At 36.4% G+C, this 72,089-nt stretch overlaps 2 protein-coding genes and 2 pseudogenes across 2 annotated transcripts; all 4 read left to right on the top strand.

The window, feature by feature from the left end:
* Positions 1-3,224: 3,224 nt before the first annotated feature.
* LOC145073570 (Sel1 repeat protein) lies at positions 3,225-6,510 on the top strand. Its single transcript, XM_079020118.1, has 4 exons — positions 3,225-3,573; positions 4,180-4,249; positions 4,365-4,427; positions 6,248-6,510. Exons 1-3 carry the CDS (start codon positions 3,367-3,369, stop codon positions 4,412-4,414), a joined length of 327 nt encoding a protein of 108 aa, XP_078876244.1. The 5' UTR covers positions 3,225-3,366; the 3' UTR covers positions 4,415-4,427; positions 6,248-6,510.
* Positions 6,511-9,473: 2,963 nt separating this feature from the next.
* IREG2 (iron regulated 2) lies at positions 9,474-12,509 on the top strand. Its single transcript, XM_079020881.1, has 8 exons — positions 9,474-9,636; positions 9,912-10,062; positions 10,631-10,827; positions 10,913-11,407; positions 11,514-11,685; positions 11,767-11,904; positions 11,997-12,107; positions 12,263-12,509. The coding sequence occupies exons 1-8, from the start codon at positions 9,524-9,526 to the stop codon at positions 12,398-12,400; spliced, it is 1,515 nt and encodes a 504-aa protein (XP_078877007.1). The 5' UTR covers positions 9,474-9,523; the 3' UTR covers positions 12,401-12,509.
* A 15,627-nt stretch (positions 12,510-28,136) lies between these two features.
* On the top strand, positions 28,137-31,007 carry LOC145075617 (heat shock cognate 70 kDa protein-like; annotated as a pseudogene).
* A 35,974-nt stretch (positions 31,008-66,981) lies between these two features.
* LOC145075616 (heat shock 70 kDa protein 1-like) lies at positions 66,982-69,277 on the top strand (annotated as a pseudogene).
* Positions 69,278-72,089: the final 2,812 nt, after the last annotated feature.

Raw genomic sequence — 72,089 nt, 5'->3', positions numbered from 1 at the left:
AGGTCTCTAACATATACCATCCTAGCTACCGGGATGCAACATATCAAAGCAATAGCATAACAACAAATACCCGGATCTCAATCCGATAAAGGGCCGGCCTTGGTGCCTTAGACCCTGTTGATATAGTGAGGATAACTCACCTCGAAATTGCCGACTGAACAGATAAACCCAAGCTACTCCAACCACTGATACGATCTCCAACACTGGCCAACACCAAGACACTGAACTCAAAACAATATTCAACAATTACCAAAATGCCCCTGGAAAATAACTGGTCAACCCTTGGCCAAAGCCAACCCCTGACTGACTCTACTCGCCGAGTCATCCCAATGACTCGTCGAGTCCACACACACAGAATCTCCCCCTATCCGCGACTTAACTCGCCGAGTCACCCCAAGACTTGCCGAATCCAGCAACTCTGAGTCCTTACTCACTCGACTCACCGAGTCACAGCTCAACCAGAAGAAACTTGGACCTCACGACCAGACTCGCCGAGTCCAAGAACAGACTCCCCGAGTCTAAGGCTATCTTCAACCTACTCGCCGAGTTGTTCTTCCAACTCGCCGAGTTCCAGACCATCTTCAAGCAACTCGCCGAGTACACCTTTGTGACTCGCCGAGTGCCTCTAGATCTCATCCCAAACAGAACCTTCCAGGCCATGCAATTGATCCAAAACGTAGATCTAGCCTCCTACAACCCATCCATCACGTAAAGTGGCAAACTTTACGTGAATCCAAAGAGATCTAGGCATTTTACACTTTAGGGCTAGGGTTTGGGACATGATGGCTTCACTAATCACTCAAGAACAGGGACTTTAACGCACTTTAGACCTCCTCCACTCCAGATCTGAGGTAGCAACCTCAGATCTACTCTTCAAACTCAAGATACCACAAGCTAAACCTCCCATACATTCCAAGAATAATGGATCTAGAAGAATAACAGCCCAAGAACGAGATTATACCTCAAAAGGGAGCCCCAACAGCAAATAAATCCGAATCTAAGCAAAGCCCCTTGCTCCAAGCCTCCTAACTCTCCAAGATCTTCCTCCCAATCTCTTTTCCAAGGTTCAATTGCACTCCAATCCTTCACAATCGCGTTTCTAGGGTTTTCTGGACTTAAGGGAAGGTAAGGAGGCTGGGGAGAGGGTATAATGTCCTTTATATAGGGCTCATCCTCCGAAATTAGGGTTTTCTCCACTCAGCGCCTACTCGCCGAGTCCAGCCGCCGACTCGCCGAGTCGGCCACTTAACACGCGACCAAAATCGCGACCCTACTCGCCGAGTCCACTCGTGGACTCGCCGAGTTGCCCTTTCCAATTTACTCTTTTAGCCCTTCAAATTTACTCTTGACATTCCGGGATGTTATACTACTTGAACAATTTTTGATACGATTCCATCAAACTTATTAATTATAGAACATACAATCTCTAAATTAATAGATATTGAACCATTGTGTGATACAATTCCATTCAAATTAACCAAAATAAAACCTTCGATTTTCAAATTTGTAAACACAGATACAATTGGACCTCCATCTTTATCCACCAAGAACACCATAAGCAACGTCAACAAGAAAAACATGGGAGTATGAAATTAAAATGAAAAAATTAGTCCAAGAAATTTTTTTTTCTTAAATAGTATGGTTTTTCAAATTTTTATGTCAATTACCGGTAAACCTGTTAAAAAGTTCGAAATGAAGAAAGTAAAAATATGTAAGGGTTTTATTAGCAATAAAAAGTTTATGTTTAAACATAAAAATATAGATATAGAAGATCATTTACACCATGAAACTATGGACGAAAGTTATGGAGGTTAGGTTGCATTGCAACATGACTATTTCTGGAAAACCAATTCGGTTTTATGTTCGATGATCGACGACCGAGGGAATTTACCTTCTTAAATGCCTTATGGAGAAATTTAGTGACATAAATAAGAATCTTTATACGATGTATTTACCTTCTTAAATGCCTTATGGAGAAATTTAGTGACAAAAGTAAGGATCTTTATACGATGTTCATCCACCTAAAAAGACATATGCTAATGTATTTTGAGAGGCGACATGGAGGACCTAATAAGCTAGATAGGTCCAAGAGAGATGTCATGGCTATGCATGATATGTATTTCCACCTTACGACATGTGTTCAGACCCGAGCTGGTGACACAAAATCGTTTTCGATTGAAGTCAGGCTTCATTAGAGTTCGAAACTTATTCTAATAACATTGTGTTGGTGCCCGAGTATATGATTTAGTTGAATACCAGGTTGGTCACTTGGTGGTCTTTACTAGAAAAGAAAGGGCTTCAAATCAACACTGTAAAAACAAAGTATCTTTGGTGTAATATAAGAGCCGAATGATGGAGTATATATAAGCTCAGGGGAGCAAACTCTTTTTCTAAAGGAGAGTCTCAAGTATTTGGGGTATATCATTGACAAGGAAGACGGTGTGGACTGTGGATGTAGACATTACCCATCATATAAATGCAGGTTGGTTAAATTGAAGGGAGACATCAAAGTCCTATGTGACATGAAGGTTCCATTCTTGTTTCCGCACATGTCAAATTCATCTAAGGGATGTGGTCCGTCTACCATCGACATATTGTTTTATGTTTGTTTTAAAATCAATTTATGTATTTGTTAAATGTTCTTGCTAACATGCTCTTCCTTTGTTTTGCTTCATTTGCAGGTTTACGTTTCCGTGCATATCAAATGTCATCTAAATTGACGCAATCGTTCTATTTTCAAGAAATACATAACTGTCGACATCTATTGTACCCAATTTTAATGAGATTTCCAAGGTTTGTTGGTGTTGATAATATTAACCCTATAAATTTAATTATATTGTAAACAAAACTTAACATAACAAGATTTTGGTAGATAAGTTTGTAAGTATATCCTTTTGTTAAAAACTCCAACTTTTTATGTTATCCGGTTAATCTTTTATCATAATTCACATACCATCCACATTCTAAATGAGGAGGTCCCCTTGTTCTAAATGATGTCGTTTTGAGCTGTTCTTTTCTTGTTGTTGACAGCCGCCTTCTTGGTTTCTAAATTACTAATCCTCTATTAATAACTTCAGTCTTCCAAACCCTTCAACGAAATTTCATGGTAATCCCTCGTTTATTCATATAAAAACGAAATCAGCAATTTAAATATTGATTTATGTGTGTTACTGGTTTACTGCATTCTACGTGTGCCAACTTCTCACCGTCCACAACAATCCAACCCAGCTCAGCTATTTTTTTTTCAATTGTTGAGCACAACCCAGAAATCCAAGAAAAATCAGAAAACCCCACATCGAATCTTGAGAAATCTGTTTAAATTCTGACGAATCGAGAGAACTTCGAGGGTCAAAGTTGAAAAAGAAGATGGATAACGGCAATAACAGTGGCGGAGGCGGTGGTAGTGGCGAGAAGCAGAGCCACCGTCTTCCGCTGTCGGATGTGGTGTCTGATTGCTTGAGAAGATGGTTTCAAGATACCCTCAAAGAAGCCAAAGCCGGGGATCTGTCTATGCAAGTTTTGGTCGCCCAGATGTACTTCAATGGTTATGGGATTCCAAAAGATACCCAAAAGGTTTGATTTTGACCTTTTAAAGTTCGAATTTTGACTTCGATTTCCTGGTTGTTTTCAATTCATAGTATGCATGTTTATTGGGAATCCAGGAATATGATGAATTGGGATTTTTTTGGGCCTATTTGTAATTTCTAAGAAACCCTTTGAAATTTTGACTATTTAGGACAATCAAAGGTCAAACAGATACGCATAGAAGTGATTCTCACCTTTTCCCTTGAATTTGGAATCACTTCTTGGAAGAACAAATATGTGTTTTGCAAGCGAATACTATCGAAAATTTCAAAAATATAATCATAAAGCTTTTGCCCAAATTAGTTTCATCCCATAAAAATTGAAGCTTTTCTACTTTTGGGATGTTTTTAGATTACTTTACACCTATTTGCTTCTGTTCATGTTATAAGTTTCATCAGGCTTAATGTGTTTAACCTTTTCTGCATAAGCTTATGTTTGATTTGCATTTCATATAAAAACTTCTTCATGTTTTCTCTTGTGATATTGAACTTTCAGGAATGTTTAGGGACCTTATTTATAATCACTAATAATATGCAAATAAAGTACGTTTATTAATCAAATTATATGAATGAATTATCAATTTCTTTTTGTCAGGCAAAAATTTGGATGACAAGAGCTGCAAGAGTCCGTTCTTCAGTTTGGAGAGTTAGCAATAAACGCCCAGGTCATCTCTCTCTCTCTCTCTCTCTCTCTCTCACACACACACACACACACTCTAGACATTTGTGAATGCATGTGTTTTAAATCACTAATAAACTTCTAAATCATTCGATTATCAGGCTATAATGCAAGTGATTCTGATTCAGAAGAGTTGCTGGACGACTCTTGATATAAATGAGAAGGTAATGCACCCCAATTTAATTCAAGCATGTTCTCCATTTTATGAATTTCATGGATTCTTTAAGGATAATTTATCAAAGTATTCGACTCTTTTCTATGTGGTTATTTGAGTTGTTTTTCTTTAGGACCATTATCATATTGCCTTTTTCTATATGCATTTTTAAAAATATTTGTATGCAATCACTTATAATTCCTGAATTTATTGTTTGAAAGGTGGTTAGTGACAAATCTAAGTGAAAATGTATATAGATAGAGAGAAAACATGTTAATGAGAAGAATGTTGAATGCAAGTAATAAGGTTAAAGTGTAAATAGCGAGATAATAATAGCCCTAATGAAAGCTAATTTATTATAAAAAATAATAACTAAATCATTTTATGTTGTAGAGAACATGAAAGTGTTAACGAATGCCTATAATGAATAGCAATAGTACTAGTATTCACCAAAAAAAAAATTAAAAATAAGATCAAGTTGTAGTATTTGCTACAAACTTTAGGTAGTGTTTGTATGTGTCCTTATAAAGTTACTATTATGACTTAAAGAATAAAAATAAATGATTAAATCATCAGATTATTAGTTAATTGAATCTTACATGTTACAACACCTCCTTACTTGCTTCTCCAAATTTAATTATTTTGACCCTAACTTGTTAAAAAAAGGCTGAATTGTATTCATATTTGTTTTAAACATTCAAAACTGATTATTGCAACTCAATCACAATATTGATTATTGAGTTTAAACACACATCCAAACACCTCCGTAATGTGGTTGACAGATTTATTTTATTTTATATTCTGCAATGTGTGGAATTTGTTCCAATTCTAATTAAAAAACCAAGTTTTCTGATTAAAAAAAAAGGGTCAAAATCTCTCTTTTTTATTTTTATATTCTGCAATGCGTGGAATTTGTTCCAATTCTAATTAAAAAACCAAGCTTTTTGATTTAAAAAAAAAAAGTCAAAATCTCTCTCTTTTTTTTTTTTTTTTTTTTTTTTTTTCTGGTACACAAGAGGGTATTATTATCTTACTATAATTTTATTGTATGCTGTCTTGTCGTCTTTTGCAATAAGATTAAAACCTCAATCAGGAAGTTACAAGAAAACAATTATTTCTAGAAAAAACCTCCATCAGAAAGTAAAAAAAATATAATATTTTCAGGAAAAAAAAATATCCTGATCAGAAAATTACAAAAAAAACAACTATTTTAAGACAACATCCTCTGCCATAGAGAGTAGAAGGGTGCTTTTGGTTGTCGGAAATTGTTTTCATTTTCTAAGAAAATGTTTTCAGAAAATAGAGTTGAGTTTTATTTTCAATTTTCAATGAAAATTTTAGAAAACGTTTGGTTGAAACCGAGGGAGTTTTCATTTTCCATCTTAGAAATTTGGAAACTTTGGAAAACTGTAAAAATCACTTTTCTAATTTACATAGAATTTGGAAAACTGAAAATTTTCAGTTTTTTTGGAAAATTTTGGAAAACTGAACAACCAAACGCGTTTTCAAAATTTCAATTTTTCTTGGAAAATATTCCTAGAAAACTGGAAAATTTTCCACAACCAAATGCATCCAGTTTTTTGTAATAATTCAAAAATAATAAATATATTGACTTTCTGAAGATTTCCCTTTGAAAAATACAACTTTAGTTTTTGTCCATTTTTGTTTATATAGCACCCTTACAACTGGTTTGCCTATCAAATTGTGATACAATAATACATAATTCATTTTCTTTGACATGCATGAACTATACATTCGATTTACTCATGATGATGATTAAACTAATCTTTTTTTCTTTCTTTTTTTTTTTTTTTTAAATTTCTTTTGCAGGGATCTTGGATTTGTTCATCTAATTAATCATTTGTACGAAAATGCACCTGGCTTTTTAATGCATTTTTCGCCTTCTCATTTTGTTGTTCGTTTCAAAGAAAAAGTTCTTTTTGTACAATTGACTTTGTTTGGTGTAGAAAAACTTTGCTTTTTTATTTTTTATTTTTTATATGTGGATGAACAGTTTGAGTTTGTGAGCTCCTAGGTTTTCTATTGTTTGTTCGACGCAGGTTTTATTATTTATGTTTTTTCTTTTTATTTTATTTTTACTGGAAGAGTACACATTCAGATTTTCTTATTTTTCTCTGATAACCAGCAAGTACATTGTGAAGGGAGTTCTTTTTTGTTACAAAATTCAAATCATAGGGGTCAAGTTGTAAATTCAACTACACGTATATAAAATTCGTTTAGGCTGCTTCTGGTAATTTAATAAATGCCTTTTGGTTTATTTTTTAATATATTATTTTGTTATACTTGGAATTATGTCAGGTTATTTATTTTATTTACTACATGCATTTGTGGTTGTTTTAGTATAATCAAGATCAAATCTTACTTTGAGTAACTATTGAATATATAGATTATAATATAAATGTTATCATGAGTAACTATGGAAAGCGTTGATTATAGACTAATTGAGTATCAACTATTGAAGTTTAAGTTTTGTCAGACACATAATAGAATTGATAATATTTTAGGTTAAATTGCAAAAAAATCACTATATTACCACAAAATTTTGATTTTGATACCGGGTTATTATTATTATTATTTTTTTCGCAATTATGATATTATATTTATAATTTTGTTGTAATATCAACAAAATGACCAGTTTTTTCTGTTCTTCCGATAACCATTTTTCCTAGGTTTTCTAAGCATCTCCTAAATTGACATTGTAGGGGTTTTTATTTACTTGTATAAATTAAGCTTCTAAACCATAATAACATCTTCTGAAATGGTGACTACAATATTTTCACTGACTTTAAGTGAGTTTGAATCACTAAATTGACTTTTAGATGTTATTTGTGAAGAAATACTCTAAGAAGAATTAAACATTATAAGAAATTGAAGTGTTAGAAATAATAATTCATGCCTTAATCCACCAAATTGAAGCTTTGATCTGTAACTCTCATAAAAAAATCGGACTCCCAGGGCTTAACTAGGTGAAATTGTACCTTGGTGTGTGTTTTTGGGATTGTTCTATCGAAATGATCTGATTACAGATCTTTTATTTTTGAGTTAATTATACGAATGGTCCCTATGGTTTGGGGTAATTTGCATGTTTGGTCCCTAACTTATTTTTTTAATTCGGAAGGTCCCTACTATTAGTTTTTGTTACGCGTTTGGTCCCTACTGTTTGTTTTTGTTACGCGCTTGGTCCCTGTCTTACATAAAAATACTATCATTTAAATATGAAAAATGGTGTGGTAGGTAAGGTAAGGTGAGGGGTTGGGGTTGGGGATGTGTTTATCTAAATAAATTAAAAAATCAATGACAAAAATAGTCTTTTTAGGTAAGACAGGGACCAAGCGTTTAATAAAAACAAACAGTAGGGACCTTCCGAATTAAAAAAATAAGTTAGGGACCAAACATGAAAATTACCATAAACCATAGGGACCATTCGTGTAATTTAATCTTTATTTTTTAACCTGTTCCAATCGCCACGCCGTGGTACGCTTCATGCCGTGTTGTGGCATGTCTTTTATGACACCTATTTCTTGCGACATTTCCCGACTCGTCACTATAAATAAAAGGCAATATACATTCCTCCACGCCGTGGTCAAATTTCTTCACGTCATGGTATTTCAAAGTACATTGATGTCACTGTTCAATTTACATAACTCGAATCACCGTTGCTAGACCACGTCGTGGTCTCATCTTTGGCACATTGTGACTTTGATTTATTTGTTGTAAAGATAAATCGAACTTGTAGGGGGTATTAGATTGACCTTATAGGGGTCTTCATTTACTTGCTATACAAATCGAACTTCTAAACCACAATCACATCTCCTAAAATGGTGATCATGCCCTTTTCGCTAACTTGTAAGTGGGTTTGAACAATTGGACCGACCTTCATTTATGCATTGTATAAATCGAGCTTATAAATCAAGCTTATAAACCACAATAACATCTCATGAATCGGTCAATTGGTTGACATTACAACAAAATTGTAAATGTAATAACATAATTGAGAAAAAAAACTCAGTGTCAAAAATGAAAATTTTGTGGTAATATAGTGACTTTCTTAGAACTTGAAACTCGGTGTCAAAATCAAAATTTTGACTTTATTGCAATTTGGAAAAATGTTTACTGGGAAAACATGGATGACCGGTCATTTGATTGATATTGCAACAAAATTGTAAATATATATAATGACATAATTGCGAAAAAAATAACTTGGTACCAAAATTGAAATTTCGTAACAATATAACGACTTTCTTGCAATTTGCCCAATATGTTAAAAGTAGATTAAATTTTACCAAAAGAAAAAAAACACTAAAGGGGTGAACTTGAAGGACCATAGAATCATAATTAACAACTTTAATTGTCTCCTCCCTTCAAATGGGTCGAATATAAATAGACAAGGAGAGGTTTATCTGAGGAAACAATAAACCTAGTCTAATACAAATTCTTTACAAAGTAAATAAATATGAAATATTATTGATACGTTTAATAATAAGACTAAAAAAAACTTTATGGTTTGATTGCTAATCAGGTTTATGAACAATTGCCATTGGAAGCTCTTCATGAGAAATCTGAAAAGAAGTTCCAAATGAGGAGCACTTGAACAAACTTGATGATTTATGAGAAACATTGCATATAGATCAATCAACACACATCCAAGCAAAGCATCCTTTAGTAATTAATCAATTAAAAATATATGTATGTTAGTATGTATATGACGTATAAATAATATAATTACAATTCAACTTCCTTTTCCTTTTCCTCCAGAATTTGGCAACTAATAGTTTGATAAAATTCATGTGATTCATAATTCCTTTCAATCAGAACATGTAACTAAAAACATAATTCAGTTTTAATCTACATGCATATAATAATTAATTATACCAACTACCTACTAACTATGTCATGCATGTTTTAAAATAATTATACCATCTATCTACTACCCATGGTATGTTTCATACTTTTATATTGGCTGAACTTGCAGGGGTATAAAGGTCATTCTCATCATTACTTCTTTCAAGATACAATTATAAATACTCACGCAACATTTATGGATCAAAGAGGGAGGATATAAAGGAAAGAGAGAGAGAGAGAGTAATGGACGATGAACAGCTCCTTCCCCGTCATCAATATCATCATCAAGATCCTATTGATACATCTCTTCTAGTGTCTCTATATGTCGGACACTTCTTAGCCAGATGGGGTGCCAGGTCTCTCTCTCTCTCTCTCTCTCTCAAAAGTCGATTTTGCCTTGTAAATATTTCTTGATTTTGGGGTTGTTTTTAAATGTGTGTAATTGATTTGATTTAGTCACATTAATGTTAAAACATGTTTTCATTTTTTTTTCTTTATATTCAACACATTAATTTAACTCTACTGGTTTAACACTATTACAAACTATTTTTAAAAGTCAACATGATAAAAATGTTATTAAGATACAAATTCATTTGATTTTAATTGTATAACCTATGTTATGGATAAATAGGATGTGGGAGTTTTCGGTGGGTTTGTATATGATAAACGTATGGCCAGACTCTTTGCTTATGGCAGCGGCTTATGGGGTGGTCGAGTCAGCATCGACTACCTTATTTGGTCCATTTGTAGGCCAGTGGATTGACAACTCAACATACCCAAAGGTCCAATCTCTTCCTAATTACATCTTTCTATTTTAATTAATCCTTCATCGTCATTGTTGTCCCAAATTGATACCTTTTTTTTCCTAATGTTTTAAGGATTGATTAGTAGAGAACAAATATATACTCAATTGATTTGCAAATTTGCACATCAATGTGTTTAATTGATTTGACAATTATTTATTTTGTAATCAATTATAAAACGATAGTACGACATCAATTATAATTTTACATAGTGCAAGTAAAACCTTTTTAAGTCATGGCCAAAAAAACGTGAGGTGGACATGACACCACCTACTCCTCTATCTATTTGTATGCTTGTAAAAACCATTTAGTTTCTACATCATATTCTTTCCCTTTTTTCTTTTCTTAAAGTTAAAATCCCTACACGTATACTTTAACCAAACCCAGGCTGCGATTAGCAATCTTGAAAAAATTAGGCTAAAACTAGGCTCGACAAATAAGGTACAACTCTTAATTCTTAATGTAATCTTTAGTGACATTTATGATCCTAAAAACAATGCAATTTATATGCCATGAGCCCATGATTTTCAAATTCTTTCTTTGACAGGTTCTCAGAATTTGGCTAATAACTCAAAACCTCTCGTTCATCATTGCCGGAGTCACGGTGGTCGGACTTTTAATCTCTCCGGACTTGCGGGTCACCAACGTCACTGCATTTACATTGCTCGTCGTGTTGACCAATCTTTCCGGCGCTCTTGCTGTTCTTTCAACTCTCGCCGGAACTATCTTGATTGAAAGAGAATGGTAAATCTTCCAATTAAGGTCAAATCGTTCTATATGTCATTTCATGTTTGACATTAAAAGTGACATATAATTCAAATTTTGACAGGGTGGTGGTGATATCAGAAGGGCATTCTTCAAACTTACTAACAACGATGAACTCCAGAATCCGGAGAATCGATCTCATATGCAAACTATTTGCACCTGTCGTTACAGGGTTCATCATCAGTTTCGTGTCATTAATCGCATCAGCTGCAAGTTTAGCAATTTGGAACATACTCTCGGTTTTCTTGCAGTATTGGCTCTTAAACTCCGTATACAAAGGAATCCCAGCTCTCCAAGAACGCAGCAAAAAACGAGGACCAAAAAGCACCATAGCTACTCAACAAGAACATGCATCCTCCTCTACTTCTCAAGAACAACTTATCCAACATCATGACACAGAAGATCTTTCAGAAGATGTTTCATCGAGTAATCCGATTGTTAGGAAATTCATTCGAAGGGTTTCTAACAGTTCGTTTATTCGTGCTTGGAGAGTTTACCTTCAACAAGATGTCGTTTTACCTGGAGTATCTCTAGCTTTACTCTATTTTACTGTCCTCAGGTGCGATTCTTGATCCTCTAGTTACAAAGTAACGTTTTTGTAAAATGATTGTTTGGAATGAAACGAAAGATTCTTTTCGCTTGATTTAGTGTGATCTTTTTGACAGTTTTGGGACTTTGATGACTGCGACATTGGAATGGGATGGAATACCAGTGTATATAATTGGAATGGGAAGAGGAATAAGCGCCATAATTGGTATTTCAGCTACGTTTTTGTATCCTTCCATGGAGACTCGAATTTCAACACTTCGAACTGGACTTTGGTCGATCTGGTCACAGGTATATCTCAGGCTTAAATTTATTAAAGATTTTGAAAGGCTAGAAGCTAAAGTCATGAGTTTTTTTTGTATGTATATATAGTGGGCATGCCTCTTGGTTTGTGTTGGCTCAATATGGGTGAAGAACAATACCACATCGGCTTATTTATTGATGGCTGGAGTAGCAGCTTCACGTCTAGGGCTATGGACGTTTGATCTATCGGTTATTCAACAAATGCAGGTGACCTGATGATATGCCTTTGAATTCTAAGAATAATGATTCTAGATTCATGTTTTATTTTTTTTCTTACATTTATGTTGATTGTGGAACAGGATCAAGTTTCTGAATCCGATCGAGCTGTTGTTGGAGGTGTTCAAAACTCGATTCAGTCTTTCTGGGACTTGATGACATACATCATGGGGTTGATTATCTCTAATCCCGAGGTGATCTTCATTCGTTATACCATTTACTTCCGTTATACAATTAAATTTTTTTTTTCTAACATTTATTTTTTGTTAAGGTGGCGTAAATGGGTAACAATTAAAATTTTGTTGTTATAATTTCTAGTTTTTCGATAATGCTTTCTTGTGTGTTTTAGGATTTCTGGAAGTTGATATTGGTGTCGTTCTGGTTGGTGACGATAGCAGCGATTATGTATAGTGTTCATATTTATCGAGTTCGGAATCACCTCTTTCACTTTGATAAACTGCTCATGTTATTTCGTAGATGTGTGTAAATATTTGGTGTTGGATACTTGTAATGTTGTAACAAATGGTCACAAACTTAGAAGTATGAGACTTGATATACCGGCAATTCCAATGGCATTAAGTATGCGTGTTCACTTAGATATGTTAGCATGTAAAACTTGTACATAACTTAAAACACCTCAGAATCACGTTTAGCTCTCGATGATTGTAATCTGTAAGCCTGTAACTATAAATTTTGTTTGAGGTGAGATCTCTACTTCATTTTAAAAAATATATATTGTAGATTTGTGGGACTAGTGTTGTGTAAAATTAAACGAAAACGGACACACAAGTCCAAATAAATAAAGTGATAAGTAAGATTTTTTTTTTCGCTGATTTATATGTCTGTTGTGTTTGAAATCTAATATTCGACAGTTTTAGAATCAAAATCAAATAGTTCTCTTCTAAGTATAGAATCTTGATTTGGTTGTAAAATTAACATCATATTCCGTAAATAATACTCAATAAACTTCTCTATGTTGTATGTGGGCATAACACGATTACCATAAAATATGAACTACCTCAATTTTCACTCTTCTTTATTTTTTTTTTGTTGCATCTTTAATTGCATATTTGTTGTTCGAAACCTATATCAGTTGGTATTAGAGATACGGTTGAAGATGGAAAAGTTAAGTTTAATTTGATAAGTTTGAGGGAAGTGAATGTTCAAGTTCCATATAGCATACGGATCAGGGGCATGGGCACCATATTTCCCTTCACCTTATTTGATAGAGGGGTTAATAGTAGAGGAAGATTAGAATCATGAAAGATGACCAATTTAAGTAAAAGAAATATATTGTTTGTTGGAAAGGATCTGGGTATTTCATATATCAGTGACTAAAACTTTACCATATAAATGCAAGAAGAGGTAAAAATGGAAGCCAATTTTGACGATGCGTTTATTTGTTGCATAGAGAATCTAGTCGAATATTGGAGCAAATCATTTGATGCCAATCTATTCAGAAAATCAATATACACATTTAAGCAATATAGTGACATGGTGAAACTAACATACGATAGATACGTGTGTATGTGATGTTGTATCAAAATATCTCTTGGCTCAAATTCGACATTAAAATGTTAGATACATTAAAGATCTGAATAGAAGCATATTAATGTGGGTTAATTAGACGATGACAGATTGCATATGGATTTCAGAGGTCATCAACGGAAGACGAGAAAGGGGAAAGTAGTAGTTGCTTGAGGTTAAGAAACATGGATTCTTGTACACGATTGAGGTTATTACAAATGGAACTAATGATGCTATTGCAAAATGTGATGATATATAATTTGTTGCACATAGACATAGGCACATGACGATGCTAGCTTCTAAAGGCATAATTCCATATTTAAAGACTTTGAGTGTGGATCCGAGACTTGTGATCTTGGAAAACAAAAGAAGTTAGCTTGGAAAGATCAGAACTTCTCCCAAGGCTAGATAGTTGGAGCCGGTTCATGTTGATGTGTACAGTGGCGAGTTTAGAATGTAAAATCACGTGATTCACTATTGTAGTGTAACCGATAAAAAATGAGAAAAAAATACTAGTTGCGGGTTTGGGTTGATGGTGGCGGAGGTCGGCGCTGCCGTTGGCGATGGAAGAGGGTCGGCGCTCTACGTACGATATTGGGTGATTTCTTATTTGTGTAGATCGACGATTTCTGATTTGTGCAATTATGTATCACAGTATTAGCATATGCAGTAAAGTGGGAGAAGAACGTGTGGAGAATGTATTTTTTATTGTTTATTTTTTCTTTTTTCCTTTATTTATCTAATTATCTTTAATTTATATTGGACTATTTTTTTATTAGATTATAACTTAAATGATTTGGGTACTTTGCCTTATAAAATGTGGACTTTTGCGATCTTGATTTATACATATTTTTTGTTGCCATAATGGTAGTTCACTCAAAGTTTTGAAGATAGGTCACCATTAATGTTTATGTATTATCTCTTATAAGAATAAAATGAAAAGGTAAGTTAAGTGACCTACCTTCACTATGAATAGACTCGCCCCTTGATGTGGATGTGTACGACCTTACATCAATTTATTACGTAGGAGGATCGTGCTACTATGTTACTTTTATTGACGAATCCATCAGAAAAGCGTGATCAAAATTTGGATACACATCAAAATAATAGGCTAGACAAATAATGCCTTGTGAGTTAATACTAAAGTCAACATCTCCATTTGTAAACAACACCGTCATCACAGATATGACAACAATGTTCTCTCTCTCTCTCTCTCTCTCTCACATAGATCCGAAAATGGTGAGGTGGTCAGAAGAAACCCTTCACGTTGGCAACGAGAAAGGTCCGGATGACAATAATGTTTTTAATCACTAAGGTTTACCAACGATGAGAAGGATTTTCTAATGATAAGAAGGGTTTTTTTCCACTTCCAAAGCTAGGAGTTTCTAATGGATCCTTCTTTAAAGGTCAGGAGGTGACAACAACGTTTACGTTTCCAAATAGCAACGCTAGGGTTTACTGACAGCAAGAAGGGCCCGACTCCAGCTCTGACGAAGGCATATCTTCATTAAAGACAAAGAGAATAGTTTAATGAATGTATGTTTTGTATATTTTTATGAATATTACAAGCAATACATTTAACATATATAAATACTAAACTACAACTGACTCCTGAATAAAAGCATAAGACTAGGTATATAAGTTGACTAAGACTACTTCTATATGTGAGATATAGAACATGTTTGGTAAATCCTTAGTGACCGTTATTACCCTGCAAGCTGAAATGTGGGTTCGAATTTGCAGCTTGTTTCTTAATATTTCCAATCGATCCTTATGCAAAGGTTTTGTAAAGATGTTCGCCAATTGATCAACCGAAGAAACGAAACTGATAGATAGATCACTGGATTCCACTTGCTCTCGTATGAAATGGAAATCCAGTGATATGTGTTTTAAGCGCTTGTGGATTACTGGATTCTTTGTGATGTGAAAAATAATTATGCACTACTTTTATCTTACTAATGTAACTAATTTCTACCTAAGGCAGTGTACCTTGTTGTAAATAGTGTAGCACAATAGACAAGTATCGAACATAAGGAACAATATTTTTAGCTAATTCTTACCTACCACTAACTAAAATACTAATTAATTTAGAAAAAAGTTTTTCTCTAGTTTTTCAAGACTAGAAACTTATTTAACTAAGCTAAACTAACAATTAACTAAAGCAATTATCAAACTAAAGCAAGAAACAAAAAGAAATGATTTAAACCAAGGTATTTGAGAGACTTTCGTTCATCTTCAATTTACTTGCTATTATGGTTGATTTATGGAAGTGCAAAGGATTAATGTTCAATTGGTTGCCAATTCCTAAGATGACCAAGTTAATGTTCACTAACTTAATCCTTTAGCAAACAAGTTCATCCATTCGGTGATCAGGCGGATAAACTAACAAGCTCACTAGTGTTCGGTTCGAGTTAAATTAGAGTTATAATAGATTGATCAAATTTGATTAATTGATTCAATTCAATATATGATTGGTCATCATATATTAGCTTCTACACTTATTTGCCCACTTTTCTATCTAACCCTAGGTTTTAGTCAAAACTCAAGTCCTACAATTTTTGCAATCCACAAAGATCATAAGATTCAAGTTCAATTAAGAAAGATAGTCATGCAAACTTAATTAAACTCAGCAATAAAAAGATTAAGCAGTTATCATAAGAACAAAAGGGTCTTTTAATAAGCTAAACTAACAAATAACCAATAAAACTTAATCCTACCATAAATCAAACCATAGATAATCAAGCAAATCTACACCAAACAAAAGTCATAGGGTTTTAGTCCATGATTTCAGCAACTAAAGTCAGAAAAACGAATTTCATATGCGTAGACATAATTAAACTAGAACAGAAAGTCGTAATTAAGAGTTTTGTTGCCTTACTGCTCTCAATTCCCAAGCTATATTCGATTTCTTCACTTCCAAGCTTCAATTTAGATCCTTGGCCTTCAAAAATCGTCTAAAGCTCCCACCAAAAGTTCCCAATTCGGAGGAGAATGACATCTATTTATAGTTTTTTGAAAAACAGATCACCACGACGTGGTAAGGCCACCACGTCGTGGTCTTCAGAGTTATCCCGTATTCGGCAAGCATCCTTAATCCACCGGGAAGGTTCCAAAAGACCACATCGTGGAGATGTCACCACGACGTGTTAAGTGCATATTTCTTCATTTAAAAGTCTTCATTAAAATTCCTAGCTTCTAGCTTCCTGCTTCCTTTTTGCTCCAAGCATGTCTTTTACCCTTCAACACAATACATAACAAATTAAGTACTTTTTGTTCTATAAAGGGCATAAGAGTAATTAAAAATATTAAGATATGATGTACAATTATATGTATAGATATACATATATCAAAATACCCCACACTTATTCTTTGCTTGCCCCCAAACATATTGATTTTTATTATTTCACCAATATCACATAAAAAATCCATTTCAAACCCAACAATTATCCCAAGACCAAAATGCATACATTTGTGTCTATAATTTCTAAAAACTTCCCATTCCTAAATACTCACAATCCATATGAACCTTCACCCCTTAGCTTATACGACACTCGTTTTTGCAACCCTCCAAATTCATCCCCAGAAATCTTTCTTAACCTCATGGCATTTTTGGTTAAACTACCAAATACATAAATTCTAGAAAAATTACAACTTGATACCACAATGGAGCTCTTTGGAATTCATATCTTCTTTGATATTTGTCTTTCAATTCTTTGAATTCACCACCTTTTTGTTTGATTTTTGGTATCTTCAACTTTTATAATTTCTTCAGAATTTTTGATCTTTGGATTTCATACTTTGTCGGCTCTAAAATTCTTCAACTTTTTGGTAATTTCTCTCTCTCTCTCTCTCTCTCTCTCTCTCTCTCTCTCTCGCTCGCTCGCTCTAATTTATCTCACTTTTTTTCACTCACAATCCTACATGATTAAGTAAGGAGTTTAACTTTAACCTTTATTGGTTAGAGGCATTAGTCTAAGTGCAATGACTATATAAGCTATCCTGGATGGATTTCAGGTACATGCTGCAGAACTTGTTACATCATATAAGCTACCAGATTATCTTTCATACCTCATGACTTTTCACTAGGAAATAGGTAGCCACAAATACACTATAACATGTGTTGGCTCGGGAAAACATTTGGGCTCTCTTCGGATCATCTCATCTAACACTAGCAAAAATTTTAATTAGCTAGGTTTTCCTAAATTAAACTATTGTTTCAAGTTTATATGAATGCAAATTTTGAAAACTAGCAATGCAAATTTTTGAAAAATCAAATGTTTTTTTTTTCTAATGCAATATACCCCTACCCCACACTTAATTCATGCAATGCCCTCATTGCATGCTATGAAAAACATAATAATAAAATGGAGAAAAATGAACAGACTCCCCTGGGATAGAAGATGCATCGTGAATCATGTTGCATGTGTGTAGGATAGCTTGCTCAAAAATGTGGAAACGGAAGTGGTTGACCGCTGCAGAACATGACAAAAATGAACACGTCGTGAATCGTATCGCATGTGTGTAGGATAGCTTGAATTTGATTCGAGAAGGCACCACCTCGTAGTAAAAATGAACACGTCGTGGTGGGCTTGGTTGAATATATTTTTTTTTTTGTTTTCTGACTGTGACACCACGTCGTGGTGTAGGGTACCACGTTGTGTTGAGAATGAAATGGCACAAATAAGTGTTGTATACAGCAGATTTCTTCAATATTCCAAAGATAAATATTTCGGTGACATGACTCTTCACTCGTTCGCGCAAAATTAGGGGTGACAATTTATGACACGACACGACAAAAATACACGACACGAAACGAAATTAGGACGAAACTAAAATTTGAATTCGTGTTCGTGTCGTGTTTTTGTTAGCTATAAAAAACACGATGTCATGTTGTGTCGTGCTCGTGTTCGAAATTCGACACGAAATTGACACAATTTAGCAGTTCTTTATCGTGTTTTCGTGTTTATCGTGTTATATTTGATAAATTATTCATTAAATAAACTAGTTTTTAGTATATGTTATATTTGTCGTGTCGTGTCGTGTTTGTCGTTTTTTACTTCATTCGTTTTCGTGTTATTTAAAAAAAAACACGACATCGTGTCGTGTCGTGTTCGTGTTACAAAAAACCTTGTCATGTCGTGTCAGATAGAAACACGAAACGATAGCATGATTTGCCACCCCTACGCAAAATAACACTTGAAATGCTCAACTCTTGCTTCTCTTGCCGTTTTCTAATCTTTCTCTATCATTCTTTTGCCAAAATTACCCTTCACTTGGACTCAAAAATTCTTTGGAATGTAAAGCAAAGAAAAGTGATAAAACTAGGAAACAAATTAAACAACCAAATAAAAAGATAAATATCCAACACAAACAAACCAAAATAAAACAAAATAAACCAAACAAAATAAAAATATCTTAAATCCACTTGCAAGAAAAGGATAAAAATCATTCATTCCTCCTCATCATCGTAAGCACCGCCTCCACTTCCACTAGCTCCTCCATGCCGCTCCCACCAAAGCTCTTTCCAACTTGGAACATACGGATATGAAGCAGGACAATCATCGGGTCGATTGAAGTTCATTTGTTACATCATGAAATCCAAACTCATATTCGTATAATTGACACCTTGTACCAAGTTGTCTTGGAATTGCCTCAAAGTTACATTGTATGGGTCCATTGGGAGCTCGTCCTCGGTCGGGATTACTAGAGGCTCACCTTCATCGGCATCACCACCTCTCTGTCTTACCCGTCTACTGGGTTGGTTGCGAGGAGTATCATCGGGATTGGAAAAATTACCAAACCCATTATCAACAACAATTTGAGCCCTTTTATATAGAAGAGGAGAAAAATATTTTTGAGGCTCGATTGTCAAGAACATGGCTTCACACTTCTCAAGAATGCCAAAGGACCGTGCAATCCGGGTGATTAACATCCCGCCATATAGAGGAGAACCGTGACGAAGGGGACATCATGCTTGATATTTATTGTAGATGAAGGCTTGTCAAGAATTGTAGAAGATGATCCAGCAGAAGAAGATCCGGTGATTGCTCTCGCATCTCTGCCTATGGCTCCCAGGTCCACTCAGATCCTTTCCGATATTGGCACCGAACCTTTACCAAAGGTATCTCCTTGTTGCACATAATCTTCATCTTTATTTCCATTATCGCTACCGGCCTCTTAATATAATTCAGTTGTTCATCAACTTGAATATCATCCAAGGGGACCACTGCCTCATCGTCCAACAAGTACTTCAGCAACTGCGAAACATCGAAAGTGATGTTAATCTGGTTTATCTCACTCAACAAATCCAACCGGTAGGCCACCCTGCCTACCCTGGCGATCACATGGAACCGTCCTATATAACGGGGACCCAATGTCCCCCTCTTCCTGAAAGCGTATCACACCCTTCCAGGGTGAGACCTTTAGTAGTACCATATCGTCAACCTAAAACTCCAACTCCGATCGGCGCCGGTCGGCATAACTCTTTTGCCGACTCCGAGTTGTCTGCAGTCTCTGCCTGATTTGTTGGATAAGCTTCGTGGTCTGAAGGACTACCTCAGTTCCTCCCATGACTCTGCGACCCACCTCCCTCCAATAAAATGGGGTACAACATCTCCGACCATATAGTAGCTCAAAATGCGGGGCACCAATGCTGGAGTGATAGTTGTTGTAGAAAAACTCTACAAGTGGTAGGTAGGAATCCCAACTCCCATTGAAATCTATGACACAAGCCCGCATTATATCCTCAAGTGTCTGGATGGTCCGCTCACTCTGACTGTCAGTCAGCGGATGATAAGCAATGCTAAAATGTAGCCTTGTGCCCAGTTCCTCGTGCAACTTCTGCCAGAAACAGGAAGTGAACCGAACATCCAGGTCTGATACAATGGAGAACAAAACTCCATGACGAGCAACAATCTCACGAACATACACATCCGCCAAATTTTCGGCCAAGGAGCTCTCCCGGATGGCTAAAAAGTGGGCACTCTTGGTCAATCGATCCATGATGACCCATATAGCATCAAATCCTTTGGCAGTCTTCGGTAACTTGGTGATAAAATCCATAGTGATTAGTTCCTACTTCCACATGGGAACCTCCAAAGGCTGTTGGTTGCCATGTGGCCTCTGATGCTCGACCTTCACCATCCTACAGGTCAAGCACCTCTCAACATACCAAACTATCTCCCTCTTCATACACAGCCACCAATAACTTAGTCTCAAATCCTGATACATCTTCGTGGCTTCTGGATGTATCAAAAAGCAAGAATTATGAGCCTCCTCCAAAACCATCTGTCTGATCCCACCATAAACTGGAACCCAAACCCGACCACACCGGGTCAACAATCCCTGACTATCGGTGACAAACCTATCAATCTCGCTCATGATACTCTACTGCTTCCGATTCTCCTTCATAAGTCCTTCTGCCTGTACCCCTCTAATAAAAACCAAAAGTGGAGAATCAATGGATATCCTCATACACATATCCCAACTGAAGATCCAGCCGACTTGCGGCTCAAGGCATCCTTTACCACATTCACTTTACTCGGATGGTAAAGGATCTTGCAGTCATAATCCTTGACCACGTCTAGCCACCTGCGCTGCCTCATGTTCAGGTTCGGCTGGTCCATAAGATATCGCAAACTCATGTGAACTGTGTAAACGTTACAACATATCCCATATAGATAATGTGTCCAAATCTTGAGGGAAAATACCACTGCCCCTAACCCCAGGTAATGAGTAGGATATTGTAACTCATGCGGCTTTAGATGCAGATAAGCATAATCAATAACTAGTTCCCTCTGCATAAGGAACGCCCCCAAACTAGTGATGGACGCATCACAAAATACGATGAAATCCTTGACACCCTCTGGAAGGGTAAACACTTGGGCCTCACATAACCTCTGTTGCAGCATCTCAAATGCAATCTGCTGCTCAGGGACCCATCAAAAATCCACTCCCTTCCTTGTCAGACGAGTGAGGGGTACAAAAATCTTGTAGAAATCCTAGATAAACCTTCGATAATATCCCACCAAACCCAAGAAACTCTTGATCTCTGAGGGAGATTTCAGAACCTCCCACTACATCATGGCCTTGATCTTGACCGAATCGACCAAAATCCTATTTTGGTTAACGATATGTCCCAGGAACTAGACCTCTTGTACCAAAAATCACACTTCGAGAACTTGGCATACAACCATTCCCACCTCAATACTCCTAAAAGCTCTCAAAGGTGCTCCTTGTGCTGCTCTTTGGTCTTGGAATACACAAAGATATCATCAATGAACACAATGACTGATCAATCGAGCATCGACCTGCATACACAATTCATCAAATCCATAAACACTGCAGGCGCATTGGTGAGCCCAAATGGCATCACTACCAACTCGTAATGTCCATAACGAGTCCCAAATGCGGTCTTCTCCACGTTCTCCTCTCTCACCGTCACCTGATGATACTCCGACCTCAAGTCGATTTTAGAGAACCAAGATGCACCCTGCAACTGATCAAAGAGGTCATCAATCGATGGAAGGGGATAACGGTTCTTCACCGTCAACTTGTTCAACTCCTAGTAATCAATTCACATCCGGTTTGAACCATCCTTCTTCTAGACGAACAGTATCGACGCTCCCCACGAAGAACTACTCGGTCTGATGAACTTCTTGCCTAACATCTTCTGAAGCTGAGGTGACACCTCCTGCATCTCGAGTGGTGCCAAGCGATACGACACCTTGGAAATCGGAGCTACACCTAGCGGTCAATCCTGAACTCAACCTGCCACTTGGGAGGCATACTGGGTAAGTCCTCCAGAAATACATCAGCAAACTACCTGAAAACTGGCACATCTGAAACCAAGTCCTGCTCCATACACCCATGCTGAATATAACGTCGAGCCCTGACTGCCGAGCAAAACCCTGATCCAATCCTGGTACCCTCTCAGTAGATGACCAATTCTCCCCCACTTGGGGTTCGAACTGTCACTCAGTAACCCTTGTAATCAATCATAGCACCAAACCTACTCAGCCAATCCATTCCCAATATCACACATACATCCACCATGGGGATAGGGATCAAATCAATCGGATAAGGCACCCCAAAGATCTCCAATACACAAACCTGATACACTCTGGATGCAGAAACCCCATGTTCGTTGGTGATAGAAACCTGCAACGGACACTCCATCGTACTAAAAGACCGAGACACAAAGGACCGACTCGCGCCCAAGTCAAATAACACAAGAGCAGGCAAAGAGTTCACTATGAATGTACCTATTAGAAACATAAACAAAATCATAACATAAAATAATCGACAAAACAAGAAATAGAAACATACCAGTCATGATGTCTGGTCTTGCCCTGGCCTCCTTAGCAGTGAGCTGAAAAGCATAGTCTTGAGCCCTCGGGAGCCCCGCCCTCCCCTGGTGCTCATTGGTGATCCTCAGAGTGGTTGACATCGGGGCCTGAGTCGGCTTGGTGGCGAGCAATGGACAATTGACCTTCACATGGCCAACCTGATCATAATGGTAGCAAATCTTGGTGCTCGGTACTTGGTCCGGTTGGCGAAAATCCCTTGCAAAGTGCCCTTCCTTTCCAAGAATCTCCTCATTGGGGTGTACCATTTGTACGCTAGTGGATTTTTTCTAACGCCTGGTTCCTGGTACGCATTTAATTATAATTTATTCATTTATGTAGAGAAACTCGACGAGTTGGGAGCCCCAAACTCGTCGAGTAGAAACCAGAATTGACACGGGATTTTAAGTCACCTACTCGAAGAGTTGAGAGCCTCAACTCGACGAGTAGGGCTGCCATGATGAAACTCGACGAGTAGGGTTTTGCACCCTATTTAAGCATCCTAATCCCCACTTGCTAGCCTTATTTCCAGCCTCCAAGTCCCAAACCCTAGATTCAGAAACCCTAATGCATTTGTGAGCTTGTGCGCCATTTTAAGTGAATCTTGGTGTGCTTTGAAGTTTGTGAAGGAAGGAGAAGCTTGGGGATTTAGGAAGAAGCCAGTAGATCTAGAGACTCCATTTCATTCTCATCATTTTCTGGTAATCAAGTCTCAAGCTTGCTTAATAGCTTCTTAAATCTCTTTGTTACCACTTTATTGGGTTTTTTGTCCAAGAAGCTTGATCTTTGGGATATGGACCTCCCAAGTGAGTAAACCTTCAGATCTGGAATCATGGAGGACTTTCATGGCATAAAGGTGCAAACTTTATGGCCATTGAAGCCCATATGCAACCCATAGGGTGTCATTTTGGCCTTTTAAGCTCCAAAAGGCCATGCATGTAGAGAAAGGTGGAAGCTTTACGTGTTCATGTAGTGTTTGGGGTCTAGGTCTCTATTTGTAAGCTTTAGTTTGGAGTATGGATGGCTTGTGGACCAAGATCTAGGTCCTAAGGAGTTAGGGTTTGAGCTAAACCCATTAAGTAAAGGTATTAACAGGTAAAGTTGGAAACTTTACCCTTTAAAGGACATTTTCAGTGTATATGAGAAGTAAGAAGCTTAGATATGAAGAGTAGGGGCTTAATCTATTAAGATGTAGCAACAGACTAAGGAACTCGGCAAGTCTAGAGAGGGACTCGACGAGTTGTGTCAATTTGTCCCCATTATGTACAAGGTAGAACTCGGCGATTCGCTGAAGGGACTCGACGAGTTGACTCGTTTTACCACGACTACGAGTAGCAAGGGAACTCGACGATCCAGGAGGATGACTCGATGAGTTGATTCAACTTGGATTGTTGACTTTGACTTTGACTTGGACCTTGAATTTGACTAAGGTTGACCCATGAAGGGGTCTTGATGTAAGGAATGGTATCTAAGGGGTTGTTTTGTATAAGGTGTGAGTAGAGTCGGTTCCAGGAGCAGAGACGTTCAGCTACTTCACTCGACATTTGAGGTGAGTTTTCCTCCAGTAGGAATGGGTCGAAGGCACCAATGCCGACCTGTTTATGTATGTTAGCGTATGCCAGACTTAGGTCCGATGCCGGGGTTAGCCCGATGTAGGTTGTATGTTTCCGGACATAAGTATGATGCTGGGGAAAGCCCGGGGAATGTTTGTATGCTTGATGTCTTCGTGATTCTTGCATGTGTATGTTTATATCTTTCGGGCTTCGGTCCGATGCCGGGGCAAACCCGAGGAATGTTTAGCTTATATGCTATGTGTTATATGTTTCGGGCTTCAGTCCGATGCTAGGGCAAGCCTGAGGAATGTTTATATGTTTATGTTATATGCTTGTTGATATGTTATATGTATACCAGACTTCGGTTCGATGCCGAGCGAAACCCATGCCGGACTTCGGTCCGATGCCGGGCGGGGCCCGTTGTAGCGGGCAAGGCCCAATGAATGTTATTATGTGATTATGTGTATGGTATGTCGTACTTTGGGGAGACTCACTAAGCTTTGTGCTTACAGTTTTCAGTTTTGGTTTCAGGTACTTTCGTTAGTAAGGTGAAGAGCTCGGGATGATTGCATCGCATACACTACAACGTTTAGCCTGGGATGATTTACTCTGATATTTGGACATGTGATTTTGATATACTGTTTTGATATGATGTTTTGAGATATTACCACTTATGTTTTACGAGATGATTTGGATTTCTATGGTTTTATTTATAAATCAAAACAAAATTTTTGGACCCTATTTTGGGGATGTTACATTTTTGCTTTTGGGTCCCTACACGAAACAATTAACATAAACCATGAATGATTAATCGCAAATTACAGATTTCAAAAACTCGAATGGTGATTATGGTTATTAAGTTGCTTACCTCGTGTTGGATTTTGGGAATCCTAGGAAAAAAATTCCCCTACCCATTCAGCCGAATTGTCCAAATCACAATCACCATCAAGATTTGCAGGACAAGTATGTGGATCTTCAGAAATCTATAAGAAATAAAATTGACGTATTTAGTACTAATTTAAAGTGCAATGATTAAAACAGAGAAAAAGGCGTAATGCCTAACAAAAGGGTAAAATCAAACAGATTAAGTTAAATATTCAATGCATTACCACTGCATGAAAGATCACATTGAAACAGAGAAAAAACAGTAAGTACTTCCCAACTTTCATATTTGTCATTTCATTCAGATCCAAATAACCTAAATTGAAATAGAAAAAGGATCAAACGTTAGTAACAAAACAAAATAATTATCAAAACATAAGGGATGATGAATGCAACAGTGTGGTTCAGCCCCCAATTTCAAATCAAGTGAAGAGAAAACATACGATCAGAAGAAGTACTAAAATTGTTTTTTTTTTTTTCAAAATCTGATCATATAAAATGTTCGTATAAAATATGGTAAAGATTGTGAAATAATATACATACCTTGATTAGGAAAGGTTTTCACGACGCTTATAACATCGTTCTTTGATAATCCATCTTTCTCATACATTCTGTAAACAATATTCATGATATCGTCGATGTTAGGCTGCATGTTCCACAATTTTAAGAAATTAAACTCGTGAATAGTTAAATAAATTATATAAAGTCGTATGAAAAATACTACTAGTATAAAAGGTTTTCACGATCCTCCAATCTTGTCCAATGCTAACTCTTGTTGGATTCATCAATGTGCCAACAACTATTTTGTTGTTCAATGTCATTTGAGTGTTTTCTGAATAACAATAACAATTAACAAATAAAATAATTTTCATTTCATTTATGAACAACCATAGTATAACTATAATTAATTAAAGGATCTAAAATGTTGGTTTGATTATTTCATGAACATATTTAAAGTATTGAATTGACCAAAGGGAAAGTACAATAGTCGACCATTATTTTCATCCAATCAGATTTGTGGCTCACCAAATCTACCAAGACCCGCATCGATATCATTGATCATCAAGCAGCTCATTTTCCCCTGTTTTAAACAATCCAAAAGTAATGACAAGATAAAATCAACTAATTAGTTTTGAAAAAACAACACTTTAGAGTTTAGACTTAACACACATATGATAGTTAAAGAGGTAAAACTTCTAACCCGATTTTCAACGACTGTATGAAAATTGTAATTTGTATAAGTAAAACATTCATCAAAACCATTTTATCAGCTCTCTCTGATTCTAACTCTCCAGCAGACATGATCACAGGTAAAATTCCCATTGCCTGGAAAATAATTTCAGTTTGAAATGTTTTTCCTTGCCCTTTTCCTCCCCAAATGCCTAATAAACAGATGCAAAGAATCAGAGTTTTCAAACATTTACAGACTGTCATCTAATACTAATATATTTTTCTTGCCTCTTACCCTCTTAGGTGACAAGAGATCTTCCCACGCATTACAACCAACATCAATGGAGTCTATCTCGCTGCCAACATCAACCAATTTACACAAAATCAGTAGAAAAAGAAGAATGTGAGAATTAAGAACAATCATAAATTTTTCATCAGAACAGAGCAGTATGTGTGCTTGGAGAGATTAATTAAGTTGGCATACTCATTCCATTCAATAACAGAAGCATTTAGCAAACTGACAAACAACAACTTACCAGATCCAATGAATTTGCGGAGACTATGTGGGGGTTCATCGCAGGAGAAGTAGTGCGAGAGCAGATGGAGACAGAGATATAAATATTTGGTGGTGTAATGGCATAATATTGGTGGTGGTGCGCTATGGGTGAAATAGTGGTGTAGAAGAACGAGGAATGAGGAATCAGTTCATGATGGGGGCTTTTTCTGGTTTATGGTGTGCGATGTCTAGTGGCGATGGTGGGGCCACTCTAGGGTTAGGGCTTCCAGTTAACAGTGTCCGATGGTGGCGTTGGTGGTGGCAGCGAGATAGAGTTAGGGTTTCTCATCTAGTCATAAGGTAGAAGCAGGGTTGCAGACGCCGATGAAGGTAACGATAACGTCGAGAGGATGGCGATAGCGACGACTTTAGGAGGGTAGTGGTAACGGACGCCTATCGGAGATTGAAGAAAGTAAGGAGGTAGACGTAATAGATTTGGTAGAAACGACGGCTGATAGTGTGTAGAGGATATTAGGGTTTTCCACATGTAGACATAGAAGAAGCTACGACTGTACATTACAATGATACGTGCGTGTATACGTTTACATTGTAAGCTTAATAGATGTACATGGTGTTATAAAATGTATACCTCTTAATTTTCAAGACATCCTCCTTAATAAATAAATGTTTTTTCGCCATATGTCAATATCTCATGAGTTTTGACAGTTGTCATTAAGTGGTATTTTTGAATAAATGTTTTTTCCATTTGTCATTTTCTTATTTTTTATCCTTCTTAATTAACACATCATATTTACACCTTAATTAATAATTGCCTTAATTGAAAATAATTAATAAATTACAATATTACAACTCATATAGTATTTAACATGTTTCCTTTTATATTCAAATTTAAAAATAATTCTTGTTTAACATTCATATATATTTTTTTTTTTATCAAACCCATATAACATATGGGTCTCACAACTAGTAGACAATATGTTTAATAAGATACTAAAGATAAAGATGGTTATAGACGGTTTCTCTTTAACAATATCAATTTAAATTTTATTTTATTAATTATTCTTTGTAATCGGTATAATATTATAGTTTCCAACTATATGTTATACAATTTTTATCATACAGTTTGACTTTCTTATTTTATACTACTTTCTTATTTCGCCTATTTCGTGTATTGTATTACCGTGAAAAGTGAAAACACACTTAAAGTTTGAATTTTGAATTTTGATTGCAATGGACAGAAGAGGAAACGATGCACCGGCGATCGGCATTGACCTTGGAACAACGTACTCATGTGTCGTCGTTTGGAAGCATGATCACATCCAAATCATTCCCAACGATCAGGGCAATAGAACCACACCGTCTTGTGTTGCTTTCAGTGATGCAGAACGTTTAATCGGCGATGGCGCCAAGAACCAAGTGGCCATGAACCCTGCTAACACCATATTTGGTAAGCCTTTTGCTCGTTATTCTTAAATGTTGTTCATCTTATTATGATCAAGTATAGGAAAATTCCATATTCAGCCGAAGGAATTGTAATAAAGAGTTCAATATATTTGAATCGTCATCCGATCCTAAGAAGATTGTTTCTGAATGAAATTTCTTCAAATTGAACCACAATCAAATCCATTGAAGCATTCTATCCTTGTTATAAACTAATCTTTGAAGCAAGGTTGACCGCCCAGATGTTCCATTTTAGGATTTTAGGGTTTTATGGGTTTAGCTATGCATGGGTTTCAGGAAAAACTAAGAAAACAACAAATTACGTACCTACATCAAGACTGGTGTTATTTGGGAACAGTTTAAATACATTACAACATTTACTATAAGCACTAGCTTTGGTTATCATTGTGTTGGAAACTGGGATATATATATATATATATATATATATATATATATATATATATATAGGGTTAAGTTCAAATAAGAACACTATTTAATATGAAAACGTGATAACACTGCTTTATGTTACTATTCTACTATGAATTTTGTATATACAACGATATGACATTATTTATCAACAAATATACGAACAATTACACATTAATATTCACATTAAAATTTTGTATTTACAACTGTATAACATTATTTATCACCGAATATATGAGCAATCACATATTTAACATTCACATTAGAATTTACTAAATTACTACATATGTATATAAATTTTATAGTAGAATAACAATATAAAATTGAATATATTCATATTATAACTACTACAATACTATATATATTAAATTCATAGTAGAATAATAACATAAAGTAGTTTTCTCACGTTCTCACATTAAATAGTGTTCTCATTTGAACTTAACCCTATATATATATATATATATATATATATATATATATATATATATATATATATATATAGCTAGTTATATCTACTTCTTGATTGTTTCCAAATTTAATTTCTGTTGCATTTTACTTTGTCAATTCAATATCAATGAAAATATTTGGCTATTGGCTTATTAACCGTGTATATGCAGATGCTAAGAGGTTAATTGGAAGGAGATTCAGTGATTCCAAAGTGCAGGATGACATCAAGTTGTGGCCATTTAGGGTCATACAAGGGCCTGCTGACACACCAAAGATTGTTGTCTCCTTCAAAGGTGAAGAGAAGGAATTTTCGGCAGAAGAAGTTTCATCCATGATTCTTGGGAAGATGAAAGAAACTGCTGAGTCATACCTTGGAAAACCTGTGAAAGATGCTGTGATAACTGTCCCAGCTTACTTTAACGATTCGCAAACGTCAAGCAACAAAAGATGCTGGTGCTATTGCTGGACTTAATGTCATGCGAATCATCAATGAGCCAACAGCAGCTGCGATTGCTTATGGTCTTGACAATAAGTCTGATATTACTCGCAAGATCATTGTGCTGGTCTTCGATTTGGGTGGTGGCACTTTCGATGTCTCTCTATTGACCATTGCAAAAGGTGGAACCATTGAGGTGAAAGCTGTTGGTGGTGACACTCATTTGGGAGGTGAGGATTTTGATAACCGCATGGTGGATCATTGTGCTCAAGAATTCAAAAGGAGATGGAATAAAGACTTAACAGGGAACAAAAGAGCATTGGGGAGGCTGAGATGTGCTTGTGAGAAAGCAAAAAGGATTCTCTCATGCAGTATTCAAACTTCCATCGAAATAGATGGCTTGCATGAGGGGATTGATTTTTCCATGAAATTCAGTCGAGCTAAATTTGAAGAGCTGAACATGAGTTTCTTCGATAAATGTATTGCGACTGCGAATGCATGTTTAAGCGATGCAAAGATGAAGAAATCGTGTGTAAAGGAGGTGATTCTTGTTGGTGGGTCAACTAGAATACCAAAAATCCAGTGTATGTTGCAGGAATGTTTTGAAAGGAAGGAGCTGCGCAAGAGTGTGAACCCTGATGAGGCTGTTGCGTATGGTGCAGCTGTTATGGCTGCAAAGTTAAGTGGCAACAATGATAAACGTGTTCGAGATTTAGTGTTATTGGACGTCACTCCTTTGTCCCTTGGTCAAGAAACAAAAGGAGAAAAATTAACTGTTGTGATCCCACGGAACACTCCAGTACCTACGAAGAAATCCAAAGAGTTTCATACATGTCATGACAACCAATCTCATACAACTATTAGTGTGTATCAAGGTGAAAGAGCACGCATCCAAAGATAACCATTTGTTGGGGGAGTACACACTTTCAGGACTACCACTGGCTCCAAAAGGAATTACAAAGTTCAGAAACAGCTTTGAAATAGATAACAATGGTATCCTAACAGTGACGTCAGAGATATTATCAACCCGTAAGAGGAAGAAAGTCACGATTACCAACGAAAACGGAAGACTCTCCAAGGAAGAGGTTGAGAGAATGATAGAAGATGCTGACAAGTACAAACAGGAGGACCAAGAATACATGAAGAAAGCAGCTGCAGCCAATGCATTGGATGACTGCATATACGACATAAAGAATATGATAAAAAGCATGGAGCATGGTGAGAGGTTGAAGAAAATGAAGAAGGCAGTTGATTATACCACCAATTGGCTCGATCATAACCAAGCTCCATCTCTTGATGAGCTTCAACACATGAAGGAACATCTCGAGGCTGTATGTATGCCCACGTTTTAGTCATCAAATCATGGGCATTAACCTCAGGTTGCTTCTATGGTCTTCTTTGTTTCCATTAGATTCTTAAGACGAACCAATTCAAGACAGTAAATCAAGAACCATTTTGTTTCGATTTGTTCAATTGTGAACAAAAAGATGAACATGATCAGTTGATGGGTTAGCCTATATTTTTTGTTGCTTATGTTTTCACTTGGGATGCTATTTCGGCTGTCCTCATGCAAGATATCAGTATCTAATTTTGGTACATTATATATAGGGCTCAAAAAAATCAAACCAACCCGATTCCAACAAAAAATTAGAGGGTTGGGTTGAGATTTTCAATCCATTTAAGTTAAATGGGTCAACCCACCTAACCCATTTAGTTAAATAGATTGAGTTGGATAAAACTTATCGACTTGTTTTCAGTCCGCCAACCTATTTAACTTTAATATATATTTAATTTAATAATTATTTAAATACTATCATGTATTAATCAAATTTATAATATATTAATTATAATATTGTATATTATTTATGTGTTATAAAAAGTGAAATTTTAGTTCCTATCATTTTTCTTAGCGACGACAATACTAGTCACTCTCCAAAATCACTTTTAAATTAAACATTTTTAATGTTATTTGAATAATTTATTTGTATTTGTGAACTGGATTTGTGTTTTTGTCATATTTAGAAATTTTATTTATGTTTGGAACTAATTTAAGTGGTGTAATAATTCATTAAATTATTTATTTTTTGATTTTAAATGGGTTCACCTAAGTTTAACTCATTTATTTAATAGGTTGTGTCGAAAACTATATAAATAGATGAACCTGTTGAGAACCTATTTATCTAAAATGTTGGGTTAGTTGGAAATGTCAACCAATTTAAATAAATAAGATGGGTTGGGTTGAAATCTTTTACCCAATTAATAAATCATTGAACTCGAACCCGACCAAAATTGACCTATTATCATGGCTAATTATGTATGTATTTTGAAAAACTAGCATTCCATATGCATCTGTTGATTGATGTTTTTTTTAAACAACAAGACTTTATTAAAAGAAGCAATAAGCTAGAAGTTACATGTTGAGATATAGAGGATTAGCAGCCCAAAATTCCCAAATGAGATACCTTCCCCACTCTGTTCTATTCTTAAGCCATAAAAAGGCCATGGCTTTAACATCGAAAGCCAACATGGAAGAGCTTTCACCTTACTTTTAAATACTAACCGTTCCTATATGCCCAAATCACCCACAAAAAAGCCCTTGAGATTGCCTAAAACATCTGTTTCCTTCCTTCTTTTCCTGTTGTTAGAAGTGGTCCTTAAGAACATCTTTAACTCACTCATATTTTTCATTTTTTCCTTCATTCCTCTCCAACCCAACTCCATTTATTCCCCCCCCCCCCCCCCCCCCCAAATTCAAAGTTAATCGTCATTTTGGGATAAATGAATAGTATTTTGTTATTTATTAAAGTATATTAATTAATGCTAAATATAAATTTGATTTTTGTTTATCAAATTCATATAAAAATTTAAATAAATATTGAAATTTTAAAATATAACTTATTTTACAAAACCTTATAATTAAGTGTTATAAATATAATCTCATTTATTTAATATTTGTAACGACCCAATTTTTCAAAAGAATTTTTTTCATTTTTGATTAACCAAACACATCTCATAAATCACGAAATCCAAATATAATTGTTTTAAAACTCATATCAATTACAATTTTTATTTCAAACATCAAAGTGTCCCATAAAACGCCATGAGAGAGTGCACGTCGCGTCATCAAGCTTTGCCCTTGTCCTTGGGCTCAGATGTACCTAAAAAAAATCCAAAACCTGTAAGCTACTGCTTAGTAAGTCCCCTAGAGCATACCCCACACACAATCCACATAACACATATAATATTAGCTATAAAAGCTACATATACCACATAAGACATGCATACTAACATATAAGGATGCTCTGGGCTCCCCCCCAGGGTCGTATACCTTCATGCCATGGGCTCCCCCACATGGTCTTTACCTAGGAATGCCATGGGCTCCCCCACATGGTCTTATATCCAACTGCCACAGGCTCCCCCGGGGTCTTCCATGCAATAACATACATAAACAACTAACATATCATATATCACAGAAGTATCTATCATACTACATGACACATACAAAAACATATAAGGATGTCGTGGGCTCCCCCCAGTGTCTTATACCATCATGCCATGGGCTCCCCCACATGGTCTTTACCTAGGAATGTCATGGGCTCCCCCACATGGTCTTATATCCAACTGCCACGGGCTCCCCCCCCCCCCCCCCCCTCGAGGTCTTCCATACAAATATCATATAATCACTAGCATACAACTTAGCATAAAGCTAACTATCATACCACATATCTCTACTACAACTAGTGTACCACATAACATAAAATGGGCCGACCTTGGTGCCCTAGACCCATGGGTATGGTGAGAAGACTCAACTCTCACGAATGCTAAACTGACAAGCTAGAATTAGATATGTCCCACGTGCTGCTCCAACTCAACCACCTATAGCATCATAAGATAGACTTGTTATCATCCTAAAATTACTCTCAAAGTCAACCTTGGTCAAAGTCAAGGTCAACAATCCATGTTGACCTCAACTCGTCGAGTGTATCTAGTGACTTGTTGAGTTCTTATCGGGTCCAGAAAACCTGGTCAAACCCTAGCCAACTCGACGAGTTGTTTCATCAAATCGAAGAGTTCACTTGATATCCAGAAGGCGGGGAAACCCAATCCAACTCATCGAGTTACTAGGGAAACTCGTCGAGTCCAATTTCCTATTTGCTTGTTATGATGATACACCAAATGTAGGGACTCCAGGGCTTGGATCTGAATCCTTAAGGTGTCTAAAAGGATAAAGTTTCCAACTTTACCCTCTAGAACCATTCCAAATGCTCTAAGGCCCTTATTAAAGTTTGGAAAGCTTCAAAGCTTTTCCATAAAGTCCAAAACTCTAGCGATCTGGAATCCCTCCTTTCATAAGAGTTTCTAGTCCTCAAAACGTTCCAAAGATGGAGGCTTTATGGACATGCATGTCCAATGCATGTCCTTAGGTCAAAATGGCCAAAAATAGAGAAATATGCCCTAAAAACCCTTGCATGGCGTCCTTGCTTGTCCAAAGGCTAGATCTAGCCCACCTTGGGACCATTTTGCCATAGAGATCCATAAAGTTGCAAACTTTATGAACCCCATGCATGAAATCAACAAGAAGGATAGGAAATGAAGATTAAACTCAAGGTCTAGCCATATTCTAATATAAAAATCGAATCTTGAAGACTTACAACAGTCCATAAGATGGTTAAGCTCAAGAGTGGAGGCTTGGTTTGCTGGATCTTCTCATTCTTCTCACTATCTCCTTCTTCTTAAGCTTCAAAAGTCACTTTAGCTCACAAAATGAAAGATAATGGTTTTGCACATACGTTCTTAGGGTTTGGAGGCTGATGGAAGGTCAACCTCAAGGTTCTTAAGGAGATTATATAGGGTGCAAACCCTAAAATTAGGGTTTTCTCTCTTCAGCTCCTACTCGTTGAGTCAATACTTCCGACTCGTCGAGTAGGCCTGCCCCCGCATCCATGAGATGGCCTCTACTTGACGAGTTGGGGCTTCCAACTCGCCGAGTCCATGCACAAACCTTAAAAATTCATGTAAATTACTTAATACCTGAAATAGGTGTTACAATATTATTGTAATGAAAAAAATATATATTATGTATTTGTTAAAACCAAATTAGTAGAAAGAGTGTGTTTGACAATTTGTATAAGTTGGAAGAATGAAATATATTAAGAATATACTTTTGTGGGGTAACAAATAAAGTAGGATTGGAGATGAAACACTATTTACCCCATTTTTTACTCCACTTTGGGGGGGGGGGGATGGAAGTGGGTTGGAGATGGTCTAACATGACATCCAATGCTTTGCGGTCATTGAAGTGAGGAAGGTCTTTCCACCAGTTAAGCAAAAAAGCACCCAACTAAGCAAAATTACAAAAAAGGAGCAAAAAAGCACCCAACTAAGCAAAATTACAAAAAAAGTGTCACTGCTTCTATAAAGAGACTGTCTAGATCAATTTGAAAAGGCTTCAAGTCAACATTCAAGTGACTAATTTTTCTCGTTACAACCTCCTTTGGGCCACCGGTCTAATCGTCCCTAAACCCCAATTAACCCAATAAATAGATCTATTAACCCTCTTCCATATATTGTCTGTGCTACCACCATTTAGTAAGAAGAGCAAGGTTAGAAGCTTTTAAACTTCCAATGTTCAAACCACCCAATTCTTTGTAGTTCATTGTTTCAATGTTTTGTGCCAAGCAATCTAAGTGATGTTTTTGTGATCCGAAGAGCTACCCCATAAGAACCCGTTGAGAATACTTTATAGTTTGGAAATTAATTACTTAGGGTGCATTTACTTACGGAAAACTGAGTCATTTTCCGGAAAAAATTTCAAGAAAAATGAGAATTTTTAAAACGCATTTAATTCAACATTTTTTCTAAATTTTTCATGGAAATGAAAATTTTCCATTTTTCAAAATTACAAACAACTTTGAAAATTTTAGAAAACTAATAATTATTGGTTTCCATATTTTTCTAATTCCAACTTTTTTCTAAAATATAAACACACACCCACCCACAACCATCCCTCCTGCCCCATCCCCATCCCCACTCGAGCCACCCAGACCCCCACAAACACAAACACAAACACAAATAGATACACACAGACTCACCACCACCACTATCGCAATCAACAACCCACCATCACCATTACCACCTCCGTTGCACGGAAGCAACTAAAACTAATCTAACATGCATAACAATAGCTAAAACAAAAATCAATTTACACTTTATGTAGCCAAACAAAATTTGTATTTTGAAGGCAGAGAAACCCCGATCCACATTTCTACAACATATAAGCGAACCCCAAAGATATCAATGGAAGCATCACAACAAAGAAAACCCTTTCTTGCAACTCTACAATGTACTAAATCGATAAACTCATATACCATATCATGCTTATTCTCTCTTACCCTCCCTCAAATTCACAACGCTTGAGCAATAAGCCTTGAGAGTTTGCCAAACAACAGTAAAACTGAAACAAAAGCAATACCCATTACAATGAATACGAGCAAGAGTCAACGAGAATTAAATACCAACGCAAGGCTAAACCATAAAAAAAAAAAGCAAAGATGACCAAATGAACACAAACCTAAATCGCATACTTTTTTTAACCGAAACTGGAAAAAAAGCTACAACCAGAAAATGAGCAAAGAACTCAAAGTCGAACCGATACAAGAACGCCAGAACAACAACAAAGAAAAAAACTGTTGAATTTTACTACAATATATGACATTTATTGATGATGTAAAAATAACTTTTCAAAAGTAAAAAAACATGAAAATAGAAAAAAAAAAAGGTTGTAAATAAAAAGATTATATATATATATATATATATATATAGAGAGAGAGAGAGAGAGAGATCTTCAATTGAGGAAATAAAAGAGGTTGAGAATGATTCCAATTGAGGAAATAAAAGAGGTTGAGAATGGGGGAATCATTCTCAACCACTCATTTAATCTAAGCATAAAAAGACACGGTGGTAAACTTGTAAATATGATAATAGCCTTCAATCTCAAATACGTAACTGTATAGAAATTTTGATCGTTCATCATCCAAATTTCTCCTCCAACCTTCAACAATCATCCAGATTTCTTCAGTTAAACCATCATCAACATCATCCGGTGTTAATCAATCATCGATCTTCGTCAATAACATGTTTATCAACACGATTCAACAGTTAACAACAAAAATTCGTTTTTGGTTCTTTTAATCCAACCTTCAATTCTGCTTGAATGCGATCAGATCTTCAACATCTACAGTTAATTATACTCCCAACGTTATTAGATCAACATAATCGATAATCAACAAAAAATCCACTTCATATCATTCATTCAACATCGATTCTCAAATAAAACTTCAAAATTGAGGTTAGAAAAAGATCAAATCGTTTTTTTTTTGAAAAATTTAATATAATTCTCTATCTATCTACTATTTTGTAAGATTTAAATAGTCAAAGTATCATGTTTTTAACATTTTTAAAAAAGTTAAATTGTATGCACTCTAACTGTTTGATAAAATGCATCAACTAAATTACCACGTTATATTTGTTGGATTAGTGTCTAAGTCCATAACTATTTTGGTATGTACTTGACCCGATGGTGCATGGTCCTTTTGGGTTGCTTTCACTAAAGCAACTTGATAGGATGAATTATGGAGATAGAGGATTAATTATAATTTATTAATATATTATGAGAATAATATATTAAAGGAGAAATCATATTGTTTAATTAATATTAGTCAAGAATTAATAAGAATTAAGTTTGTGGCTAAAAGACATTAATTAAACTTAAGGGACTAGAACTGTCAATTGTGTGATAGTTGAATATTGGGCTAATGGACTCCATATTAGAGGAGTGGATGAATTCTATGGGGGAGACCCATTAGAAATCGTCCAAGGCCTCTAAGGAGGGAGTCCATGGGTTGCTTAGGGCCTAAGCGTCCAAATTAGGGTTTCTTTGTTGGCTTGTTAGATAACCCTAATAGCCTCACTATTTAAAGGACCTTAAGCCCCAAAAACGTGGTGAACTTGTTCTCTAGGGTTTCCACACGTTTTGGGCAGCCTCCTCTCTCCTTATTCTTCATCCTCTTGCTCTTGGTGTTTGTGAACCATTAGAGGAGTGACATTTGTGAGTCTAAGCTTTCTAAAGTCATTACAAGGAGGATTTGGGATTGTTATTGCTACATAACAATCAAGGTAATATCTTAAACCCATTGTTATGTTAATATTGATTATCTTATGCTAGATTTAGGGTTTAAAGTCTTGGATGAATTGCATGTACAATAGAGAAACCTAGATCTAATCATTAGGGTTTGTATGAGCACATAGGATGTTCTTATGGCCAAAACCCATCAGTGGTATCAGAGACTTGATTGGTTTTCATTGTATTGATGCATATTTGATCGAAATCAGCACTGGAAATCGAAATTTTTTGCTTCTGAGTGTTTGACTCGCCGAGTCACTTGGTGAACTCGTCGAGTCACCTGTACTCGACGAGTCCAGGTCCAGACTCGACGAGTCAAAGTGTCTGACAGCCCATATTCGCGATTTTCTTCCTGTTTTGGCTTTGGATAATTACCATAAACGTGTTTTTGTTATAAAATCCGAATTTTATCAATATTTGGTGATTATCCTTACCAAAATAGAAGATAATTGTCAAAATTTAGATAATCATTTGTTTTGTTAGATAAAGTTTGATTATTTGTAATTTAGATTTGAATTATATTGTGAAAAAGTTTCAATTTCCCCCTTTAGGTTTTATAGTTTAAATTTGAACTTAAAAGTTTTGTTTTTGAAATTTAAATAAGTTAAACCCTAATGTTTTGAAATGTTTCAAAACTTGCCCTCAAGTTTTGGAATTTAAAAGTTGATTTAAAGTTTAATTTAGAAATGTTAAATTCTAAAACCCTAGTATAGTTTTGAAAAGTTCAAATCGCACCCTTATGGTTTTATTAATTAATTAAAGTGGATAATTAAAAGAGATTTAATAAATCCATAAAGTTTTGGTTTACAATTTAATTAAATTAAAAGTATAATTATTAAATTTAACCACCTAGTATTTTAAAAAGTGTAAAATACACCCTATACTATATAACAATAAAAGTATAATATTATATATATGTATGAGTAAAAGTCAGTCTTACCATTAGTAGGCCTCATTCACGAAGCTGGTCTATAAGGGGTGTTTAAGTAAATTGCCTATAAAATGGCGATTGAATGGGTATCCACTCTTACCCACCGCACTCTTGACTAGTGGAGGGTCGTTAGCCGAACGGGTAGGATAGGACAGAAACCTTCCATTATAAGTATAATGAAGTACAAAAGTAACTAAATGTTTTTACAAATTCCCAATCTTAGTTACTCTAGGCAAAAGTGAATTGATGCAATTCCATGAAATTACACTTTGTACCCTTGCGAAGACGTTAGTGGAGCATGTGTGGTTAACCGGCACTCTAAATGGGTCTAAGAAAAGGTAGCAAAGGGTGACTCAATGTTTGTCATAGTTCAGTGGAGCGTGTGTGGTTAACCGGCACATCGAATAGGTGACTGTAACATGTGGGGGCACCATGTAAGTTTGCATGGTTATTCACACCCTGTTTTGTGATCCTCGGCATCCTAGTCACAAATTGAGGGGCATATCGAGATTTAAACATGCCATTGAACAGTTCAATGAATCTCAAAGGATCTAGGAGTTTTCAATACATTTAAAACTTAATCTGTTTTTCGTTTTTCATGGTGGAAAATTAGTGAATCGTCATTCACTTACCTTCAAATGTTCTGCAATTTGGGTTACGACATCCCTCTCCTAAGTTGTAGAATATTGTGTTGGGTTCTAGCCTTAGTATATCATTTGGGTTGTTTACTAAGGACTCAATAAATCAACTAACTTGAATTTGTTTTCTCCCGTTTTGTAGATGTCAAAGTATGACAACTATGGTATTCCCAAATCCCGTGGAACAAGCTTTCCACATGAAGATGATATTCCACGATTCGATCGAGGAACAAGAGATCATGCTTCACTTCCTCCACCTCCTCCAATTATTCTCCCTAACCCACAAGTTCAAAAGATTGAAAAATTCAAACTCACTCGAGCCCTTTTGGCAAGAAAACATGTAGAAGGAAAGTCAGTGTGTGCACAAGTCCTAGAGATGAAATCACACATTGATAGGTTAAGAATGTTGGGATCTGTTGTCTGTGAAGAGCTGGATGTTGATTAGGTTCTTCAATCACTTCCTGACTCATATAGTGAGTTCGTAAGAGAGTACTCTATGATGAGCCACGACGCAACCCTCATCGATCTCACGTATATGCTTATTGTTGCTGAATCGGCCATGATTTGGCGCACTGGAAAAGAAAAGTTGATTGGTGGATCTGCATTCTAGACCTCTATGGATATTGGCAATGGCAACGAAAGGCATGCCATAATCGAAAAGTTTGATCATAAGAGAAAGGCAAAGTCAGAAGTAGTTCCATGTGCTGTTCCAAAAGAGTCAATTTGCTTTTATTGCCAAGAGAAAGGGCATTGGAGACGAAGCTGCCCTATTTACCTAAGAGATCTAAGAGATGGGAGAGTCAAAACGTATGACTCTACTTTAGGTAAATTCCATTAATCAACTCTTTTAAGTTCCTATTCTAGATTCTTAATACATGATGTGATAAGATTGCATTTCGATGTTTTGTAGGATCAAAGAAAAGAAAGGAAGCTTAAGGAAATAAGTGAGCGGAATCTAATCGTGAAGAAATGGATTTCTCTCGCATTACTTGAAGATTAGAATCTTGAGCTACTACTTAGAGTTAGAATAGATTGTTAACATAGTTTTCAATTGAATTGCATTGTAAGGACAAATTTTTCCGAAATGAAATAAAATTTGATTTTATATTATTTATTTATCCTTGCAATAGCATGTATGAAAAATTGATGTTCGAATGTTTCTATTATTAGCGATAATGGATTTGATTCTTAATTATGTTATTTGTGGAAATGTCAAGAATTTACCAAATAGGGAGAGTTTCTCATCGCCCAAGTTTCAAGTGGACAGAAACTTGGAATCATGCAACAAGTATTGTATGATGAATGAAAAACTTTCACATTTGGGAAATTTAGACTAATTTGTTGACAAAGTGTCAAGTGAAGGAATAGGAGATCGAGTACTCAAGGTTGTGTGTTGATCAAGTCCACCACAAGATTAACACATATATTCGTCATGATAAAGGTTTAGTGAATATGATTATACTTATAAGATTGAGTATAATTCTGAATTGATTGAAAGAGTTAAATCAATAGTAGAACGAATAAGAAGAATCAAGTAGACAGAAAGATAAAAGTTTCTCTATTCTAAGAAGAAGGGAGAGTACCTTTTTATGATAGGTCTTAATGATTAAGAACCATATCTCAATTGATCCTCTAAGTGAGTCTTAGTGCAATTGTATGTCTGAGAAGAGGAATCAGAATTGAAGAAATGGTTAAATCAAGAAGTCAATCATACTTCGTTCCAAAACAAGTCTTAGAGTTAAGATTGTGACATTGAGTGACAAGTCTTAAGAAGGTTTATAACATTCATCAAATGTGGAAAGTTGTGATGTCTTGGATAAGACAAAGACCAACTAGGACAAATTTTATGAAGGTTTTTGTTTTGATAAAAGCTACACTAACTCTTGAATATTTGTTTGTCAAGAAATGGTTATTGACAAGAAAATCTTATATGCCAAGGAGTCAGTGGGAGTCTTAATAGTCTTGAAAGGGTTCAAGAACAAATCAAAATAAACCTTATCGAACATCACTAGCACACGACTTGAGGTTTACAACCTATCGTATTGACACTATCTTATTTATGTGCCGTTCCAATTGAGATAATTATGCATGTGAGTTCTATGAGTTCTCATTTGAATGCATAAAAAGCGAGGACCTTGATCAATGAAAAGTACATTGATAAGAAAGGATGAGTTGCTTAACTACTTGGAAAACATGGTGGGCAGCCGTGTTACCATAAGGCAAGAGGTCAAGATTGAGAAAGGTTCAGTCCACATGAGTTTGGATTTTTCGCAAACTTTGGTTTTGACAATTCGCATGGATAGGAACACATACACCATTAAAATCTAAGTGTCATAAGATTCCCTCCTTCATGAAAATGATTGTGAGGAAATGCTTTCACTAAGAGAGATTTTAAGAAGATAGTGATTGTGAAATTGTATTCTCGAATTCGATTATGGTTACGGTATCCCTTTCCATAATTCGAATTGTGAGATTTGACAATTAGTCTGAATTGTTTAGACACACATATGAGCTATCTAAGGTAAAGGTGTATAAGACTAAGAAGCTTGATAAAAGATTATCAAAGTATTAGGTATTAGAAATATGAACTTAAGAAATTCAATAGGTATTGTTTTTCTGGAAGTTAAGCTGTTTTCTGAATACATGTCAAAGCTAGTGGGAGTATAAGTGTTATGCTTATATAATAATAATCATCATGATAGTGGGAGCATAAATATTATGCTTGTATGATTATTAAGGCAAGTATTGCAAGATAGCAATATTAATTATAGAAAACAAGAGTTATACTTTGCAAAGTCGTAAGGGTTGAATAGTTGTTTTGCTATAATTAACGGAGAGAATATTGTGATTCATTTCAAATCTAAAGGCTTAGGTTGTGGAATGTTAATAGATTTAGTCAAGGATACATAGTGCGTTCTCAAAATTTCGATTATGGTTATGGCATCCCTCTTCATAGTTCGAATTGTGAGAATGTGACACATTAAATATTATGACAGAAAGTTGAAAAAGTATCAGATCCTTATGTAAGACATTATGCATCGTGTCCCATACGCTTCGGGTATAGGATTGATTGCTAGTGCTATTATATTTGACCATTCTACAATTTTCCAAATGTCTAGCACATTTAGAGGGAAAAGGACTAGAATCGGTTTTGACTAAAATAGTTAAACAACTATCAAAGGACGATCTAAAGTTCGCCGAGGATTAGTCGCTTGTGACTAGTTAGAAGTATAGTATTGGATGGAGCATATCGACATTATTATGAATAGATAAGATTCTATTAAGAATGAGTTGTCATATGGTAAGTATGGAAATTGGGAGTTGGATATTGAGAGTCTATGTCTAGATTAGAAAATTTTATGCAAAAGGATGTTCAAAGGAATGTATTTTGAGTGAAAAACATCATGTCTATGGAATTGTATTGTAACAATCTCAAATAGAGAACTTTGTAATTTCATTGGCAATAGTCATTGTGATTTTTGTGCTATGACATTACGAAAGGATCATTGCATAAAATGTTAGAATCTAGCATATTCTATAAGTGGTAAGAAATTGATATTCTTTCACTTGTGAAAAAGGATTAGGAGTTGTGAAATGAGTATAATTGGAAATGTGTTCATTTGATCTATTTCACAAAGTAAGAACCGTAGGTAAATATTGTGTGCATGCTAAGAGCATGGGACAAGTGTAGTAATAATTCAAGTAAGAAGTTGATTACCCGAAACAACAAATAATGAGTAATCGATATGGTGATAAATAAAAGGTGTTTTATTTATACTCAAAGGTTTGAGGCCATATGGGATTAGTATTATTCTTGTGTTTCACTTTGCATGTTTTGACTTCCTGAATAATTTAATTGGTTCAGAATAGTCAAATTATTCGAACGGACCACAGTCGTTCATATGTTGGAAGTAGGTATGAATGAAGACTGTCTAAAGTGAATTAGACACAAGCAATTGTTTGCTGCAACATTCATGAGTGCTTATGAATATGATTTGAGCATTGGATTAAACCCATGCTCACTTGGATCACTTCATGGATTTTTTTATCATGAGTGCTTAGTGAGACGATAACATCTTATATTCTTGAAACCGAGATGTGTGAGTTGTATCTTGCGAATCGGTTGCACATTGATAATATGTAAACGCACCAGTAACTTGGTGTTATAAAACATATTGTTGTGTGTAATTCGGTAAGTGAGTGAAAGCGAGCATTGAGTAAAATTTTATCCGTTCCTTTTATCCAAAGTAGGATAAAAGCGATATCTTTGGGCCCCTCGATGATTTAGTGATGACACCTAAGCGCCTGGCCAAGCCGAGACTAATTTGATGTAATCAATTGTAGTCTGTTGTCAGTCATCATAAATCGGAAGTCGGGAAATAGTATAGAGAGAATGATTAAGTTCATGTCTCATATCTATACGATATCTAGAATGGAGGAATATATGATCCCTTATCTAAAGGACACGCGTATCTGATAAGATCAGAGTTGACAGCGACTTTGGAAAGCTACGATTGCAGATCAAGATCTGAAGTCATACGCAGAATAGTTATTAGACTTCTCCAAGTGGGAGACTGTTGGATTAGTGTCTAAGTCCATAACTATTTTGGTATGTACTTGACCCGATGGTGCATGGTTCTTTTGGGTTGCCTTCACCAAAGCAACTTGATAGGATGAATTATGGAGATAGAGGATTAATTATGATTTATTAATACATTATGAGAATAATATATTAAAGGAGAAATCATATTGTTTAATTAATATTAGTCAAGAATTAATAAGAATTAAGTTTGTGGCTAAAAGACATTAATTAAACTTAAGGGACTAGAACTGTCAATTGTGTGATAGTTGAATATTGGGCTAATGGACTCCATATTAGAGGAGTGGATGAATTCTATGGGGGAGACCCATTAGAAATCGTCTAAGGCCTCTAAGGAGGGAGTCCATGGGTTGCTTAGGGCCTAAGAATCCAAATTAGGGTTTCCTTGTTAGATAACCCTAATAGCCTCACTATTTAAAGGACCCTTAAGCCCCAAAAACGTGGTGAACTTGTTCTCTAGGGTTTCCACACGTTTTGGGCAGCCTCCTCTCTCCTTATTCTTCATCCTCTTGCTCTTGGTGTTTGTGAACCATTAGAGGAGTGACATTTGTGACTCTAAGCTTTCTAAAGTCATTACAAGGAGGATTTGGGATTGTTATTGCTACATAACAATCAAGGTAATATCTTAAACCCATTGTTATGTTCATATTGATTATCATATGCTAGATCTAGGGTTTAAAGTCTTGGATGAATTGCATGTACAATAGAGAAACCTAGATTCAAGCATTAGGGTTTGTATGAGCACATAGGATGTTCTTATGGCCAAAACCCATCAATATTCGTATATGAATATGTTTTCTCACCTGAATCAGTATATGATTATTAAAACAAAAAAACGAATATGCAAGTTTGTATGTTATTCATATGTGAATAACATATAAAAATTATATATATTTGTGAAAACACTCTGTGTAATATTCATAAGTGAATATATCATCTAATATTCACAAGTGAATATACTATGTAATATTCACATGTGATATGCCATGTAATACTATGTAATATTCAGATATGAGAATATTATCTAATATTCATAAGTGAATATACCATCTAATATTCACAAGTGAATATACTATGTAATATTCACAAGTGAATGAATCGTCTAATATTTAAATATGAATATACTATGTTTAGTATATGTTATATTCATATATGAATGATACTTAAATTGTAAAAAAAATTAATCATAGTTTTTATTCATAAGTGAATAACGAATGTACTGTAGTAAAAACCTGATTCATTTTTATTCACTTATGAATAACAATAACTGAAAATATAAAAAAAATATATTTTTTTTTTATTTTATCTTAAAACTATATTAATATGGATGTCTATTTGTAGAGACTAAAAAAATAATGAATTTTGGTATATTTAAAATCATTTTTCGATAAAAATAGCTTCTTAAAAATTAAAAAAAAACGAAAAACTATGTTTTTATATATATATTAAGGTAATGCTTAGCATAGTTTAAGGAAACATGTTTTGTTGGAAAACACATGTCTATTTCTTTCCCATTTCCGCTGGTACGACGGAGGCTTTTGCGACAAAAGTAAATGAATGATTGAGAATGATTCCCCCATTCTCAACATTTTTTTTTCTCAATTGAACCTTCCCCCTCTCTCTCTCTCTCTCTCTCTCTATATATATATATATATATATATATATATATATATATATATATATATATATATATATATATATATATATATAAGTTGAAATTTTGATTAAATGGACATTATCAAAACAAACCATTTTAAGTTAACATCGTTTGTAAAAGTCGACTAAAATACGATTAGTTTTTAGACGACATCTAACGATTAAGCATCGTCTACGTGATTAGTGAAATTGTGAAACTGATGAAACTTAACACCTTGAAAAAGATATACCTCAATAAAAGCTATTTGAGGAAGTATTGGTTTTGCATTAGTCATATTATCTTATTACGTTATGTTATTAGTCGTATTTACCTACTTTGTTATGATATTAGTCGCATTGTGAAAATGATGAAATTTTAACACCTTGTAAAAATTATACCTCAATAAAAACTATTTGAGGAAGTATTAGTGTTGCATTAGTCATATTATCTTATTTGTGTTATGATATTAGTAGCATTTACCTACTTTATTATGATATTAGTCATATTTATTTATTTTTAAATTTAACTGGTTTACTAATTAGGGTCTCCAGCTAGGTGCCGACTAATCTTCAACTAACTGATTCAGAATCCAACTTTTGAAAAAAAAATCAAAAATTCTAAGAATAAGTTCGAAAACCTGATGAACAATTCTTCAATTTCGAGAAAATACTTTGTTGTTTTTTATTAAAATCTAATAAAAATTAAAAAAAAATAGTAAATCTAAAGTATATATGCGATACAAGGGTTAAAAATAAGATATTTGATTGAAAAAATGATATTACATTTTGAAATAGATATTTTAGACATTAGATGCAATTGAGAAAAAAAATACACATTACATCTATCTAGTTAGTCCGGAATATCAAGAAAAAGTCCAAAACGACCCATATATGAAAAATGATCATTTTTGCAAAAAACAAAAGAAGTCATTTATAATGGTTAGTTTCGTTCCTACACATTGATTAAATGTCTCACTCTCACAGAATATGGTAGATAAATGTCAAATGAAAATCATAAATATTAAGGTCTTTCTTTCAAATTAATCATTAAATTATCGACACTCAAGATTAATACAAAATCATTAGACAAGTGGATAGGGCGTAAGCAACTGCATGGGAGTAGAGGTAACAGTGAAATCCCCACACCCATCGTTTTGTCTATGCCCATTACGAGTTATTAATTACCCTGCTGATTAAAGTGGATAACTATCAGAACTCGTCAGCTTCATAAACACCTCTAAACTCTCTTCTCCAAGAAGAGTCGACGAACCCATTAGTTGAGATCCAATATGTGACAACCGGCTATTTCGGGTCAACAAAAGTCAATTAAGCCAACAAAAGTCAAATAGTTAAGATAAAACATTTTTACACCTTGCATTTGGGGTTTTCGGTTCTGGGACCTAAAAACCTTGAGATTTCAGTTGAGATGGACCGAAATCTCCTACACCGAAATATCTTAGGCTGAAATCTTAACTAGGCCGAAATCTCATATTTGGACCGAGAGCATGCGAGACTGAAGTCACATACTTGGACCAAAATCACCCTTGATCTCGGTGGTTTAAAGGAGGTTCTCGGTTGGGGGTTTTGACCGAAATCACTAGCTTAAAGTGGTGGTGTTTTTCCCAATGTGATATAATCCACAAACCAATGCAAACATCACATCACTATCATACCATTTCTATATATTAGGCCGAAATCACCATCACATTTCCTCATTTACACTTCAAAACTCTCCTAATTTACTCCCAAGAAGGAGTTTAACATCTTTAAATCTTCAAACTGTTTCCCAAAAACACCTTCAAACTTTTCCAGGAGACTAGTCCTTCAATTGATTCTTAGGAATCTCTGTAAGTATTCCTTATATATAATTTAGTGTTTATACAACACTTTCATTTTAGTTCATCTAATTTACACACACTATTATGTGTTAAAACTATTAGGATACAACCACCTTCACGTATTCTAACTTGAAGATCATCCCCATCACCACGTTATCCAGCCAAAAACACACTCGAGGTGAGTTCATACCCCCACATTTTCCGAGATTTTTCAATGTTTTAGGGGGAGGGGATACAAGTTAAAACACAAGAGAACTTGTGTTAAAATACAAAATGGTTAAATATGTTTTGTTACTTGTTATACAAAATTTTAGATTTATGAAATAGCTTTATTTCCTAGTCTGTGAAACATATACATAAGAGGTTTTGACTGAAAACGCAACGCTACGAAAAACAAAGTACAAATATACTATGTTATTCTACACACACACACACACACACACACATATATATATATATATATATATATATATATATTACATACAAAGGATAAGGATTCATCATTTCAACGAAACAATTTTTATAAACTATAATAGGTATAGTTAATGGGGCATTCACACTATTTTACCCATTTTGGGATAAAGAAATTATTATGTAAAAGTATAATTATTTTTACGCTATGTAAACACTATGAAAGGGTAATACATACAATTACAAGGAAAAAGGATTTCATTACACTATACGTAAACCAGATAATACAATTTTGTGAGACATCCTTCACCGTACTCACTAGAGTACACACTAAAGCCATGTATTATAATCAGAGTCTATTGTAGGCAGAGTGTGACACTTGTGTATAGATTTATATGTGACTGACACTCCCACACCTAAACTGTTAGCTACAGTTAGACCGACATGTATGGGGTGACAAATGTCGTACCATTCCGATGCCTGAAGAACGTCGTAGCCGGCCAACCAGTCTTTAGCATGGTTATAATAACTCAAATGAGGTATTAACTAATACATTTGGTTTATGGGGCTAGCTTACATTCAATCAGTTTTATTTAATAATAAAACTACATTACACTATTTTACACTACAACTGGTAGTTCCAGAAACATACATTCAAAGGATTTTATACAATTATAATACATTATTTACCAGTACAATACAACTTAAATTTCTGGAAACATACATTCAAATGGTTTTATAAATATTAAAACTACATTATACTACTTTCAAGTACAACAATATTCACACATTTTCAGTCTTAGGGTATCTAAGACTACAGTTCGTTTTACAAGAAAATATTGGATTTTTTGGAAATCACACTCTTTCGTCTTACAAGGAAAAATGGCAGATTTTTATCATATAAACGCTTATGAACTCACCAACTTAATTGTTGACATTTTTTTAAAACTACTTGTATTCTCAGGAAATCAGTAGCAGCTTCACGTCACATATTTTTGGTCATTTATATTTGGAAATCAAACAAACAACGATTCGAATACAATGTAAAAACTTATAAATTATCAATATGATGGTTGTAATTCTTTGATGTGACATCCCCAAAATCTCGGCCAGAAAAGACCGATTTCATTTATGCTTTTTAAACATTTTCAGAGTAAATCCTTTTTAGTTTTAAAAGAGATGCGGAATTTGTTCCCAAAAACAAAACATGATAAAATAGATATTTATCAAAACATTTCATATAGAAATATGATTTCATTTCATAATCAAAAGTCGGGATGTCATGTTCCGATATAGATCATAAAGCATAAACGATGATATTACAAGTCGTTCAACAAATATATACATATGCAGACTTGTAAACAAAAATGACTTGATGATTCGCCCATCTTAAACTCTTGCGCCACTTCCTGTAATACAAATCAACTGAGTGGGTCAGGCTTGGGAGCCTGGTGAGCATATAGGGTTTTCAAACCCACAATAATTATATTTAATTTCATCAATCAACAATAAACCCGATTACCCATTCCCGTTATCCTCACCTTACGTTCCTAAAAATAACGTCTATTATAAGGAACTTATATTCAGGATTTTCATCGGGACGGACATTACTGCAGAGGGGCTTCCTCAACAATAAGTGTCCTAAAGGCAACCATGTGGGGGATAGAGTACACCGGTGAACACGTCGTTCACAACACCTACAGGTAATGAGCCTGCTAGTGTTCCACAGGACAGTCTAGAATAGTCCGTGGTCGTCATCCATACTCTGCTGAATGACTAGAATAACACCAATAACACCGAGGCCTCTCATCTGTTTATTTCACACCAATTATCTACCCATGTTCTACCCAACATATTAGTAGATAAAAATATACATTTTTATACATTGTTTAAAAACCTGTATAGCATGCTTTAATCAATACATATTCCACATAACAGATGAGGCATACACACATAACACGTATTTCATAGAGAATATATCAGATCTATGAGATAGAAGAGAGTGAATATACATTCACACATATAACCACAAAATATATACACGTAGCACGTATTTTATATTAAATACTTCATAATATTGCGTTTTGAAAAGGGACTATACACTCACTTGATCAGAAGATGATCCGACAGCACTACGGCTTATAGAAGTAGTATCTCTCCGTAGATTTGGAAGATCTTCACAAAAACCGGGCTCCTCGCGGGCAGGGCTTCGGCTCGGGAATAACGCTCTTCGGGATCCTCGGGGCTTCGGATCTTACTTCGGGGCTCGGGAATAATACCGGGGCTTCGGGATATGATTGGCACGCAAATCGAGGCAAAACTTAGAGAGAGAGAAGAGTTTGAACAAGAGAAAATGGCTGAATTCGAGTTCTATTTATAGGCTGAGGGTCTGGGAGTACGCGGGGCGTAATCTCAAATTACGCAGGGCGTACTCAGTACGCGGGGCGTACTCGGTTACGCGGGGCGTACTTTGACGTCACTGCGTGCGTCGACTGGTGGCACTCGAGTACTGGTCAGACAAGTTGCATCCGACTGAGTACGCGGGGCGTACTCAATTACGCGGGGCGTAATTGACTCGTCGAACTTCTAAATTGCGTAACTTTCGCATACGAGCTCCGTTTTCGACGTTCTTTATATCCACGCGAAGGTCAGACCATACTCTACAACTTTCATTTAGACTCCGTCGGCTAATTTTGACTTTTATTTTTATTATTTATTTTTAGAAGGCCGGGACAGAAAAACTTCGTTATAAATTCATAACTTCTTCGTCTGACGTCCGTTCTCGCCTAACTTTTCATCGTTTCGCTACTAACAACGAGATCTTCGATTCTCATTTAGATTGTTTCGGCTAAAAACCGCTCGATCTCAAATCGAGTATTCGGGCTGCATACTGCTAAGTCAAAACTTAGAAAAATCATAACTTCCTCATACGAAGTCAGATTTGGGCGTTCCTTTTATGCACGCTCTCGGTTTAACGAAATCTACGACTTTCGTTTAGATCGCTAAGGATAAATATCGCTCTATCTTAAATTCATATTTTACGTCACTCGACGTCGTGCCGGTTCTGTCGCGAAACTTCGACAGGTCATAACTTCTTCGTTATAACTCGGATTTTGGCATTCCTTATATCTCCGGAATCCTTGTTTCAACCACTACAACTTTATGCAAAGATATCGGGCATATCTCACACTTTAATTTTGACGCTTATTTCATTCTTAATTCATTAAATTATAAAAATCAAGAAAATAAACACATAAATCACATAATTCACATAATTCACAAATAATACATTCTTATTATTTCAAGTTGAGTTACAAAGGTTAACCTAGACTATTACATTGCTAAAAATGGCAATCCCAGAAACACGGGCGTTACAATTCTCTCCACCTTAGAATGATTCCGTCCCCGGAATCACACACCAGCAACAAATGCGGATAGCGACTCATCATGTCACTCTCCGTCTCCCAGGTGAGATTCGGCCCATTCGTGTGTTTCCATCGGACAAGCACTAACTCAACCATCTTACGTCGCAACTTCTTAGTCTTTCGGTCAACGATTGCCTCCGGTTCCTCGATCAACCTTTTGTTCTCATCGATCCTCAACTCCGAAAGTGGAATTATGTCGGGAACTTCTCCCATGAACTTCCTCAAGTAACACACATGAAAAGTGTTATGAATTCCATTCAGTTCTTCTGGTAGTTCGAGTTTGTAAGCTTGGTTCCCAATCCTCTGAAGAACTTTAAACGGTCCAATAAACCTTGGACTTAGCTTTCCCCTTTTACCAAATCTTATAAGTCCCTTCCACGGCGAGACTTTAAGTAAAACCGAATCTCCAACTTCAAAAGTCATCGGTCTTCGCTTTTTGTCAGCATAGCTCTTTTGACGGTCCTGAGCTGCTAACATTCTTTCCCTAATTATTTTCAACTTTTCAGCAGTTTGATGAACCAACTCCGGTCCCATAAACTGCTTTTCCCCAGCCTCAAGCCAACAAGACGGCGTACGACACTTCTGTCCATACAATGCTTGATAAGGTGCCATCTTTATGCTTGAGTGAAAACTATTATTATAGGAAAATTCTACCAAAGGTAAATGTTCATCCCAATTACCTAGGAATTCCAAGGTACACGCTCTCAGCATATCTTCAAGTGTTTGTATCGTTCTTTCACTCTGACCATCATTCTGCGGATGGTAAGCTGTACTTAAACACAACTTGGTACCCAATTTCTCTTGTAGACTTTTCCAAAATCGTGAGGTGAAACGACTGTCACGATCCGACACAATTGTTAACGGAACACCGTGAAGCCTCACAATTTCCTTCACGTAAGAATTCGCAAGCTTTTCCATAGTCCATTTCTCCTTTGCTGCTATGAAATGCGCACTCTTAGTGAATCGATCGACGACCACCCAAATCATGTCGTGACCACTTTTTGTTCTGGGTAGTTTAGTGACAAAATCCATAGCAATGTCTTCCCACTTACCCATAGGCACAGGTAATGGTTCTAAACTCCCGTATGGTTTCTGATGTTGTGCCTTGACTCTTGCACAGGTCACACACTCGGCCACATACTTCGCAATGTCGAGCTTCATCGTCGGCCACCAATAATAGGGTTTCAGGTCCCTATACATTTTTGTGCTACCGGGATGAATCGAGTACATGGTTTTGTGAGCTTCTTCCATCAGAAGATCTCTGACTCCTCCTGTCTTAGGTATCCAAATCCGATCTTGGAACACCTTCAGTCCGTGACTGTTTACACCGAACACCAACGTTTTGCCCAAACGTTCCTCCTTTCGGTTATTCTTCTCAGAAGCTTCGCTTTGAGCTTTCTTTATACTTTCCAAAATAGTCGAGACAACTTCAATTCTCAATGCTCTTGGCCTTTTCTTTTCAAGATTGACCTTCCGACTGAGAGCATCAGCAACAATATTGGCCTTACCGGGGTGGTAAAGTATCTCACAGTCGTAGTCTTTAAGTAATTCCAGCCAGCGTCGTTGCCTCATATTCAATTCTTTCTGACTAAAGAGATATTGGAGACTCTTATGATCAGTGAAAAGTTTGCACTTCGTGCCATAGAGGTAATGCCTCCATATTTTCAGTGCGAAAACTACTGCTGCCAACTCCAAATCATGAGTCGGGTAGTTCTTTTCGTGCTCTTTCAATTGTCGAGACGCATATGCGATCACTTTATCTCTTTGGGTTAAAACACAACCCAATCCAACTCCAGACGCATCGCTATAAACAGCGAAGTCTTCAACCCCATCGGGTAGAGAAAGTATCGGTGCCTCGCATAGTTTCTTCTTTAGCTTCTCGAATGCTTCTTTATGCTTATCACTCCAAGCATAAGTAGCTCCTTTGTGGGTCAAAGCTGTTAATGGATTAGCGATCGAAGAAAAGCCTTGGATAAACCTTCGGTAATATCCGGCTAATCCTAAAAAGCTTCGGATCTCCGTGGGACTTTTCGGTTGTTCCCACTTCATCACAGCTTCGATCTTCGCTGGATCAACCATTATCCCTTCTTGGTTGACCACGTGACCCAAGAATTGGACTTCACGAATCCAGAAATCACATTTGGAGAACTTCGCATACAACTTCTCCTTCTTCAAGACTTCCAAAACTTCTCGCAAGTGTCTGCCATGCTCCTCTTGGCTTTTCGAATAAATCAGAATGTCATCAATGAACACTATCACAGATTTATCAAGGAACGGATTACAAACTCTGTTCATTAAATCCATGAATGCTGCTGGAGCATTGGTTAGTCCAAACGACATAACCAAGAACTCATAGTGTCCATATCGCGTTCTGAATGCAGTTTTCTCTATATCCTGCTCTCTTACTTTTAACTGATGATATTCTGACCTCAGGTCGATCTTTGAAAAATAACTGGAACCTTGTAGCTGATCGAATAGGTCATCAATCCTCGGCAACGGATATCTATTCTTTATTGTTGCCTTATTCAGCTCTCGGTAATCAATGCACATCCTCATGCTTCCATCTTTCTTCTTTACGAATAACACCGGAGCTCCCCAGGGTGATGAACTAGGTCTAATGAAACCTTTGTCCAATAACTCCTGAAGTTGCATCATCAGCTCCTTCATCTCCGTTGGTGCTAATCGATAAGGTGCTTTTGCAATTGGCGTTGTTCCGGGCAACAAGTCGATACGAAATTCTACTTGTCGATCGGGCGGTAATCCAGGAAGATCTTCGGGAAATACTTCCGGATAATCACACACAACAGGAATATTTTGCATCACCTTCTTTTCCTTCTTAGCGTCGATCACGAATGCTAAGTATGATGTACACCCCTTGGTCAAACATTTTCTGGCTTTCATTAGAGAAATGATTCCAGAGTTTACTCTGCGTTTATCTCCGTACACCATAAACGATTCCTTCCCAGGTGGATTCACTTTCACTATTTTCTTCTTGCATAAAATTTCAGCATCATTGGTGCTAAGCCAATCCATTCCCAAAACGATGTCGAAACCGTTAAGTTCGATAGGCAATAATTCCTCGTGGAACTTATTCCCATTCAGATCAATTAAGATGTTTTTCATACGATGGCTAACAGGTACAAACTTGCCACTAGCAACTTCGACTAATAAAGCATTATCTAGTCTATCAACAGGCAAAGCTAGTTTTCTACCAAATTCATGCGATATAAAGGAGTAGTTGGCTCCAGAATCAAATAAAATTTGGGCAGGCAATTTGTTAACGAGAAAGGTACCTGAAGCGACATCAGCTTCATCTTTAGCAGCTTCCAGTGTCATCTGGAATGCTCTCGCCTTTGGCTTTGGCGGAATGTTGGGTCTTGCTGCTTCTTTCTTTTTCGGACAATCCCTTGAGATGTGCCCCTCCTCACCACAACCATAACAAACATTCTTGGTGAAAGTGCAGTCGTTGGCATAATGCCCTGGCTTTCCACATTTGAAGCATGTGGTTTCCCCGCCACACTTCCCATGATGCTTCTTCTTGCACTTGTCGCACCATTTCGCCTCTACCTTTCCTCCACTTCCTCTCGAACTAGACTTCGAGAATTTACTTTTCTTGCTGGACCCTGAAAATCCATCGATTTTCCTTTTCTCGCCAACCTCTGACCTTTTCAGACCCTTTTCCCTGATCTGGGTCTCAACATTTCTAGCAGCCCAGATGGCGGCTTTCAATGTGGTTGCTTGCTTAACCATTGGACCATAGTCCGCTGGTAGTCCAAGGGCAAACTTGTTGACCTTAGAGAGTTCTGTAGGCACCAAATATGGGATAAACTTCATCTTTTCCGTGAAACTTGTAGCGTATTCAGTAACGCTCAATTTCCCTTTCTTCAAATTCTGAAACTCATTACTGATTTCCAGAAGGTCCTGCTCGGAGCAGTATTGCATTTTTAGTTGTTCCACAAAGTCTTCCCAAGACATTTTGCTTGCTTCTCCCTTGGGCATAGAGTCAGCTAACAACTTCCACCAACTCAACACGCCAGATTTTAGCAGAGGGATCGCAAGAGCGGTCTTCTGCCTGTTGCTGCATTCGCAACTTTCAAACATAGTCTCCATTTCGGAGACCCAATCCATAACTTGCACCGGCGTCGGGCTTCCGGATAGACATGGTGGTTTGGATGCCATGAAATCCTTATACTTGCACCCACGACCATCATTTCCTCCATACTGGTTATTGCGTCTAACCACTGGTTGTTCGTCTTGACCAATGATTCCACTAAAGTTTTCTCCTTCAGACTGCCCTCCATTCTCTTCGGGCTCTTCCGCTTGAATTGACGGTTCTTCACGATTCTGCCTAAGCAGGCGTCTTGTTTCTTCCATCTGACGATCCAACATCATTTGAATCATCATTTGTACACCAGCCATTGTTATCGGCTCAGGTGCATCAGCTACGACAGGTACTTGTTGAATTACAGGCGGTTGATTCCTGTTTTCCTCAGCATTTCCAACTCCGCTTCTTGTTCTCACCATTTTTGATCTACACACCGAATTATTTCACCTTATTACTCCAAACGATTACATGCTAGTTCTAATATCGTATACATACGCTTAGAATCCTAAACACATAAACCTTCAGATCCGGTTGGCAACAAACCGTAGATCCGAACAAATAATATCATATATGGCAACATATAACATTTAGCACATCAAAGCATTTTAGGCAACTCTCCTAAAATAAACTAGTGCTCGTGTCTAAATTTATCAGACACACACCTCCCAATCTCCATTTAGCATCTTAAGTTTAAGTCTAGAAATCCTACAAATTCCTAGTTCGCTTAAACTAATGCTCTGATACCAACTGTGACATCCCCAAAATCTCGGCCAGAAAAGACCGATTTCATTTATGCTTTTTAAACATTTTCAGAGTAAATCCTTTTTAGTTTTAAAAGAGATGCGGAATTTGTTCCCAAAAACAAAACATGATAAAATAGATATTTATCAAAACATTTCATATAGAAATATGATTTCATTTCATAATCAAAAGTCGGGATGTCATGTTCCGATATAGATCATAAAGCATAAACGATGATATTACAAGTCGTTCAACAAATATATACATATGCAGACTTGTAAACAAAAATGACTTGATGATTCGCCCATCTTAAACTCTTGCGCCACTTCCTGTAATACAAATCAACTGAGTGGGTCAGGCTTGGGAGCCTGGTGAGCATATAGGGTTTTCAAACCCACAATAATTATATTTAATTTCATCAATCAACAATAAACCCGATTACCCATTCCCGTTATCCTCACCTTACGTTCCTAAAAATAACGTCTATTATAAGGAACTTATATTCAGGATTTTCATCGGGACGGACATTACTGCAGAGGGGCTTCCTCAACAATAAGTGTCCTAAAGGCAACCATGTGGGGGATAGAGTACACCGGTGAACACGTCGTTCACAACACCTACAGGTAATGAGCCTGCTAGTGTTCCACAGGACAGTCTAGAATAGTCCGTGGTCGTCATCCATACTCTGCTGAATGACTAGAATAACACCAATAACACCGAGGCCTCTCATCTGTTTATTTCACACCAATTATCTACCCATGTTCTACCCAACATATTAGTAGATAAAAATATACATTTTTATACATTGTTTAAAAACCTGTATAGCATGCTTTAATCAATACATATTCCACATAACAGATGAGGCATACACACATAACACGTATTTCATAGAGAATATATCAGATCTATGAGATAGAAGAGAGTGAATATACATTCACACATATAACCACAAAATATATACACGTAGCACGTATTTTATATTAAATACTTCATAATATTGCGTTTTGAAAAGGGACTATACACTCACTTGATCAGAAGATGATCCGACAGCACTACGGCTTATAGAAGTAGTATCTCTCCGTAGATCTGGAAGATCTTCACAAAAACCGGGCTCCTCGCGGGCAGGGCTTCGGCTCGGGAATAACGCTCTTCGGGATCCTCGGGGCTTCGGATCTTACTTCGGGGCTCGGGAATAATACCGGGGCTTCGGGATATGATTGGCACGCAAATCGAGGCAAAACTTAGAGAGAGAGAAGAGTTTGAACAAGAGAAAATGGCTGAATTCGAGTTCTATTTATAGGCTGAGGGTCTGGGAGTACGCGGGGCGTAATCTCAAATTACGCAGGGCGTACTCAGTACGCGGGGCGTACTCGGTTACGCGGGGCGTACTTTGACGTCACTGCGTGCGTCGACTGGTGGCACTCGAGTACTGGTCAGACAAGTTGCATCCGACTGAGTACGCGGGGCGTAATTGACTCGTCGAACTTCTAAATTGCGTAACTTTCGCATACGAGCTCCGTTTTCGACGTTCTTTATATCCACGCGAAGGTCAGACCATACTCTACAACTTTCATTTAGACTCCGTCGGCTAATTTTGACTTTTATTTTTATTATTTATTTTTAGAAGGCCGGGACAGAAAAACTTCGTTATAAATTCATAACTTCTTCGTCTGACGTCCGTTCTCGCCTAACTTTTCATCGTTTCGCTACTAACAACGAGATCTTCGATTCTCATTTAGATTGTTTCGGCTAAAAACCGCTCGATCTCAAATCGAGTATTCGGGCTGCATACTGCTAAGTCAAAACTTAGAAAAATCATAACTTCCTCATACGAAGTCAGATTTGGGCGTTCCTTTTATGCACGCTCTCGGTTTAACGAAATCTACGACTTTCGTTTAGATCGCTAAGGATAAATATCGCTCTATCTTAAATTCATATTTTACGTCACTCGACGTCGTGCCGGTTCTGTCGCGAAACTTCGACAGGTCATAACTTCTTCGTTATAACTCGGATTTTGGCATTCCTTATATCTCCGGAATCCTTGTTTCAACCACTACAACTTTATGCAAAGATATCGGGCATATCTCACACTTTAATTTTGACGCTTATTTCATTCTTAATTCATTAAATTATAAAAATCAAGAAAATAAACACATAAATCACATAATTCACATAATTCACAAATAATACATTCTTATTATTTCAAGTTGAGTTACAAAGGTTAACCTAGACTATTACATTGCTAAAAATGGCAATCCCAGAAACACGGGCGTTACATTTGATCTCTATTATTCAATCGTTATGATACTGTAAATAAAGTCATCCACCCCCAGACGTTTCTGTTGTTTTCCGGTTTAGGGGTTTGACACAATATGCTATGCAACAATCCTTGACCCTCTCTAACGTAAAGACAATTGAGTTTCTATAATTTGGAATGACGGTTAAGGGACAAGGCCTCAATAACCTCTTGTAACCCTATCCTAAGGAGATTACTTTCCGCAAGATTTATTTTATGTTCGAATTGCCAACAAAATGGTGAATGGTGGTGGTGAAGAGCAACAAAATGCATGGTGATGGAAAGCAAGATAAGAAAGGAGAGAAAATGGATGGGGTGGGTATGGTGGAGCCTTGCAGTTTAATACTGATATAAATTATAATTAAACAAAAAAATATAAATATTATAAAAAATGTTAAACATCATTTTAAATGGGCTCATGATCTTCACAGATTTCAAATAAATTATTCATTTTTAATTTAAAGGAAATTATCCTAATTTCATTATAGAGATAGATAAATACCAAAGTGTAAGTTCGACAATTCAGAAACAAATATCATGGTAACAAGATAGAAAGTTATAAATTGTGGAATCTTCAATGGACGCAATGCAATCAAGTCGTGCCCTTTCTCTTACTGCTAGAACAACCTAAAACATTTTAAACTTATAATCTAAGCACAAAGCTTAGCGAGTTCCTCAAAATACCACATATCATATAAAGATAACGGTCTAGCCTAACAGGTTTGTTTCAATCACGCGGACCAAGCCCAATGACCCCAGGTCAACGGGTCCAACCCAATGGGCCCAACCAATGTTGCAAAACTCGGCCTACTCGGTCGAGTACTCGGCCGATTACTCGGAATCGGCCCTCCACTGAGGCGAGTAATGTCAACTCGGCCAAAAAACTCGGATTTAGTTAAAATCGGCCAAAAATCGGTCAAACTTGGTCAAAAATCGGACAAACTCGGTCAAACTCGGTCCTACTCGGTCTTACTCGGGCCTACTCGGTCAAACTCGACCAACTCGGTCAAAATCGGTCAAACTCGGTCAAATGGTCAAAATTGTCATAAAAAGAGAAAAAAAATCAAGAATTTCAAGACTAATATGTATAATGCACTTAATGATTTGTTATTTAACACAAACATGTGATTATTACTACATATATATCTTAAATTTTCAGTAATTATCCACGTAGTGAGACAATTATGTGTATTTCAGTTTTTATGTATTCACATGTATCTAATTTTGGTTATATATTTCAATCAAATTATAATTTTAACTTATGATTTTGACATATATAATTTTCCAAAAAATATTTCTACATGAATTACCGAATCTGAGTACTCCCCGAGTACTCCCGAGTACTCGCTACTCCCCAGTCGGCCGAGCAGGTATCGAGTAGCGAGCTCTACAACCTTGGGCCCAACCCAATAAGCATGTAAGAATACAACAAATAGCTACACTTACAACAAGCATACATCGACACCTAGTGTCCTACATAGTATATTGAGAAAACTCACTAATATAAGGACCTAAAACCTACGACCTAAAGTCCAACGAACCAGCTACACATACTACCTAACCAATCATAGTTTAAAACTTGCTCTACAACTCAAAACCCTCAGTTTGACCAAAAGTCAAATTGGTCAAAATTCAATGACCGTCACGTCGTGACCAGTTTGTGTCATGACCACAAGATGACAAAATAGTCGGGAAAAAGCTCAACTACGCGCTGTGACGCCAAGGTCTTCGCAACCACTAACTCTGAGTTAACATCCTTCCTTTATTCAGACCTTAATCTATTAATCAGAAGTTTAAAACCTCATATTTGATCCTTCTTAGTGAATTAATCGATAAATTTTCCAACTGTATCCATTTTCTTGTCCAAAACTCTTTTAAAGTCTAACCCTAACCTTAAGACGAGCACAACTCATGTATGTCTTAAAAGGAAAGCATGCATACTCATTTTTCCATCAATAATAAAGTCCAAAAATCATGTAATCCAAGAATAATGTTCTGAAGTTCTCCAAGCTCCAAGAACTCCAAGGAAATAGATCAAAGCACCAACCTACACTAGATCTATGGATTTAAGCACATAAAGCTTGGATCTTGAAACTTACAAAGGTCCAAAGATGATGTGAAGCTTGGAAACTCCAAGTAGGATGCTTCTAAAATCAATCGTCCTTCTTTTCTTCACTTAAAAGCATCAAAACTACACCAAGAATGAGTATAAGAGAGTGGATGAGCTTCAAAGCTTCAATAGGGTCTAGGGTTTCACTAGAGGTTCTTAAGGAAGTGATGGAGGTTGCTAATGTTGAAAACTAGGTTAAATGCTCTTAAATAGGATCAAATCCCGAGACCTAAGGCTTAATCCTAAGCAATAGGATTCGTATAGTGACACCTTATATGTTGCGTCGCGAATGTCCTGATCTAGTAAGGCCCGATTCTGCTTAAACCCGAACTACTTCTTAGCAAAAGCTAATCCTTATAGTTTTAATACCTATTCTCTTAGCCCACAAACTTCATTCCTTTAGGTATAAAACTTTATCCTTTAAAGTGAGAGACCTTCCCTTGATCAAACTAAAGTTTATCTTTCTGAAAAAGGAAACAACCTGTGTAACATCCTGATGTTCAGGTACTTCTAAATTCATTCCTATAATTCTATTTCATGTCGAATTGGTCCTTAAGTCCAAAAAATAAGCTTTGAAGCCCTAGTGGAAATTTTGTAATTTGGGCAGGAGGAGTATGCTAAGCGTACATGTGTGTATGCTGCGTGCCCTAGTACGCTAGGCGTACACTTATGTACGTGGGGCACACTAATGTTAGGAGGAAACCCTAATTATTAGGGTTTAGGTGGTATTTAAGCAACATTGTGGCTCATTTATCCCCACCTTTTCATCCTCTACATCCTTTGAGACGTTTTTACAAATCCTAGCCCCCTTAGTGTGTGTTTTGATCTCAAGAGTGTGTTTTTGGTGTGTTAAAGGAAGAAGAAGTTGCATCAAGGAGCCTTGAAGTGGAAGCAAGCTTGTGGATCTGGGATCTTTGCCTTCTTGAGAAGCTCCATAAGGTATAAAGTCTATACCTTGATTTCTTGGTTATTAGATCCCATTTTTGGGTGTTTTATGTTGCTTTTCTTGTCCCAAAGGTCCCATATTGTGCATGGTTGGTTATTGTTATTTTGAGCTGTCCTTCTAGACCCTAGGAGGGGTTCTAAGCCATAAAAATCAGGTCCCAATTGCTAGAATTGTTTCATGCATCTTGCAGAAGGTCTTAATGGATTAAGACCTTGTATTAAGCACTTTGTGGACTTGTAAAGTCATCAAGTTGGAAACTTTATGACTCTAGGGTGCATTTGGACCATAGACCTGAAGTATGGGCTTGAGTACTTAAACCATTAAGCACTTAATGAAGCCTTTGGGGTTGTGAGGTTATGCCCCACGTACTCGGTCAACCAACCCGATAGTGGTCTTCTGCGAGGCTTCACGTACATTAAGCATACCTCCAGAGTACGCCCCGCATACTCGTATGGGTCAGCCTTGTTGAGTTGACTCGGTTGACTTACTAGGTTTGACCATTTAACTTTGACCAAGTTTGACCTTGAGGGTATTTTGGGATTTTAATGGAATCAGTAATTTTGTGGAAATAGGTATCGTTTAGAGATCTGAGATTCAGAGACGGGCCTCATCAGTTTTGTTCAGTTTAGAAGGTGAGTTTTCCTCACTGTACTTGCGATTCGAAGGCACCAATGCCGACCCATTGGATTGATATCGTGTTATGTGTGCTATTTTACTATAGTGATATGTTAGATCGGTATCCTGGTACATAGGATGATGTTATGCTTACTGATGTGTAGATATGTTTGACTGGCTGTAGATTGTTATATAATTATTTGTTATATGTGCACGTGTTTGGTCGGTGGTTGAGGCATCACTGCTTTGTGCGTAAGACAATAGGCCGAGACATACCAACTGATGGTTGAGGGCCCGAGGGTATTCCATCTCGAGGATTATTGGACCAATAGTATGTTGGCATTCCAACCCGATGGTTGAGGGGCCTATGGTATTCTAACCCGATGGTTGATTGGACCCATAGTATGTGGGCATTCCAACCCAATGGTTGAGGGGTCTGGGGTATTCCAACCTGATGGTTGATTAGACCCATAGTATGCTGTTGTTGTATATGTGTTATTTGTTTATGTGTTGGTACTTTGAGGGAACTTACTAAGCTTTAGGCTTACAGTTTTGGGTTATGTTTCAGGTACACCCCAGATGATCGCGGGAAGGCGAAGGCGTGATCGTGCACCTCCTCTTTTTTGTTTTATGATTTTGGGAAAATTGTGATCTTAAACATGTTTTGAAAACTATTTTGTAAACAATGATGGTTTATGGATTGGTTTTAAAAGTTTAATTTTTTCATGAACTTTATGGATGTTACATCCTGAAACCGGATGTTACAGTTCTCGACCACTTAAATTGGATTTTGTCCTTGAAATTCGCATTGGCTAAAATTATAGACATAGGCCCTTAGCAAATCCTTATGCCTCCTCCAAAGCACTCATTAAATCGATGCATCAATAAAAGGGTTATTTAAAAGACCTCTTGAAACCTAGGTAGCTTCATCGTGTCAAACCCAACCATCTGTACTTATGCAACCATAACAACTATCCTTCTGAGCACAATGAATGATCAGTCTTCAAGAGAACCACTCAAAATTGGGAATTCCAATACCACAACCACAACCAAGTCAATGATAAAATTCACAAGATTAGAAACTCATCGGTCAAAAACATTAATAATTAAACTTGAAGGCTGATGATCATCTTCTTGATATATCCATCCCATAGTCCCCTCGACTAGGGCCACTATCATCTTACGCCGGAGCGAGTACCCAAAACATCCTGACCAAAACAACTCAAACAATCTCAAATATGAAAATTCATGTCCTTAGGTCCTCAAATGCACACCTGACCTTAGGTCCTCAAATGCACACATGGATTCCTAACAAGTCATCACCAAGCTACTGCTCCCATAAGCAAAACAACGAACAAATCAAAACCTCACATCGTATCTAAAGTTCCATCCCAGATCAGGTACACAATCACCTGATAAATCATCCCAGAGACCTACAAAGAACACCATGGTTTGAAGTTTCCAAAACCAATATCCCATCACTAGTAAGCCAACGCCTAATAAACAACTCTCAAAGACAAACATGGATCCACAATTGCAGAAACGCAATAAAGAACTTTGGATGCACAACCATGACTTCCAACGAGTCAACATAATACCCACCTCATGACCTAAAACTTGTTGGCCACTGAGCCTCCAAATAGTGTTTCCATAATGCTCAAACACCCAGACTATGCCAAAAAGGCTAACGAACCAAGACCAAAGAGTCTCAACCAAAAAACTATCAGGTTCAACCCACATAACTCTAATACACGCTAGTTCGCAATATGTCATGACACCATCTAACCATTGGAATGAGAAACTCACAGTACAACATTGCTCTTGCCATCATTCCTCCATGGGCATGAAGACTCTTGACCAACACCTCCGTGGGCCTATAGGTACATAACCATCATCCCACCGACCTGCAAGAACCCAATCAACATCCATCCCTGCACTTGCTATTCGTAACACGAGACATAAAAGTTTGTAACACAAAACCATACTGAAGTATAACTGTTATCGGCACAACACCAGATGAAAACATATTTGTATGTAGTCAGAAAATAAGATAGACAATCATACGTTTGTTTCTACTTGAAAGCAATATATTAGACAAGAACCATGCAATAAATCTGAACCAAGAGTTCTTAGTCTATCTTATTCAAGTCACATGCAACAATTACGAAAATCACTCGATGGTCCAACAAGATTCACATGACTAAAAAAGGACATACTACCTGCCTTAGATCCTCATCATCCCTTCTGATTTATGACCCAACTCGAAAAGTAAAGAACCTCGCAAACTGATAAGCTTACCATACCCGGATGGATTCCCATCAAGTCTTATCCTCAGGTCAAACTAACTGAACTATTGTTGGATTGACCCCATCTACCATCCTGCCGACGTAACATCCCAAAGCTGAAGTTTACATGATTACAAGATGACATATGAAGAATTGGATAAACATCGCCTCCGACATATGAACTTCTGACAGTTTTGATAAAAACTTTCAAACAAATTTAGTTAATGATGATGAAAACTATAACCAATTGATCGAAAATGACCAAACCATTAATATCCATAAATCTCATTACTACTGCTACATAGCAATCCTGAAAGATATCACTTTTACCATTAACGATTGTATAAATAAAGCCCATATGAAAAACACATATACCTTACCCTAAAACCAATCAACAACTGCCAATACTTGTTAAAAGATAATCAATCCATAATGCAAGCTAATCATACTCTCTATACCCGATACACAACCTGAGCAACCCAATCGTTCCATCACGAAAAACTTGGCACTCCCGAAGGGAACTACTTACTACAATGAGTTCCTTGCCTAACAACTCTCTACTACGAGGTCAACTCATGCTTTCCTAAAGACATAAATTTTATAACTAATCGTGTTACACCCACTATTTTACCAGTTGCTGAATTCTTCCTAAAGCTTGGTGGATCCCTGAGAAACATAACAGAAACTTTGCAGTCGCGAGAACTATGATGGTGGTGTACTTTCCCTCCCTTATGCTAATAGTAAGCCTGAACCAATAATACTATATTCTCGAACAATATATTCTTCTAACCCATGATACTGAAATTCAATGATTTGAATTGTCCTTTCAGAATACCTGATTCTCCCCCACTTAGGGTTCTAACTACTATTGATCGTCCACCATAATTAACAGGGCCCCAACCGATACATACCATCTATAACTAAAAAGATAGACATCTGAATAACTAACCCTATCCTAAAACCTTAGTTGAACAAGAACAAACAAAATGGAGGTCAAAATTCCAAGCCCCTGAATACCTGTTCCTGCATTGTTCTCTGACGATATGAAAGAACCTTCTAAGTTTTCAAACAATAGCTTGACAATCCCAACATAACATTAACACGCTATGCTAACAATCAATCGATCTATCCATATAGCTTGTCCATGAGTTCAGACCAATAATTCATCATAAGCATAAAATGAATAAAAGGAATATCATAATATAATCATAAACATACTAGAGATAATCACAATTTTTGGATCAGATTTCATCCCTCCTGCTCCCCTTGGATAATAATTTGCTTAACGTGACCCACCCAGATGCAACGAAAGCATACTCTCTTCTTCTAGTACTTGCATTCACGACTGAAATGACCCTCTTTGCCTACATTTGAAACACCTAGGTATAACCATTTAATGGGTAGCATCATTCGCTTTCCCACACTTACCACAATGACACCGACTCCCTATATCACTGGAATGAGTACCCGTACCCGCTCATCCGTCCTCTATTGAGCATCCATCCCGAACTCTGGAAACATACGATTACCCATCGTTAGAGATACCTAATTCTTCTTAAATTGAGTCATGAACTCCTCCCACAACATGATTTCTAGATCGGCCACTGTAGTGGACTAGGCGATCAAATCCCAAACGTCTCTCGCTGCATGTTACAATTTGTCTAAAACAAACCGAATTTTTTCCTCCTCGGGGCAAAAACTGGTATGAAAAGCATCTCCTTTCTCCTCTATCCATCGCATACTAAGAACCCAATACTTCATCTCTAGTGGTTCATGTCTTAAAAGCTTTTTATCTTTTGTTACTTCATATTTTTATTAATATTTATTGATCAAAAAGCAATTATTATAAACCCGATCACTCCGGTCGTTAACAATTTAAAAGTTTTTTTATTTTTTTTATTTTTTTATTTTAAATTTTTGGAAATTAATTAATTTATTTTTATCTTTTATATATGTTATATGAGTACTTTTTGTATGCTTTTCAGTTATAATTATACGATCATATTTTTAAAAAATAACCATATATTCAGAATTTATTAAAAATGAATAAATCTATATTAATTAAATATATTATGTATTTCTTTTAATACGCAAGCAAGTCACCCACTTATTAATGTAGTTATAAATTTATATTTTTTCGTCCAATATAAATTACCCTTAACTTTTGATTGAGGCGATTTGGTATATAATATGTAGATATAATTATTATATAAAACGAATTATTATATAATATAAACTTTAATATGAAAAAAAGGTTACAAAATGTCTAAAGGTTAAAGTTAACTAAGCCTTTTCAAAAAAAAAAAAAAAAAAAAAAAAAAAAAAACTCATCGATGTTTTCAAACGTTTTATGAAATAAAGTGAATACGAAGCTCTTCCCCTTTCCATGTATCTCTCAAGCTTGGGCTTCTTCAATGACCGTGTTCATCAATTCGTCCACCAACCGACGGAAGAGGAAACGACGGCACCGTGTTCACCAGTTCATCTGCTATATCGTTACTATTTAAATAGAAGTTGCGTTAAAAAGCGAAAACACACAATTTCTTTACTTTAAAATTTGACAGTAATATGAACGGAAGAGGAAAGGACACACCAGCCATAGGCATCGACCTCGGAACAACATATTCGTGTGTCGCCGTTTGGAAGCATGATCACATCCAAATCATCCCCAATGATCAAGGCAACAGAACTACACCGTCTTGTGTTGCTTTCGTTAATGGAGAACGTCTCATTGGTGATGGCGCCAAGAACCAAGTGGCCATGAACCCTGCTAATACTATCTTTGGTAAGCTCATTTTTCTAGTCTTGTTAAAGTTATTATGATTAAGCATAAGAAAATACCATATTTAGCAGAAGGAATTTTAGGGAACAGTACGAATTAGAAAATTGTTCTGCATGAAATTTCTGTAATGCGAAAGACATTCAAATTACTGCATTGAAGTTTTTGATCTGTTTATAAACTAATCTTTGAAGTAAGCATACCCCGATATGGTTTTATGGATTTTTGGTTTTAGGCCGGGTTGCTTAATTTTGGACAAAAACTCATTTTAACAACAACGTATAGCTTTCATTGTGTCGTAAGCTAGGATATCTAGTTGATGTGTATATGCATATTTTTCTGCATATCATATCTGCTTTGAAACGTCTTCCAAGACATCTGTTCTTAGAGCTGCTTTAGGGAATCAAGGTGTTTCATGATAAGCTGGTTTTTGCAATTTCACCTGGCTTATTTGTTTAATTAACTGTGGATATTCAGATGCTAAGAGGTTGATTGGAAGGAGATTCAGTGATTCCAAAGTGCAGGACGACATGAAATTGTGGCCTTTTAAAGTCATAGAAGGGACTGCCGACACACCAAAGATTGTTGTCTCCTACAAAGGTGAAGAGAAGGAATTTTTGGCTGAAGAAATTTCATCGATGATTCTTGGGAAGATGAAAGAAACTGCTGAGTCATACCTTGGGAAACCTGTGAAGAATGCTGTAGTAACAGTCCCAGCTTACTTTAATGATTCACAGTGTCAAGCAACAAAGGATGCTGGCACCATTGCTGGACTAAATGCTGTCCGCATTATCAATGAGCCTACAGCAGCGTCAATTGCTTATGGTCTAGACAATAAGTCTAACATTAATGGCAAGATCAATGTGCTTGTCTTTGATCTTGGTGGTGGTACCTTTGATGTCTCTATATTGACCATTGCTGAAGGGGGTACGATTGAGGTGAAAGCCGTTGCTGGTGACACTCATTTGGGAGGCGAAGATTTTGATAGCCATATGGTGGAACATTGTGCTCGGGTGTTTAAGAGGAAATGGAATAAGGACTTGACGGTTAACAAAAGAGCATTGGGGAGACTGAGATTTGCTTGTGAGAAAGCAAAACGGATTCTCTCATGCACTAAGCTTACTTCAATCGATATAGATGGCTTGCATGAGGGGATTGATTTTTCTATGAATTTTAGTCGAGCTAAATTTGAAGAGCTTAACATGGGTTACTTCCTTAAATGTATTGAGACACTAGAGACTTGTTTAAGCGATGCAAAGATGGAGAAGTTGTGTGTGAATGAGGTGATTCTTTTTTGGTGGATCAACTCGTATACCAAAGGTTCAGTGTATGCATGTTGCAGGAATTTTTTGACCAGAAGCAGATCTCGAAGAGTGTAAACCCCGACGTTATGGTGCGGCAGGTCTTGCTGCAAAGTTAAGTGGAACCAGTGATATTCGTTTTTGAGATTCTCTGTTGTTGGATGTTATTCCGTTATCTCTTGGTGAAGAAATAAAAGGAGAAGTATTTAGTCTTGTGATTCCACGAAACACTCCAATACCTACCTAGAAATCCAAAATTTATGTTACAATTAAGGACAACCAATATTTTGCATCTATTAAGGTGTATCAAGGTGAAAGAGCAAGAGCTACAGATAACCATTTGCTGGGGGAATTCTCAATTTCAGGAATACCACCGGCTCCAAAGGGATGCATAAAATTCAAGGATTGCTTCGAAATAGATGCCAATGGAATCCTTACAGTCACATCCGAAATAATATCAACTGGTAAGACAGAGAAACTCACAATTACCAATGCAAATGGAAGACTTTCCAAGAAAGAGATTGAGATGATAAAAGATGCTAGCAAGTACAAACTAGAGGACCAAAAATACAAGAACAGAGCCGATGCATTCAATGCATTAGAGGACTGCATATACAACATGAAGAAGAAGATTAGAAATATGGAGAATGGTGAGAGGTTGAAGAGAATGAAGCATGCCATTGCTGACACGACCAAGTGGATTGAACACGACCAAGCTGCATCTGTTGATGAGCTTCAGTGCATGAAGGAACATCTTGAGTCTATATGCATGCGGTATTCTTAATTTTTAAATCATGGTTGTTAGACTCACTTATCTGCTAAGGTCTTAATAATTAGCTTCACTGAATTATGTTAAATAGTCACCTGTTCTTAAATCTGAACAAGTCCAGAAAGTTAATAACCATTTTGATAAATTGTGAACAAACACATGAACATGACTGAGTGTTGGGTTGAATTTATTTTGGTTGTTCGTTACTCTTCTTTTGGAATGCTATTTCAGCTTCTCATGCACACTACTAGAAAAAGTGTAATATAATACGGTTGAAAATATGAATATATTACGTAGGTTAAGCCCGTATTAGTAGAGGGCTATTTAACCGTACTCTATATGTATCCTATCTATATCATTACAACCATCGCATAAAAGAATCTAATACACCAAATATAAGCATCTAATACACCATAAACATCAGTACTTTATGTCACATCCCCCATTCCTGATTGCATTCCACCCATTCCGGCTTGGCATTCCAGCCTTATTCATCACCCAATTCCACTCCATGGATGCTGCTGTGGAACACATGGATCACCATTTCAACCGAAACAAACTCTTCAATTTCTGCAAAGTTTTTACTATAAAATAAAGAAAATTTTTACTTCATAAGAATCATTTTCAAAGCTTCAAATTCCAAGAAATGTTTTAAAAGTACCTTCATCAATTGAAGTATTGGCCTTAGCTCTCTAACAATTTCAAAGATCTCTATGGTCTCTATGTCAATGATTATGGTATGACTGGTATGACTACCTTTTACAAACTGCAAAACTATTGTCAAAGTCCTCCTGCTAACATGGATCCTTGTATTTACCTTAAGAGCACTATTAATATCTCCATTCATTTTGACAATATCAATCTCTTGAAACATGTTATCACCTAGGCCTGACAATTAGGTTGGGTTCGGGTTGGTGGGTCAGAATACTTTAACCCAATCCAACCCATATAATATATGGGTTGGTGGGTTGGCGGATCATGGGTTGACGGGTTGAAAACATCAACCCAACCCATATAACCCCACTACAAAAAAAAATTACATTTAATGACACAAGTTTTTAGTGGCATATTTTGTTTTGTGCCACTGTAGTATGTAGGGATGAGCATATGGACCGGGGAACCGGCCGGAACCGGTACCGGAACCGGCACCGGAACCGGAACCCGATGGAACCGGTCGGGCTGGGACCGGGACGTTATTTTTATGGATTTTTGGAACCGGGAACCGGTAGGAACCGGAACCGGTAGAACCAGCAAAAACCGGCACCGTATGATGCTATTTTTCGAGGATTGGTTCTAACATTTGATAACACGACAAGAACCGATAGGAACCGGGAACCGGTAGAACCGGAACCGGCAGAACCGCCGGGCCGGTTCGGTTCTTGATTTTGGCCGAAGCCGGTTCCCGGGCCAGGTCTGGTTCCAGCCAGTTCGGTCCTTTTTGCTCATCCCTAGTAGTATGTTTTTAGTGGCACAAATTTCTTTTTGCCACTATAACTCAAATAAAATTTATATTTTTCTTATTCCCGCTCAGGTTAAAAATTTCGCCTAAAATGAATGCTCTAATTTTTTATATTCCCGCTAACATATTAAGGGGGTGTTTGGCTTAGCTTTTCACAGCCCAAAAGTCCTTTTTGGAAAAGTTACAAAAAGTAAGGATTTTCTAACTTTTCCAAAAAGTTCATTTTCCTTGTATAAAAACTCCAAAAATAACTTTTAAAACTAATTTTGCCAAACATCTTTTGCTTTTTTTTTTCTTTTTCAAAAAGGATTTTGCTGTGAAAAGCTAAGCCAAACACCCGGCTAGGGTTTGTAATTGGCAGTTACCAACGCGCCGACACTCATTACTCAAATCTCGTTCTCTCAAAACTAGAAGAAGGAATACACCATCTCGACACTCAACCTTACTCCATAGATCATCGACATCGTCAAACCAACCCTTCCGTCGTCGACATCATCCGTCATCAACTCTTCTGCGTCCGCCATTGTCAAAAATTTCATTGTTGGATGCACCATCGCTCAAAATCTGACACTTACGTTGCCACCGCCATTGACCATTGTCAACCCTATCGACGTTGGTCTCCATCTCCGGTAAGCTATGTTTCTCAATCTACATTCTTTCATTCTCTAAATGTATTTCAGATTCTAAAAATCCTCATAGACCAAAAAGTATCTCCCATCAAAATCAGATGATTTCAATCTTGTTGTATCGTGATATTAGCGTATTTTATTAGTTTTGTTAGAGTTTATTGCTTTGATGAATGCTTTTGACATGAACATCCTCATAGAGAAGGTTATGTACTCGTCTTAAATTTGTGTTAGTAAATATAATCTTGACATGTATGTTACAAATCATACTATCTGTCTGTTCCAATGAGTTGCTTTTGTTGAAGATTATTTTTCTAGGATTGGAAACACACTATCTACACAAACTAATGTATGCCTTGCACATGGACCAAAATTGATTTATAGAACAAAGGATGAAGTGTGGTAATGAAATTTTTTAGGCATTTGGTTGGTCAACCACTTAAATTTCTTTTCAGTTTTTATTATGTATACATCATTCACAGCTCAAAAAAAGTATTATCTTCTCCTGTGTTGTTCTTGCAGACTATGTACATGTAATAATTTCTTTTTTCCTTTTATATTGTATAGTGGGGATGATAGGAAATGGTTCATGGAAGCTATGCAAGCTCAAACTATTGACGTGGTCAAACGAATGAAATAAATAACTCTTGTTATGCAAACTCCTGATAATATCCTGGAAGAAAAAGGAGTAACTTCAACAGATCTTGAAGGTATATGACAAATACTCCATACTTTTATCTTC

Source organism: Lactuca serriola, chromosome 9 (assembly GCF_051521515.1).
Source record: "Lactuca serriola cultivar US96UC23 chromosome 9, Lser_US96UC23_V15, whole genome shotgun sequence".
NCBI lineage: Eukaryota > Viridiplantae > Streptophyta > Magnoliopsida > Asterales > Asteraceae > Lactuca > Lactuca serriola.
Note: the sequence above shows the minus strand (reverse complement) of the source record. Positions and strands in the feature narration are given on the sequence as shown.

Bases quoted from the DNA above. Each gene is read 5' to 3' on its own strand.
- IREG2 (XM_079020881.1), top strand. From the start codon at position 9,524: ATGGACGATGAACAGCTCCTTCCCCGTCATCAATATCATCATCAAGAT. The intron at 10,063-10,630 runs GTCCAATCTCTT...TTTCTTTGACAG, and splicing joins ACAACTCAACATACCCAAAG to GTTCTCAGAATTTGGCTAAT. The intron at 10,828-10,912 runs GTAAATCTTCCA...AAATTTTGACAG, and splicing joins ATCTTGATTGAAAGAGAATG to GGTGGTGGTGATATCAGAAG.
- LOC145073570 (XM_079020118.1), top strand. From the start codon at position 3,367: ATGGATAACGGCAATAACAGTGGCGGAGGCGGTGGTAGTGGCGAGAAG. The intron at 3,574-4,179 runs GTTTGATTTTGA...TCTTTTTGTCAG, and splicing joins TTCCAAAAGATACCCAAAAG to GCAAAAATTTGGATGACAAG. The intron at 4,250-4,364 runs GTCATCTCTCTC...TTCGATTATCAG, and splicing joins AGTTAGCAATAAACGCCCAG to GCTATAATGCAAGTGATTCT.